The following is a 66,562-nucleotide window of genomic DNA, read 5'->3' as shown; positions in this document are numbered from 1 at the left end:
TGATAAAAATTGCTCAATTTATTCATAAATGGATTTCCAGGATTTTTCTAGGCTTATTTATTTATCCAAAAATTATGAAATTTGTTTTGCCACTTAGTTAACATGTAATGAACATGTACTAAAATTTTGGGCTCAATTAGAATAAGTTGATTTATTTCATAATTTTGAATTAAATAATTAATTCATAAAAGCAAATAGTAACCTTTAGTGATTTAGGTTTTGTTTGGAATTTTGGATTGAGTGATGACCTTGGGTCATTTGTTGTTAATGATCCTTGGCAGTTGATGTATGTGTTTACGAAAAAGAATTAGTTTATTTGACTTGCAACTGTACCGCGAAGGAAAGTTGTATTCAAATTATTAATTTTTCATCCCTCATCGAGCATCGTGTTTCGAATTCCGCATCATGTTAAACATGGCATTGTTATTACGTGTAGTGAACGAAGGTGAAAACGTGGTAGTTAATCAAGCTATTGAAGAGGTTAATCCGTCTGTTGAGGTCGGGTCGAATACTTGTGTAACATCGCAGGAACCAGACTTTTCCGTCAACGAAGGCAAGCCTCGGATGCATACAACCCTACCTTGTGTTTTATAAATTAATTTCGCTTTTGCTTTCCATTACTGCATTAAGTGATTAGGAGTTAAGTAAAAGCCTAATTGTTGCATTACCACCCTTGTTATTCCATATTTACCATATTACCAATCTTAAACTCGTATATGTTTAGTTTTGCTTAGCTATGCGTAGAACGATGAAAGTCGGGTGACTACCTGCCACCTGCAAGTTTTAAATGGAACATTGATTAATTATGTTAGCATGTGATATGGGAATGTGGAGTAATAAATCTAGACCGGGCGGACTCGGTGTGTGTGAGCCACAAGACATGGAGGTCTTGTGAGCGGGTTCTTTCCGCCTGTGTCGATTAAGGCACGTCCGTTGTTGAATTGTATGAGGTGAGAATTTGTAGTACTAACCACATACTCCGGTAAGCCTGAACTTGGCAATTCTATTACGAGAATGGCTACTCGCGCACTGGGAGTGGAGAGATGGCGGGAATAGCGTGTACCCTCGTGGCTGGAATGTGGCCGGATTTGAGGTGTGCTGTATTCTCGGGTGGCGCGGACCCGTTCTTGTTTTAGAGGATCCAAGGGTAGGTTGATATATGTGAGTCGGGGACCTGCATATGTCGTGTGGTCTGGAATCCCCAGCTGGGCTTAATCGGTTCGAATCGTCGTTGCTCCTCGGTTATGGAGACTCAACTCACTGTTCATCATCGTAGAATTAATAACCAGAACTTGACTAAGGCTTGTGAAGAAGTTGGATATGAAGTTTCATGATCTCAGTGCGGATCGTGTCAGCTTTGTATATAATTCTCGAGAAGTTTTCTATATAAAGAGTTTTATTAAAAGAGCTTTTACGCAAAAGAACTTTGATCATTGTTAAAGCTATACCTTGAATCCCTGAGCCTGCATTACTGAGTTTATCAGTTAAGATTTCGGATAAGTCTTGTTGAGTACCTTTGTACTCAGGGTTCGTTGACCCCTTGTTGCAGGTGAGCCTCATGAGCAGATCTGTTTTGGATCGTGCTGCATGACTATCGTTCGTTCTGACGATGAGAATTAAATGTGTGATCCTTGGGCAGGATGTTTATTTTGTGTGTTAAGTATATGTTAATTATGCCACTCCACTACTACTATGGTTTGTAATAATTATGGAACTTAGTTTGTAAGGTTTGAAACAACTGGTTTGTAAACTATGTTATTGTAAGACTTCCGCTGTTTTTACTCTGGTTTTGATATTTGAATAAATGTTGTAATACTGCAATGACTCTGTAACGTGATCCTGCTCGGAAATCGTGGATGATTCGGGGTTCCCCGAGGACACCCGACAGTCTTTTTAAGTTATTGGAAACATATGCATAAATGTCAAAGGTCGTCGGACAGTGACAGGTGCATGTGGGCCCTATAACTTAGGAGGTTCTGCCACAGAATGGTATCAGAGCAATCGTTACAAGGTTTTTGTTGTATTGTTTTATGAAAACTTCAAAATGAATTGGGATGACTAAATTTAACTTGATAATTTGGTCCAAATTGCTTCTGACTTATCTTAATTCTTTCTCACCATTCCCTATTTGGTTAAAATGTTTTGTGTGGTGGAGTAGTAATTATACTATGCCCTATATAAAAATAAATGTTGTTTATATGCATTATAAACTTTGATGTTTTTGTTCGTAAGAACGATTCATGCATCATGAATAATTCACTCGTTACTTCCTTCACCTCTTAGTCTGGAGTTAAGTAGTGAGTCTGGTTTGAGGAATATAAATCATCTTAGCTACTTTCTGGATTTTGATCAATGATCTTACTTGGATTAAATTGGCTACCTACAGTATGGCTCGTGCCAAGATGACGCCCCGTAAGTCCACCGGACCCAAAGGAGTTCCTCGTCACCAACTTGCCCCTAGAAATGATGGTGCTAGCAGTAGCAGTTCTAGGCCTAATCCCCAGGCAGAGATACAGAGGATTTCCGCAGAGTTAGCACAATCTACTAGAGATAGGGCTTTGGATGTTATACAAATAGGTGAATTACAGGGTCAATTGAGGTAGCTCACCACCGCGCATAGGAACTGCGAAAGTATGTTAGTTCGTACGGTGGAAGGAAGAAATGAAGCTTGGCATAGGGAAGATGTAGCTAGAGCTAGAACTCATGAGCTAGAATTCTATGTAGAAGATTTAGAAGAACATAATACATATCTACATGAGGAAGTTCATAGGCTTAGCAATCTACTGAATCCGAATCATGAGCCTCAAGCTGATGCGATGGACCCCGGTGTCATCCTTGCCGATGATGATGAATCGGGAGAGGAAGAAGAAGAAGAAGATCCTGAAGAATTAGTAATGATCGATGAAGGCGATGATGAAGGCGGTAATAATTCTGGAATGGATACCGAGTCTGAAGTTTGAAGAAATTGAGGAAAAGAGTAGAGTTGTATAATAGTAGCTCTAGTTTAAGTTATGTAGTTCTATTTTAGTACTCGTGGGTTGTTTGTACATTAGTAAACTCTATGTAAGGTGTCTAGAGTAAGCTTTGGTACAATTCAATAAAGGCATGTGAATAAAGTTTGGTTTGTTATGAGCAGATGCGTCGTACACGGGGTTCGTTTATTCCGGGAACTTCACAAGATGAGGACGGTATTCCTGATCCGCCACCAATTCCAACCAATTTAGCTGATGCTATAACTGCACTTGTCAATGTGACGGCTGAAAATTCTCGTTTGCTTCATGAGATGGCTCAGAGTAATCAGAATCAGATGTACGGAAACCGTGGACGCCACCATAACCGACAGGAGGCTACATATGTTGATTTCACAGACACAAGACCCCCAGTGTTTACCAAGGCAGATGAACCATTGGAGGCTGATGACTGGCTTCGAACCATGGAACAGAAATTTGACCTTATCCCATGCACAGAGTATCAGAAACCTACGTTTGCCGCCCAACAACTTAGAGGAGCAGCAAGTGCTTGGTGGGCAAACTTAGTGGCTATGCAACCAGCTGGCATTCCAATAACTTGGGCTGAGTTCCGTACGGCCTTCAGAGCCCATTATATCCCTGAAGGAGTAATGGCTATGAAGCTAGATGAATTCCTTGCTTTGAAACAAGGAGATCAAAGCGTGATGCAGTATGTGGGAAGATTTAATCATCTGTCCCAATATGCATCCGAACATGTCAATACCGATGTCAAGAAGAAGAGGTGGTTTATGAGAGGCCTGAATACCAAGTTGCAGACTATGATGACCACTTGCACCAATGTCACTTATCATGAGGCAGTAAATATTGCAATTGCTTCAGAATCAAAGTATCGGCAGCACAAGGAGCTCAAAAAGAAAAAGAGTGTGCCGTCTGGATCTTTTGGGGGAAATCCAAAGAGGCAAAGGGTGATTTATCATCCAGTACATCATAATCGTCCTCCTTATCGTCCGCCGCAGTTCCAAGCCGGGCAACAGTCAAATGTCCGTCCTGCTATAACCTATTCGAGTTCACAGTCAACCAATGCTCCTGGTGGCAATGCTCCAACATCCCAGGGTCACAACTATCCGTGCTATAATTGTGGAAGGACTGGTCATTTCTCCAGGGAATGTCCATATCCTAGGCAGGCTAATCAAAATTATCAGAAGGCTCCTGCCAATCAACAACAGGGTCAGGCACCAAACAAGAACCCCAATCAGAATGCTCAGAAGGGCAAAGATGAGAGAAAGACAGGACGGGTGTTCTATATTCAAGCTGGAGAAATTCCGGAAGGGGAGCCAGTGATGATGGGTATGTTTCCTGTTGCCAATCACCCTGCAGTTATACTTTTTGATTCTGGCGCATCGCATTCATTCATCAATAGAACATTTGTCATGAAGCATGAAATTTCGATTGGGGTAACAAAGGAAAGTTTCTTTATACAGTCGCCCGGGGGACGTCTGTGTACTAAGGAGATGGTATACCAGGTACCCAGTAAACCTGGGTGGGCATATTTTTCCCACTACCATGATTATCCTTAAGGATCAGGATATAGATGTAATCTTGGGAATGAATTGGATGTATCAGCATAAGGCTGTTATAGATGCTTTGAATAGGACCTTAAGAGTGAGTTTGCCTGATAGTAATTCTCAACTTCTTATCCAACTTCCAACCCTAAGAAGATCAGTGGGCAAGATTTGTGCAACTGCTGTCAAAGAGATTAGAGATATTCCGGTAGTGTGTGAATTTCCGGATGTGTTTCCTGAAGATTTACCCGGTCTACCACCTGATAGGGATGTACAGTTCAATATAGAGTTACAACCTGGAACAGCTCCGATTTCTCGGAGAGCTTATAGGATGCCACCTAAGGAATTGGCCGAGTTGAAAACTCAGTTACAAGAATTGATTGAGAAAGGGTTTATCCAACCTAGTTCTTCACCTTGGGGATGTCCGGCAATTTTTGTGAAAAAGAAAGATGAGACTTTGAGGTTATGTGTCGACTATCGTCCATTGAATGAGGTGACCATCAAGAATAAGTATCCATTACCTCGGATAGATCTGCTTTTTGATCAACTGGCCGGAGCCAAAGTTTTCTCCAAGATAGATTTGAGATCAGGATATCACCAAATCAAGATAAAGCCTGAGGATATTCCCAAAACAGCATTTACCACAAGATATGGGTTATATGAATACTTGGTAATGTCTTTTGGTTTGACAAATGCTCCAGCTCATTTCATGTATCTAATGAACTCAGTATTCATGCCTGAGCTAGACAAGTTTGTAGTGGTGTTTATTGATGACATTTTAGTATATTCCAAGAATAAGAAAGAACATGCAGAACATCTCAGAATTGTTCTGACCCGCTTGAGAGAACATCAACTATATGCCAAGTTCAGCAAGTGTGATTTTTGGCTTAAGGAAGTGCAATTTCTTGGACATGTCTTGTCAGCCGAAGGAGTTGCAGTTGATCCAAGCAAAGTGAAGGATGTGCTTGATTGGAAACCGCCAACCACAGTTCATCAAGTTCGGAGTTTTCTGGGTTTGGCGGGATATTACCGTCGGTTTATTCCAGATTTCTCAAAGATATCAAAGTCCATAACTGAATTGTTGAAGAACCAAGTTAAGTTTGTCTGGTCATCAGATTGTGAAGAGGCTTTCCAGACTTTGAAGAGACTGTTGACTACTGCGCCAGTGTTAGCCCAACCTGACATCGAGAAGCCGTTTGATGTTTATTGTGATGCTTCAGGTATTGGTATTGGATGTGTGTTGATGCAAGAAGGCCGAGTCATTGCTTATGCGTCCCGGCAACTTAAGCAACATGAAGAACACTATCCGACTCATGATTTGGAGTTAGCAGCTGTGGTTCATGCTCTGAAGATTTGGCGGCATTACCTGCTCGGTAATACGTGTCATATGTATACAGACCACAAAAGCTTAAAGTATATCTTTACTCAGTCAGAGTTGAACATGCGACAAAGAAGATGGTTAGAACTGATTAAGGATTATGATTTGGAAGTACATTATCACCCTGGTAAAGCAAATGTGGTTGCAGATGCTCTCAGTCGCAAAAGTTATTGCAATTGTTTGACAGTGAGAACAATGGGTTTGAATTTATGTCAAGAAATGGAAAAGTTGAATGTAGAAGTAATTCAACAAGGAAGTTTGACCAACATAATTGTTGAAGTCACTATTCGAGATCAAGTTATTGTTGCTCAGAAGGAAAACAAGGGTATAGCCCATATCAAGGAAAGAGTCAAGAAGGGAAAAGCGGAGTGCTTTAGTATTGACAATGAAGATGTGTTGTGGTTCAAGGATCGCCTGGTGGTACCAAAAGTTCCTGAGTTGCGGCAGTCAATTCTAGATGAGGCACATGCTACTAGGTTATCTATCCATCCAGGAAGCAATAAGATGTACCATGATTTGAAGCAAAGATTTTGGTGGACTAAAATGAAAATAGAGATTGCCAGATATATAGCGAAGTGTGATACTTGTCAAAAGGTGAAAGCTATACATTTGAGGTCTGCTGGTGAATTACAACCATTGCCTATTCCATCTTGGAAGTGGGAGGATATAAGTATGGATTTTATTGTTGGTCTACCCAAAACATCAAGAGGATTTGACTCAGTATGGGTTATTGTAGATCGACTCACTAAGTCAGCACATTTTCTTCCAGTTAAGACAATATATCCTACGATCCAATATGCCAAAATGTACTTAGCAAGAATCATGAGTCTCCATGGAATACCCAAGACTATTGTGTCGGATAGGGGTACACAGTTTGTTTCCAACTTTTGGAAACAATTGCATTCTTCGTTGGGTACCAAACTTCTGTACAGTACAGCTTATCATCCGCAGACTGATGGACAGACTGAAAGAGTTAATCAAGTGCTTGAAGATATGTTAAGGTGTTGTGTCCTTAACTATTCCAATAAGTGGGATGAATGCTTACCTTTGGCCGAGTTCTCATACAACAATAGTTATCAAGAAAGCATTAGAATGGCTCCATTTGAAGCACTCTATGGTCGTAGATGCAGAACATCATTGAGTTGGTCTGAGCCTGGAGAAAGAAGATTCTTTGGAGTTGACCTTGTGAAAGAAACAGAAGACAAGGTTAGGCAAATACAGAGTAATTTGAAGATAGCTCAGTCCCGCCAAAAGAGTTATGCGGATAGACGACGGAGGACCATTGGTATTTAACAAAGGAGATTTTGTATATCTGAAAGTATCACCAATGAAGGGAGTTAACCGTTTTGGTGTTAAAGGAAAGTTGGCACCCCGATACATTGGACCCTATCAAATTTTGGAAAGGTATGGAAAAGTGGCATATCGCTTGCAATTACCTGAACATCTTGCAGCTGTGCATGATGTGTTCCATGTTTCTCAATTGAAGAAGTGTCTCCGAGTGCCTGAACAGAATATTGAAGTTGAAGGAGTGGAACTAGAACCGGATTTAACTTATTCCGAATATCCTATCCGAGTGTTAGATCAGAAAGATCGTGTTACTCGAAGACGGACAATCAAGTTCTATAAAATACAATGGAATCAACATTCAGAAGAGGAAGCTACTTGGGAATCAGAAGATTACTTGTTAGAGAAGTTTCCCGAATTTTTAGCGTCAATATAGAATCGAGTGATGTTAGTTGAGCTCGGTAGTACATGTTGTGTTTTGTAAAAGTAACCTTAGCTGTTTTATGGACAGAGTTTGTATGTGTTCTTGCGACACATTTCCTTTTCCATTACTTACCCTATGGCTTTGAATCTCGGGGCGAGATTTCTTTTAGGGGGAAGGATTGTAACACCTCGGGTGTTTAAATGTTAAAATCTGACATGTCATCATATGCATTGCAAAGCATTTGGCATTTGGTGAAAACTTTGATGTGCATTTACTAAAACAAGTTTACATTTGTGTAATGAGTGTTGAATTGTATTGTTTGACTCAAGTTCAAAGTTTGACTGGGTTTTGAATTTTTCGAGAAAACCCCGCGTTTCAACATGTAAACCCTACCCTGAAAATCCATTTCAAAATCTAAGCATATTTTGGGGTTGGGCCCAAAAGCAAAAGTGTAGAGCTTGGCAAGTTATACAAAGTTTGTTTTTGGAGTTTTTCAAGTTGTTTAGAAATTTTTGAGTAAATCAAAAAGGCGTAATTCGGTAAATTTCCCTATTCAAATTCAAAAGTTCATTTCAAAATCTAGACCGAATTAGGAGATGGTTATAAAAGCAAAGTTGTAGAACTTTTGATTTTGAACAACTTTTATTTTTGGAGATTTTTGAGTTGTTATGAAAATTTGAGAGTAATTTGTGAAATTTGGCGAATGGCAAACTTGTAATTTCTATGAACAGTACTCACCGCTCAGGCTACACCGGCGGCGATCTTCGGCTTGCTTCCAGTCGCGCGCGTGGCCGTCTGGGCGTCGCGTTGGCACGCTGAAGGCTGCGTCGTGGCTTCCTTGCGCTTCCTTGGCTGCCCTATAAAGCTCTGGAGCCGCCGTCGTTCTTCTTTCTTCGCTCTCTGTTTTTTCCCGTCGCCGCTGCTCCATCTCCGGCGAGCCCGTGCCGTCGTTGTCGTGCTCCACCGTCGCTGTTAAGCTAGTCCCAGCTCCGCCTAAACCTTGCGCGTCCATCTGACCCACCAATTTGGCTTGTCTTCACCGGGAACTCGAGTTTCATCGCCTTCTTCCTCGCGGCCGGTAACCTCACCGTCGCATGCGCATCTTCGTGGCCAGAGTCCATCGGTGAGCCGTTGCCCTTGATTGATGTCCCTTTAGCTTCGTCTCGATGCCGTAGTGCTCATTTCACTATTAGATTGGCCATTTTATCCACTGCAGTCGCCGGCACACCGTCACCGACGATCCTTGCTCCGCCGCCGTTGCTGTTCACGTCGACCCGTGTCTACGTTGCTTCTCCGGCCTTAATTCTTGCTTGAACGTGTTCGTGGTGAGCTACTGGACCTTCCCATGCCCTCTGTTTCCCCGTTTTCGGCTTCGTTTCGCCGGCGCTAACGTCGCCGAGCCACCGCATCCGCCATGGCCGACGCCAAGCTCGTAACTCGTAGTAATTCGTCTAGCTAGTGCCTTCAGTCGATGCGCCGTGATGATGTGGTCATTTTGGTGCCTTGACCGTCGCCTTTGGACTCGCCGTCGGTGAGTTTGCGCCGGTCAGCGCCGTCGTCGTCGTAGTCAACACGCGGGAGGTAGAAGATGACAGGTGGGGTCCGATGTCAGTGACTCAGCGTTCAAATGGATTTTTCTATTTTCAGATTTGAATGAATAGTGTCTGTTTTTGTTATTTTTGTGTAGATTTATTTAGAGCTCCAAAAATTATGAAAATTTTTGTGTGACTTCTCTGAGATGTATAGTATTTAAGAAAAATATGAAATAGTGTTTTTCAGTAAGTTTTAAATGTGATAAAAATTGCTCAATTTATTCATAAATGGATTTCCTAGGATTTTTCTAGGCTTATTTATTTATCCAAAAATTATGAAATTTGTTTTGCCACTTAGTTAACATGTAATGAACATGTACTAAAATTTTGGGCTCAATTAGAATAAGTTGATTTATTTCATAATTTTGAATTAAATAATTAATTCATAAAAGCAAATAGTAACCTTTAGTGATTTAGGTTTTGTTTGGAATTTTGGATTGAGTGATGACCTTGGGTCATTTGTTATTAATGATCCTTGGCAGTTGATGTATGTGTTTACGAAAAAGAATTAGTTTATTTGACTTGCAACTGTACCGCGAAGGAAAGTTGTATTCAAATTATTAATTTTTCATCCCTCATCGAGCATCATGTTTCGAATTCCTGCATCATGTTAAACATGGCATTGTTATTACGTGTAGTGAACGAAGGTGAAAACGTGGTAGTTAATCAAGCTGTTGAAGAGGTTAATCCGTCTGTTGAGGTCGGGTCGAATACTTGTGTAATGTCGCAGGAACCGGACTTTTCCGTCAACGAAGGCAAGCCCCGGATGCATACAACCCTACCTTGTGTTTTATAAATTAATTTCGCTTTTGCTTTCCGTTACTGCTATTAAGTGATTAGGAGTTAAGTAAAAGCCTAATTGTTGCATTACCACCCTTGTTATTCCATATTTACCATATTACCAATCTTGAACTCGTATATGTTTAGTTTTGCTTAGCTATGCGTAGAACGATGAAAGTCGGGTGACTACCTGCCACCTGCAAGTTTTAAATGGAACATTGATTAATTATGTTAGCATGTGATATGGGAATGTGGAGTAATAAATCTAGACCGGGCGGACTCGGTGTGTGTGAGCCACAAGACATGGAGGTCTTGTGAGCGGGTTCTTTCCGCCTGTGTCGATTAAGGCACGTCCGTTGTTGAATTGTATGAGGTGAGAATTTGTAGTACTAACCACATACTCCGGTAAGCCTGAAACTTGGCAATTCTATTACGAGAATGGCTACTCGCGCACTGGGAGTGGAGAGATGGCGGGAATAGCGTGTACCCTCGTGGCTGGAATGTGGCCGGATTTGAGGTGTGCTGTATTCTCGGGTGGCGCGGACCCGTTCTTGTTTTAGAGGATCCAAGGGTAGGTTGATATATGTGAGTCGGGGACCTGCATATGTCGTGTGGTCTGGAATCCCCAGCTGGGCTTAATCGGTTCGAATCGTCGTTGCTCCTCGGTTATGGAGACTCAACTCACTGTTCATCATCGTAGAATTAATAACCAGAACTTGACTAAGGCTTGTGAAGAAGTTGGATATGAAGTTTCATGATCTCAGTGCGGATCGTGTCAGCTTTGTATATAATTCTCGAGAAGTTTTCTATATAAAGAGTTTTATTAAAAGAGCTTTTACGCAAAAGAACTTTGATCATTGTTAAAGCTATACCTTGAATCCCTGAGCCTGCATTACTGAGTTTATCAGTTAAGATTTCGGATAAGTCTTGTTGAGTACCTTTGTACTTAGGGTTCGTTGACCCCTTGTTGCAGGTGAGCCTCATGAGCAGATCTGTTTTGGATCGTGCTGCATGACTATCGTTCGTTCTGACGATGAGAATTAAATGTGTGATCCTTGGGCAGGATGTTTATTTTGTGTGTTAAGTATATGTTAATTATGCCACTCCACTACTACTATGGTTTGTAATAATTATGGAACTTAGTTTGTAAGGTTTGAAACAACTGGTTTGTAAACTATGTTATTGTAAGACTTCCGCAGTTTTTACTCTGGTTTTGATATTTGAATAAATGTTGTAATACTGCAATGACTCTGTAACGTGATCCTGCTCGGAAATCGTGGATGATTCGGGGTTCCCCGAGGACACCCGACAGTCTTTTTAAGTTATTGGAAACATATGCATAAATGTCAAAGGTCGTCGGACAGTGACAGGTGCATGTGGGCCCTATAACTTAGGAGGTTCTACCACACCAGGCCGTGGAGGGGGCAGAATGGCCAAACCTGGCCAGTTTTCTTTCCAGGCCAGACCAAACCGAACGGCACTTCGAGGTAGGCCTGGCTTCGAAACGGGCCATCGGTAATCCACGTGGATTGGGCAGCGGAACAAGCCATTCCGGCCAAAACGAACGAGGCCTTAGAAAGAAAAACTCCTAGAAACAATTCCGGTCCTGGATTGCTATTCAATTTTATATAAGACTTCGTTAGCAAGAATGATTCCGTGGCAAGATTTCCCTAACCGAACGGGACCTTAGTCGGTGATCGGTTACGAACAGAGCGAACCAAACACGAAGCATCGCTATCTGTTGACGCTGTGAATCGAGGACGGCCTAAAATAGCTGAACCAAACATCATCTTAGGCCCCGTTTGGCAGGGCTTCTCCACCGGCTTCAGGAGTCGTTTAGAGCCGTTTTCTACCAAACGGGGTAAAGTAAAATAGCTTCACTTGTGAAGCCCCTAAAAACATGCTCTCACAATGATTTGGGGTGGGATGGAGCCAAAAAAAAAGTGGTTTCTCCCGGCTCCTCCTCCAGACCCCCTAAAAACATGCTCTCACAGGAAAGCCATTTTGCCAAACGGTTTACCAAAACCGCTTCAGCTCCACCGATGGAACTGTTCGTGGAGCTGAAGCAAAAAAAAATGGCTTCACTAGTGAAGTGAAGCCCTGCCAAACGAGGCCTTAATGTATGCAGATTGTGCTGTGAACGGATGAAGTTCTAAAATTACAAACGCTACCTAAGTCTAAAGGTACGTAAAGGCAAATATACTGTGATTCTTAGGGACGTCCTAAACATACAAGGCAAATAATTCAAATTCTTTTTTTGAGGGGAAGTAATTCAAAATCTATGGGAGAGAAGTACTCCCTCAGTCCCTTAAAGGATGCAAATCTCGTTTTTCGAGGTAAGATTAGTGTATGTAAAATTACGCATTTGTTCCTCCTCTATCATTCTAGAAACGGTCGTCTTCTGGAATATTCTTTCCATAGATGGTAATTTTTAGTCATGTAGGAATATTTTTAATTGATGGGTCCCGTTAAAAAAAAAGGTGATCTCTAATTCTACAATTATATTTTTTTTTGACCATAGGATTACTTCTTTTTGGACAGCGGGAGTACCGTGCGATACACGTGTCATGACAACCAGCTAGTGCTAGATGGCAGACGCCTAGACGGTTGGATTCCATCGTCACATAAAAAAAAAACAGCACTGGAAGGGCGGTGTCCCACAGAACAAAACTCACCACGTTGGCGCACCGCTGCTCGGTGCTCCGAGCGACCGAGCGTCATCCTCCGCCCGACATTTAGATTTGCCATGCCTTTATTGAACGAGGGCTGGGCCGGGCAGTCCCTTTTACCAAGGCCCCCTGTCCGGCAGCACATCTCCACCTAGACGACCGCCATATTTGCCCCTTCGAGTCCTCTGAGATCTCGCTTCCGGAAGACTGGAAGCTTCCGCGCTGGTGCGGACGCGTGGTGATGACTATGGACCCTGCTCCGGCGGCGAACGGCACCGCGGCCGGAGTGGCCGGAGGCATGAACCGGCGGGGCGATAGGTGGTGGTACGCGGCGGCCGGTGCTCTCATTGTGTCACTCCTCGCCGTGGCCGTGAGCTATTACAGCTTCCGGGGCATACCCTCCTCTCCACCAGGAGGCTACAGCTGCCCTGTAAGAGAATCTCTTCTGTTGGTATTGTGATTTGTTTGGCTGGTTGGGGGGAGGGGGTAGGGATAAAAACAGATCGGATTGGTGCGGATAATGCCTCCACCATATCCTAATCCGTTTTTTCTTTGTCGGATTCGATGCGGAGCAGAATCGGAACTGGTACGGATATGGAACGAAACCCGATCGAAGACGGATTTAAATAGTCGAGTAACATGTGCATACCTATAGAATTATATGCTTGTCAAGAATTGATTTAGTAAAGAACAAGAACAGGCTATAGATAATAATCTTGCATTGCATTCCATGTTGGGGCTCTCACACTGATAATTAACACTTAACATGATATCTTCACTAAAAACAATAAGTTATTAGCCAATAAATAATAACATCTAGCAAATTTCTTAATTTGAAAATTAGAACATCAAACAAAACATCACAAAATAAGAGTTCTCAACTAAAAAACTTTTAAATCCCGAATTCTTTAGTCTAGGGAGAGAAACTTTCGGTGATCCTATTTTGAACATCGGATAATCCGCATAATTTGCGGATAATCTATATCCGCTGGATTTTATCTATTCCATATCCTACCCCGTGTCCGCACACAATCAGATTCGGATTATCCGTATCCGTATGGATATTAAAAGTTATTCTCCATATCCTAAAAAGTCGGATTGGAGTCGGATCGGTTCGGAGAATTATCCACACCACTTTCACCCTAGGAGGGGGGGGGGGGGGGGGGTGTTTGATTTAGTTGTGCGGTTTTGACTTCTGAGGTGTCGTGTGGTTCGTTTTAGGCTGCGAGGAAGAACACCGGGATCACCATCAATGAGGAGGTTCTGCATCCGATCCTACAGGAACTCGTTAAGTTGCCGTTCTTCAGGTACTTCAAGGTGAGCACTTGTGGATTGTTTTTTTTTTTCAAGCAATGTCCTGGACTGTGATGTTGGCACGTCAGTGAAGATATATGCCGTGATGCTCTAATGGGGAGATAGAGTTGTTAGAATTTAGAGTCATGCACGCTTGATTGGAGAATTTGATGCATGGTTACAGAGTTATGGATTATTTACTTTTTCCTTTTTTTTTTCTGAATGTGCTCCCGCCCTTTTATACGTGGGAATTGTTGTGACAACTGTGTGATTCTTTGTCAGATTATTATTTTTACTTGAGTAGTTGAGTGTGATTTATCAGTTTTCTACTATTCTAAGGTGATTGTTTCAAACATTAGGATCAAACTTTTTGTGCACTCTGATTATGCAATGCTTGTCTTTTTTTTATTTTGTAATGATTCTAATGAACAATAATCAACGATATTCTATATGGAATCAAAGTGGTATTTGCTTGATAAGAATTTGAAGGTTGTCTTACCTTACTAGTAGCAATGCACGTGCAACACACACGTGTCTATGTTTATATTTCATTTTAATTACCTGCATTTTCGCCAAAGCTTATAACTGCCACCAGTAGAGAACTAACTTTTGATCCACTTCGAAATTTGGCTTTAGTCCCGGTATTTTTCGCGCCCAGGACTAGAGAGACCTTTAGTCCCAGTTGGTAGCTCCAACCGGGACTAAAGGTCCCTGCCCAACGGCTACTGCGGCATGCTTTTGCTGCAGAGAACCTTTAGTCCTTGTTGGACCTACCAACCGGGACTAAAGGTTAACTTTTACTCCCGGTTGGTCCCTCCAACCGGGAGTAAAAGTCTACTCCCGGCTGTAGGCTCCGTCCGGGACTAGAAAGGGACCTTTAGTCCCGGTTTCTGTCTACAACCGGGGCTAAAAGTCCCCTTCTATATACCCCTTGTTCCTCCCTGAGCCCGAGTCACTTCGAGCTCAGTGTTCTTGCTTCATCGCCGGCCTCTCTTCTTCTTCATCACCGGTGATCACAAGATTTCTTTCATTCCTCCATCGATTCTTCGATTCTAAAGGTTACCAACTTTATACTCTCATGTTTCATCAGTAGCTTATTTCATTTTGTAGACTAGATATATGTGGTTTTTTTTATGGTAGATTTTTTTTATTTGTAAGCCATTTAAGCTCAAAATCACTTTAAAGTTTGCATATTTGGATGAAGGAAGGTTAAAGTAGTTATTCAAAACTAGTATTGAGCTTTCATTTCTAGCATGCATAGCACACTTCATGCTTTAGAGATATAGAGAATTTTAGAGTTTTTTTTCATTTTATTTGTTATAAAATGAGAAATTTATATTATATTAAAAATGAGTATAGAGAGTAGATGGCAACTGCTTGGGTCCTCGGCCTCTCATCGGGTTACAAAGCGACCGAGGCCGGACCTCCCTCTCATTGCATGCGGCAAGTGTGAGAAGAAGATTGTGATTGAGTACCAGGTGAGAAAGGAGTGTCCCAACAAGGGCCGTATCTTCTACAAGTGTCCGTATCGCAATGTGAGTTATTTTATCGCATTTGATGATTATGGTTAATTTATACTTATTTTCATGATGATTGTGATTAAAGTTCTAATTTTTTATTTTAGTTTTAGTGGGATGGCACTAGATGTTCAGGCTGGTACAAGGAGGAAGAGTATGTTGAACACGTGCAAAACTCTCTTGCGGATTGAAGAGTTTTGTCATTCCATACTCTCTTGCACAGGTGGCTACGGAGCAACTTGTGACGCGGGGCAGAAAAAGTTGGGTACCACACTGGAATTGCTGCAATGGAAGGCAAAGAATGGTGTATCTGACAAGGGATTTGGGGAGTTACTGAAAATCCAAAAGAAGATGCTTCTAAAGGATAACGAATTGCCCGCCACTACGTACAAAGCAAAACAGGTAGTCTGCCCTTTGGGATTAGAAATCCAGAAGATACATGCATATCCTAATGACTGCATCCTCTACCGCGACAAGGAGTACGAGAAGTTAGATGCATGCCCAATATGTCATGCATCGCGGTATAAGATTAGGCGAGATGACCCTGGTGATGTTGAGGGCGAATGTCCCACGAAGAAAATCCCTGCCAAGATTATGTGGTATGCTTCTATAATACCACGCTTGAAACGTCTGTTCAGAAACAAAGACCATGCAAAGTTGTTGCGATGGCACAAAGAAGACCATAAGGTAGATAATATGTTGAGACACCCTGCTGATGGGTCCTAGTGGAGAGCAATCGAAAGAGAATTCCCAGAGTTTGCAAATGATGCAAGAAACTTAAGGTTTGCTTTAAGTACGGATGGTATGAATCCTTTCGGGGAGCAGAGCAGTAGTCATAGCACTTGGCCTGTTACTCTATGTATCTACAACCTTCCTCCCTGGTTATGCATGAAGCATACGTTTATTATGATGCCAGTGCTCATCCAAGGCCCAAGGCAACCTGGCAATGGCATCGATGTGTACCTGAGGCCACTAGTTGAAGAACTTCTACTTTTGTGGAATAGACCAGGTGTACGTGTGTGGGATGAGCACAAACAGGAGCACTTTGACCTGCCAGCATTGTTGTTTGTAACAATCAATGATTGGCCTGCTCTAAGTAATCTTTCAGGACAATCAAACAACGGATATAATGCATGCACGCACTGTTTCGATGACATTAAAGGTATATTCTTGAAAAAATGTCGAAAGGTCATGTACCATGGCCATCGTCGATTTCTTCCTGCGAATCACCCCCTAAGAAAGAAAGGCAAACATTTTAAAGGTAAGGCAGACCACCAGACCAAGCTGGGCAACCGAACGGGTGAGGATGTACTCAATATGGTCAAGGATGTGAAAGTAGTATTTGGAAAGGCACATGGCAGCGAACCTGTTCCGAACGATGCCGACGGCCACACACCCATGTGGACGAAGAAGTCCATATTTTGGGAGCTACCCTATTGGCAAGTCCTAGAGGTCCGTAGCGCGATTGACGTGATGCACCTGACGAAGAATCTTTGTGTGAACCTGCTAGGCTTCATGGGTGTGTATGGGAAGCCTAAGGACACACTTGAAGCATGACAGGACCTGCGGTGTTTGAAAGAACAAGACAACCTGCATCCAGAGAAGACAGATGATGGACGCCATTACTTAAGTCCTGCCAGCTACACTCTTAGCAAAGAAGAGAAGGAAAGCATGTTTGAATGCCTAGCAAGCATCAAGGTACCATTTGGATTCTCCTCGAATATAAAGGGTATAATAAATGTGCCAGAGAAGAAATTCCTAAACTTAAAGTTCCATGACTGCCACGTGCTCATGACACAATTGCTTCCTATTGCATTAAGAGGAATTCTACCTCCAAATGTACGTCTAGCCACCATGAAGCTATGTGCATTCCTCAATGCAATTTCTCAGAAGGCAATCGATCCAATGGATCTAGCTAAACTACAGAATGACATGGTTCAATGTCTTGTCAGCTTTGAGTTGGTGTTCCCTCCTTCCTTCTTTAATATCATGACACACCTCCTAGTTCACCTGGTCAAGGAGATTAGCATTCTCGGTCTTGTGTTCCTGCACAACATGTTCCCCTTTGAGAGGTTCATGGGAGTCCTAAAGAAATATGTTCACAACCGTGCTCAACCAAAAGGAAGCATCGCCAAGGGCTATGGAACATAGGAGGTCATTGAGTTTTGTGTTGACTTTATTCCTGACCTTGACCTGATTGGTGTTCCTGAATCACGACACGAGGGGAGACTAAGTGGAAAGGGGACACTAGGGAAGAAACCATATATTGGTATGCAGGACAATTATTTTAATAAAGCACACTACACAGTTCTGCAAAACTCCTCTTTGGTAGATCCATATATCGAGGCACATAAAGAGTTGCTCCGATCCGAGTTTCAAGGGAAGTCTGAAGCTTAGATTACGCGTCAGCACATGGAAACTTTCAGCGACTAGTTGCAAAAAGAATGTCAGGGTGATGAGAGTATTGATGAGCAACTTTATTTGTTGGCTAGGCAGCCATCGTGGCATATCCTCACATACAATGGGTACGAGATAAATGGGAATACATTTTACACACTAGCCCAAGATAAAAGGAGCACCAACCAAAACAGTGGTGTCCGCATAGATGCCACCGACCCTAATGGAAATAAGCAAACATATTATGGCTGCATAGAGGAGATATGGGAACTAAACTATGCACCTACTTTTAAGGTACCTTTGTTCAAGTGCCAATGGGTAAAGGCGACTGGAGGCGGGGAAGTAGTTGACAACCAGTATGGAATGACAACCGTGGACCTCAACAATATTGGGTACAAAGATGAACCGTTCGTCCTTGCCAAGGATGTGAATCAGATGTTCTATATCAAGGACATGTCTATAAAACCGAAGAGAGGGAAAAACAACAACGACCCAATCAATAAGCCAAAGTGCCACATAGTTCTTTCAGGGAGAAGAAACATCGTCGGAATTGAAGACAAGTCAGACATCAGAAGATTATGAAAAGGATGACCGAATTCCACCCTTCACTGTGAACAAAGACCCAAGCATCCAGCTAAATGATGAGGACACTCCATGGTTACGGCGCGATCATAACCAAGGGATATATGTTAAGAAGAAGTTCACTACTGTGCCCGCTTGATATATATAGTGATGTATTAGACCTATTATGTAATAATTGTGGCTTCAGATTTTTTTGTCGTGTTTTCATATTTTCTATGGTTTAAATGAATTTTCTGCTAGACGGTGGATTTCCCGTGGAGAATGTGTGATGAAAAACCAAATGATGAACGTTAATAAGATGTGAAAACTAATTTCCTGTTGAAAAACAATAGTTTTAATGATTTTAATTAAGTAGTATATTTTTGCATGGTGTAAATTGTAACTATTATTTACACTATGTCAAATATTTATACAGTAAAACAAAAGAGTTTAGTTTACAAATTTTTGTTGTGTATAATAATGCAAAACCAAGTCCAACAATTTTTTATAATTTTTTAGATAATATTTTATTTATTAGGCAATTAATAACTCTCTACATATTTATATAAAAGAAATATATAAAAAAGGAAAAAACTTATGGAAATTGGAGAAAGCCAACTGCAGCTCCCCCTTTACTCCCGGGTGGATCAACCACCTAGGACTAAAGGTGGAGCTTTAGTCCCGGGTGTAGCCACGACCCGGGAGTAAAGGGCATTTTGGCGGGCCGCGAAAACTGCAGTCCCGGGTGGTTGATCCACCCGGGAGTAAAGGGGGAGCTGCAGTTTTCGCAACCCGCCAAAATGCCCTTTACTCTCGGGTCGTGGCAACACCCGTGACTAAAGCTCAGACCTTTAGTCCCGGTTCTAACCATAGCCCAGGACTAAAGAGTCTTTAGTCCCTGTTGGTAGCTCCAACCGGGTCTAAAGGTCTTCCTTTATAAACCACGCCCTAGTTCTCTTCCTCTCTGTCTCCGCCACATCGTCGCCTCATCTTCTCCATCAGATCGATCTAGCAGCGCCGCCACTCCTAGGCGACCACACTAGCCTCGCCTCATCACGCGCGCACACTGTCATCGGCCCCACGCGCACACGTGCTTCTTCTCCGGCCGGCCAGCACGCCTCGCTCGTCCTCGCTGGAGCGTGCATCGTCCTTGTCCCCGGCCCCCACCTCACTCGTGCTCACCGGAGCGCGCCAAGCCTTCCCCGCGCTGCCTCATCGGAGCTCGCCCAAGCCTTCCCAATGCACGCTGCCTCACCGGAGCGCGGCCGAGCCTTCCCCGCACTGCCTCACCGGAGCTCGCTCGAGCCTTCCCCACGCGCGCTGCCTCACCGAAGCACGGCCGAGCCTTCTCTTGTATGTGCTTCCTTCATTCGGACGTGCTGCATACCGAACCAAGGAAAGATTATGCTATTTTCTCTTGCATGTGCCTGTCAGTAGCATTTTATGTTTGAGTTTCTGTAACACTTGAAAATGCAACGCGCGGGACGGCGGAGAACTCGTCCTGCCGACTCCACGCGACTGCGGTGCGGTGCGGTGCGGCTCGTTTCCATCGGGAGCGCCAGGCAGGCGTCAGTCATCGTTCAGCTCGACTCTGTGCATGTCCATTTGGAATTCTGCTCTGTCTGTCATGGTTTTGCGGTTGCGTTGCTGTCTCTGTGCACTTCGCTCGTCTTCCTCAATTCTTTCTTCCACCGTCAACCTACTGCGTCTCGGTATTATGCACCATAATATACATATACTCTATGCAGTAGCGGACCTAGGAGAGCTTTAGAGCTCGGTTAAATCTTAGTATGATGAGTATTTGCCATAGAAAAATTTCAATCCTTCAAATAACATGATAACTTCATTACGAATTCATCAAGGAGCCCGAGCGGCTGGCCAGGGTGGCCGGACGGTGAGCCCACCACTGACTGTACACCTAAACAAAACATGGATCCACTAATGGTTAAGTTCCTTGTTTGCTGGAACATGTGCCGAGGGTTAAGTGCAAGATTGGGCACATATGCTTTTATTTTTCTAGAATTCCTTAATTAGATGATGAAACAACAATGCCCGAGGTGGCTTACCTCCCGCAGGTTGAGTTTAGATGATGAAATGGTGCTGTTTTTGAACGGTAGGCCACGTTCCTCTGCATGTGGATAGCAAGTCATATTCCTCAATTAATTTGTCAGCACTGCCTTTTGAAGGTAGTTGTACATATAGGATAGTAGAAGATACCCCGTCTGTTGCTGCGGTATTGTGAAGAATTATGATTAAAATTTATAGGAGATGATGTAGATAGCTTGCAATTAAGAGGTACAAAGTTAGTGTGATGATATGTCTATTAATGGGAGGTGATGTGGATAGTTAGTGAGTTTGATATGGATGGCTTGCTTGTCGATATAGACTTATAGTGGAGATTAGTTTATAAGAGCACACAAATATGTGCTCATTAACTGCTTATGATTATAACTGTAACTGCACGCACGTGTATGTTATGTAAAATATTTGTATTTGTACCTTTTCCCCGAGCATGAACACTATATATAATGCGTTATATTTCAGTACAAATTTTAAAAGACACAATGCACTGTATTTGAGAGAGTATATCTTAAATAGCTTGTTGTATATCCTGCCGTCACTCCAGATCAGAGAGGGGACAAGGAGCACTAGCTAGGAGGCAGTGATCGGTGGATTGTTTTGGTGGAGATGGGACGGGGAATAAGGGCGCGTGACCGACGCCGATGGCCGGGGCAACGACGGCCGGCCGGCAGCAAAGAGCGCACTATATATGTATGTCCCCTCTCCTGTTGCTGCTTTAGTTCCATCGTGGGCCTGACCATCGTACCTGTCTCCATTCCCACTCAGATATATTCTCTCGACAAACTTGTCAACTCCTACCTGGTCCTAGCTAGGCCTCCTTGTCCATAATTATATAATAATAAGTTGTTCCATAAAAAAACTAGCAACCATGCTTTTGACACGGAGATGCAGTACTCCCTCGGTTAGTTTCTTTGATACGGACGAGTCAAATATACGTAACTTTGACTCAGATATTCACCAAAGATTATTGCTCTCTTTGTCACTAAAAAATTATCAATGCAAGATTCGTGCTGGTCAAACTTTATTAATTTTCACTATAGGTTCATAGAAAACCGTAATGTAACCAGCTGCAATCCAGTAATCCGTAAGCCTCTTGGAGGATGACTCCCATAGGACCAGTAGAGGTTTGAAGCACACCGGGGACTAGTGCCTCCGACTGGCATGACAGATGCAATGCAAGGCCGTGCAATAGGAAGCAAATCCGTTCTCTTTTGACGATATGCCCGAACAGCCGGCCTGACAGATTTGGTGGTTGAACGGGTCCGTCGGCCGTCGCCGTGCGACTGTACGACAAAGAACAGCATCGATCGACCATAGTATTTTATTGTCCGGAGTCCGGTCCGAGGTGCAATGCAACGCAATGACAATTGACAATGCGTTGCTAGGTCAAAATATGGTCATTTCTATGGACTCCGCGACTAAACATTTTATTTAAACTTTTTATGAAATAAAAAACTTAGAAAATAGTTAGAAAATTGTAGAAAATCCGTACTAGTTGAACTTGCGGACCGTGTTCAGCTCGGCGAGCATGTTCTCTGCTGAGCGGTAACGGACGTCAAGGAGGAGCTTTGATTCTACGAGGGAGAGCGGCAATGGTCGTGGAAGACCGTGTTCCCTTCCTCGTAGAATCGGAGCTCTTCCTTGGCCAAGTACGGTGCCGTCCGGTGGAGAAATGCTCGCCGAGATGATCACGTAAGCAAGGTCAACTAATACGGATGGTTATTTATTGAAACATGTTTTTGAGCTATAATTTGATGGATATTTGATAACTTCAGACCTACAAATGTCATCTACAAATGTTACTATCCTCGGCAACCTAATCGCCCGCGAGCTCGCCGATATCGAGTAGGTCACTTAGAATTATTTTTTCCATGAAATGAAATACTTAGAAATCATGCCTTTTATTTTTTAGAATTAATTTTTCCATGAAATGAAAAACTTAGAAAATAGTTAGAAAATTGTAGAAAATCCATACTAGTTGAACTTGCGGACCGTGTTCAGCTCGGCGAGCATGTTCTCTGTCCGAGCGGTAATGGACGTCAAGGAGGAGCTTTAATTCTATGAGGGAGAGCGAAAACGGTCGTGGAAGACCGTGTTCCCTTCCTCGTAGAATCGAAGCTCTTCCTTGGCCAAGTACAGTGCCGTCCGGTGGAGAAATGCTCAGTCGAGATGATCACGTAAGCAAGGTCAACTAGTACGGATGGTTATTTATTGAAACATGTTTTATTTTTTATAGATATATCTAGTGGAGAAAAAGCTAGATGGCTGCCCCGAGAGACAACATGGATGAAGAAATGATGAATATTATCAACAACGGCACTCAGTTTGTCGATGGTGACCTAGCAGGATGTAGATGACGGGAGTCAATACCTGGCTCTTGAAGATAACCAATAAAATATTGTGCAAGAAAATACTGGCGAGGTATATATATTTATATATATATTTGAATATTGTATATATATTTGAATATATATCATCTACTATGTGTACACATGATATTTATTTATTATTTTTTTTATACGTAGCCCTCTGGATCGACGACCACAACGGCGAAAAGCAAAAATATTCGAGGCCCAAAAAGCCATTGGAGGGGAGCTACATAACATCGGAATTCAATATCGAGACAGGCGAACCACTTGGTCCACATGCAAGGAAATTCGTGCAACACTGTGGGTACCTTGTAAGGGATAGACTTCCGATCAGTGCTCATGAATGGAAGCAAAAGATCAATGAGCCTCATGTTAGTTTTGTCTTTGATCTTGATAAGAATTAAATTTGGGGTGATATCCTTCAACATTTCACGTTGCAAGCGGATGATTATGATGATATCAACGATGATGAATTGAAGAAGCTAGTTCGAAAGTGGGCTATGAAGAAGATGGCCACACAATTCCAGACTTGGAAGAAATCCCTATAAACGAAATACGTCAAGAAAAACCTAACGCCCAATTTCAATACTAGGGGCCCGCTCGCGAAGTTGAGGCCCTACTAGAATGATTTTGTATAGTACAAGACATCGGAAGAGGGTGAGGAACGGGTGAGAAGGAACCAAGAGAATGCCCGACAGAAGGTATACCACCATGACATGGGATCTGGTGGCTACGCGACTGCCATTCCCAAGTGAGAAAAATTGGAAGTGGATATTCTTGCCATGGGTATCACACCAGAATCACTCAATTGGCCCAAACATGCGAAGAATTGATTTTTCGCTCATGGGGGAAGACTGGACCTAGAGACCGGGAAGCTGGTTCATGGCCCAAAACTCAAAAGAGCAACACAAAGATTATCTTATGCTCTACAAGCTAAAGCTATTGGTGCGTTCAGGCCCAATAGAGAGAAGGATGAACTGACGTATGCCATCGGGATTGCTGAACACAGTGACCGAATGAGAGGTTTAGGACGGAACATTTCTTGGGAGCATGGTTTCCCTAACGACAGAGATACCTACAGAAGCTGGAAGAGAAGAAAGGATAAGGAAGCAGCGTGGATGAGCAGGTTGGAGGAATATGTTCGTGAGTCATGGGAGGCGTTGCTTCAAGCACAAGGGCACGAAAAAAACATGCAACCTAGAATGCAGGACGAAATCATAAAGCAAGTGCAAATAGCAATGAGTGCCCAAAGGCAGGCATCAGATCCAGGAATCAACATTAATGTTAGCCCCCCTGATTAGTTAAAAAGCAGCTGCGCTTCCACGGAGTTGCCAAATCAAGATAACGCAATGCTACGTTTCCCTATGGATGACATCACTGCACCGTTTACATCATGTGAGCTACATATTCCAAAGGAGAATACCATAATCATGGTGGCTCTCGGTGTTTTTTCTCCTACAGATCCTATGAAGACACCAAGAATCCATGGGGCAATAATACCACCTAGATATGTTAGCGTCTCAGTGGATAGAGTTAACAAAGGTTTTAGTGATCTAGCTCTTGACATTCTAGGAGGAAGACTCTAGAAGAAGCAGAGAAGACATTCATACTATGGCACAAGCGCTACATCATTATTCCCGAGGTCTCTAGTCCACCGCCGCTTCCTCAATTGCCAGACAATAGGTGCGGACAAAAGTGAACGAAATTTTTTTCACTAATTTTCTATTGACATGCATGATTGAAAATAACAATTTCTTATACCTAATTATTCTTTTTTGTACTCACACAGCAGGGTCTCCGCCAACCTAAGTCCAATTATCCAATCTTTAGATCATCATAGTGCTCTAGGAAATCAAGTGGCAACGCGCCACCGCCGCCACCTCCAAGGAGGTCTCCAACGCCTCCAAGGAGGTCTCCAACGGCTTCCCCGCCTCCCTTGATGACTAAGAAGAAGCCAGCTCCTAAGAGGTCCACCCCGCAAACGAAGCCGTTGGCCCACCAGCCGACAAAGAAGAAAGCCTCATCTAATCCAGTTATTCCCCAAAAATTGTCTTACCAGAAAAGTGAAAAGGAATTAAATGTTGTAGTACAAAAAAATGTGGACAGTTTCTTCAAAAAAGTGAAAAAGCAACGAGAAGCGAGGGAGAACCCAGAGAAACTGTACTTCTACCTACCTCCGGATCTTCTAAGAAAGAAGGTGGACCAGAAAAAGCGGGAATCTCAAAAAACCCTGCCAAAATCGAACTACGACCGCTCTCTCACCAAGTCATTTGAGGCAGCACAGAAAAAGACTAGACCAGGGAAAGGTGTTGCACAACTCGAACAACAATCGCAACAATCAGTCCCCCCTCTTGTCGTTCATAATGAATATGGTTCGAACTTAGACTTAGACGTCAATTTTGGGGAGCTGGCTCGGTTTTACGAGGAAACTGGTTTGGACCTTGCCCAAGTGCTCGCTGAAGGACCATCTGCTCCGAAAGTGGATCCTTGGAAGAAATTTAAACATGGAAAGAGTCTATATAACCCTGATGCCTTAGGTGAACTAGGTATGCAAATATACCTACTAAACAAGTGGTACATGGCGGTGTGTGAACGGGGAGAGGCCTTTGTTCTTGTCAGAGTTAGAAACCAACATTACTTCCATGGTGATGATGTTATATATGTCGAGTTTGTAGAATTACACCAACTATGCCACCTGGACTCTCTCGACAAAAATCTCATTAGCTGCTATTGTTTGTAAGTGTGATTATTTTCTACTATTAAAGTGTATATATATAAAGCTACATGTATATATATAAATTATATATCCTCACACTATATTTTTATATATGCAGATATGAGATGACAGAACTCAGAAAGAGAAAGGATAATGATGTTGGTTTCGTTGATCCAAATGTCGTATTCCAACACCCTATCCCCCCGCCTCAATAGAAAGCTGAACTCGAGAAAAATCTCATGAGGTTCTTAGTGAACCAACAAAACAAGAACATACTCTTCCCCTACAACTTCAAGTGAGTATTAAATAATTAATGTCGATCATATGGACATTTGTTTAATTATTTGCTTACTAGCTCAGCTATCTCTCATATATATATATATATATAATATATATATATATATATATATACATATATATATATATATATATATGTTGACTCTAGTTAATGTCGATCATATTTGTGTATAAAAACATATGCAGCAATCACTGGATATTGATGGTCATCGATATGGCCAATAGTCGGTTGAGCATCTTAGACTCGTTAAGAAAAGAGCAAATAGAGTACCAAGACATAATAGATATTATCCAAGGGTAATTTGGTCTCTCTAGCAACTATATATACCCCGATCTCTTAACTACAACAATTATTAAAGGCCAAATTAATTTTTTATTTTATTGGGCACAGTGTTTGGAAAAGTTTCATTGAGGAACACCACATGAAACATTGCAAAGTGCCACTGGATGTAATCGCACATAGAGTAAGTACTAGCTACATATATATATATATAATTCAATTAACACCATGCATGCTTTCAATTCACATGATCTTTTTTCTCATAAAAGTGGGTTCTGAGGCAAGAACAGGGGAACAACTAATGTGGATACTATGTTTGCGAGTTCATTATGGCGTACGCAAAAAGAACTCCTGAAGAGATCCTCAAAGTACGTTATATAAATATATTCATATATTCACAATTTCTTTTGTTGCTCATATATATAAGTAATCACGTGACCAACACATATATATATTAATACTTTTCCTTTAACTTTTATTGAAGATTCTATGGTTGAAGGAAAAAGTCATACAACGTGACCAACTAAAAGCAATTCAAGAGACCATAGCAGGATTTCTTAATGACCAGATCCTCAACCCCGCTAGCGAGTTCTACAATGACGTCAATGAAACATGGAAGCCAAACCAGATGGAGTGAATTTGTTATCTCAAGGATATGATAGAATATACAATTCAAGCTTTATTTGTAATATATATATATATATATATACATATTATATGTACATAAAATAACATACAATATATGTATATGCATGTAATATATACGTTAGTTTCATACTTTAGTTTGTACATAATGTTCGAACATTATAAACGTGTAGAATACGTATATTACTAGCAGCGTAGAATGCGTATTCGAAAACCTATTCGAAAACCAAAACAAATCATCAATTGAAAATAGAAACAAAAAAAAAGAAAAAAAGGAAACCTTTAGTCCCGGTTGGTAATACCAACCGGGACTAAAGGGCCGCCCCACGTGGCCAGGCCGGGAGGCCTCTTTAGTCCCGGTTGGTCTTACCAACCGGGACTAAAGGTGCACCTTTAGTCCCGGGCGAGAAGCTGGGACTAAAGGAGGGGCCTTTTAGTCCTGGATTCATGCTCCTAGTTGGGAAACCGGGACTGAAGGGGTTTCCCAACTGGGAGTAAAGCCCGTTTCTGTACTAGTGGTATCAATCTGGGTCAACGCGTCAGGTTGGCTGGATCATTATCACATGTTGGATATAGTAGGAATCAGGAGGGGGAGGAAGTTCTGGACTTTGTGGTAGCTTTTGACCTGATGATAGCCAACACTTTCTTTAGAAAGAGAGAATCTCATCTAGTGACCTTCAGTAGCGGACAACACTCTAGCCAGATTGACTTTATCCTCGCAAGAAGAAAGGACAAATGAGCATGCTTGGGTTGCAAGGTGATACCAGGGGAGTGTGTTGTTTCTCAACATAAGCTTTTGGTGGCAGACTTTCGTTTTCAGGTGCGTGCTCGTAGGGATAAACAAGTTAAGATTGAAAGAACAAAGTGGTGGAAACTAAAAGGGGAGACGTCAGAGGTATTCAGGGAAATGGTTATTAAAGAGGGCTCTTGGAAGGAAGAAGAGGACATAAACAACATGTGGGAGAAGATTACAACCAACATTCAGAAAGGTGGCCTCAGAGGTGTGTGAGTAACCAAAGGAAGTGGAGGTGAGGCTAAAGATACTTGGTGATGGAACAAGGAAGTCCAAAGGGCTATTAAGGAGAAGAAAGAATGCTATAGATGCTTGTACCATGACAGGAGTGTGGACAACATAGAGAAGTACAAGGTGGCAAAGAAGACTGCAAATCGAGCTGTAAGTGTGGAAAATGGTAGAGCATATGAGAATCTTTACCAATATTTTAGTAAGGAAGGAGAGAAGGACATTTATAGGATGGCTAGGGTTTGTGAGAGAAAGACAAGGAACTTCAATCAAGTTAAGTGCATTAAGGATGAAAGGGAGCATCTCTTGGTGAAAGAGGATGAGATCCGACATCGATGGCAAGAGTATTTTGACAAATTATTCAATGGTGAGAATACAGACACAACCTTTCAGTTGGATGATTCTTTTGATGACACCAATAGGCGCTTTGTGCGGAGAATTCAAGAATCTAAGGTCAAAGAGGCATTGAAAAGGATGAAAGAAGATAAGGCGATGGGACCTGATGGTATCCCAATCGAGGTGTGGCTAACCAAGCTATTCAACCATATTTTTCGATCGAACAAGATGCCTGACGAGTGGAGAAGTATATTGGTACCGATCTATAAGAATAAAGGAGATATTCAAAGTTGTACTAATTACCGAGGAATTAAGTTGATGAGCCATACTATAAAGCTATGGGAGAGAGTTATCGAGCATCACTTGAGAGCAATAACGTGGGTCTCTATGAACCAATTTGGTTTCATGCCCAGAAGATCAACCATGGAAGCCATTTTCTTAAGAAGACAAGTTATGGAGCGGTATAGGGAGAAGAAGAAGGACCTACACATGGTTTTTATTGACTTAGAGAAGGCTTATGATAAAATACCAAGGAATGCTATGTGGTGGGCTTTGGACAAACATAAAATCCCAACGAAGTACGTTGGGCTCATTAAGGACATGTACAACAATGTTGTGACTAGTGTTCGAACAAGTGATGGAGATAGATGATTTCCCGATTAGGATAGGACTACATCAAGGGTTAGCTTTGAGCCCTTATCTGTTTGCCTTAGTGATGGATGATGTCACAAGGGACATACAAGGGGACATCCCTTGGTGTATGCTTTTCGCAGACGATGTAGGGATAGTTGATGAAAGCCAGACATGAGTGAATCAAAAACTAGAGTTATGGCAGGAGACTTTGGAGTCAAAAGGTGTAAGACTCAGTAGAACTAAAACTGAGTATATAAGATGTGACTTCGGCACTACTACTTAGGAGGAGGAAGATATTAGTTTGGAAGGTCAAGTAGTGCCTAGAAAGGATACCTTTCGATATTTAGGATCAATGCTACAGAGAGACGAGGATATTGATGAAGATGTTAGTCATAGAATCAAAGCAGGGTGGATGACGTGGTGCCAATTATCTAGTGTCCTATGTGACAAAAGGGTACCACAGAAGCTAAAAGGCAAGTTTTATAGGACAGCGATTAGACCTGCTATGTTGTATGGTGTAGAATGTTGGCCTATGAAAAGACGACATGTTCAACAGATAAGTATCGTGGAAATATGTATGTTGCGTTGGATTTGCGGTCATACAAGAAGGGATCGACTTTGGAATGATGATATACATGATAGATTAGGGGTAGCATCAATTGAAGAAAAGCTTGTCCAACACCGGTTGAGATGGTTTGGACATGTCCAACGGAGACCTCCAGAGGCACCGGTGCGTAGTGGAATCCTAAGCCAGGATAGTAACATGAAGAGAGGCAGAGGAAGACCGAAGTTGACTTGGGTAGAGGCAATAAAAGAAGACTTGAAAGGATGAAATATACCCAAAGACTTAGCCTTAGATAGGAGTGCATGGAAAACAGCTATTCACATGCCTGAACCTTGATTGCTTCTACTAGGTTTCAACTCTAGCCTACCCAACTTGTTTGGGACATAAAGGCTTTATTGTTGTTGTTGTTGTTGTTGATTCAAAACAGATCCAAGGTATAGGATATAAGGTGGGTAGGGACCTTTTAGGTGGTAGGTATTTATCAATTTTTTTGCTCTTTTACAGTCTAGATATATATAGATTTAGGGAATTTGATTATGCACATAGTGCACAATCTGGTCTTGTGGACCATCTAATGGTACTTGTTAGCTATCATAATTGGACACATTGTTCCAGTATCACTTTATTTTTGCCTTTCTATTTGTATATTCCCTATAGTTTAGGAAGTTTGTGGCAGAGAATGGTAGTATATTTTTGTTGTTATTGATGTGTAAGCTTTTGTATAATGCAAAATGGAATTGATTGGTGTGCAGATTATTTTGTTAAGTTATACTTTTATCTCATGTACTCAGATTACTTTCACCATTTCACGTGAATTACTCATTGAGTGGAGATGAAAATTTATTTTGTTAGACATAATCTGTTGCTCCCTAATTCTCCTTGGTTGGAGACTAGTCGGCTTGGCCGACCACTCCCTGTTGGGAGTTGGGGACTGATTGGTTCTGCTGACCAGTTCCTATAGCTATAGCAGTATTGCAATAGGCCACCTCTAGTACATTAGTTGGTAGCTATTACATTAGCCATGTCTTGGTAGTGGGCTGAGGTAAACTTTGTACTGCTAGGAGTAGTAGGTATACCCTATACCTTAGGAGTAGGTAGTTGGTGTACTCTTGTACTCAGGAGTAGGTAGTTGGCCAACAACTATGTACCTAGTAGAGGTACAGCTAGAGTTGTATATATTCCATTCAAAGGGCAATGGAATACTTAGTTCAGTTGCCACAAACCAAAGGGCAGGGCTCCGGCCAACGTTGGTGCTTGTGCTGAGTGTGTGTGTGCGCTGTTCTCAATCTCTTCTTCTACCTCTAGCCATAGTGGGTGAGTGTGTGTGCTGGTAAGCTAGTTGGTTACTTATGTAGGGCAGCTAGGGATCAACAAGTGGTATCAAAGCCGTACAAGCGCCGTCACTGGACTAACCACTGGCGATAACAGATGGTTTGGAGATAGGCAACAACAGTGATGCTGCTGTGGCTACCCAACCACGATAGGAGGTCGTTGTGTGCATGGTGCGGGGCTCAGCGACACCAGTTGGCCGATGCTGACTCGCACCAACTATGGCGAATGGGCGGTGACCATAAAGGTCAAGCTCAGAGCCTGATGGCTCTGGAATGCCATTGATAAGAGCACCGACAATGAAGAAGACGACATGTCAGCGTTGGAAGCCATCCTCGCTGCTGTGCCAGCGGAGTATAGGGAGCTGTTGGGGGCGAAGACCTCTGCTAAGGAGGCATGGGAGGCCATTACGGCGATGCGCGTTGGTTCCAACCGTGCAAAGAAGGCGACGGCCCAGCTGCTGAAGCAGGAGTACACCAACCTTAAGTTCAAGGATGGTGGATCAGTGGAGGACTACTCCCTCCGCCTACAGACGCTCATCAGCAAGTTGAGGAGCCACGGCATCACCATCGATGAAGAAGAGGTAGTCTCCAAGTGCCTCCACTCCGTGCCGGCGAAGTACATCTAGATTGCTCTATCCATAGAGATGATGCTGGACTTGTCCACCCTCACCACTGAGGATGTGATAGGTCATCTGTGGGTGGTGGATGAGCGCATGGAGCAGGCAACAACAACGATGGACAGCGGCAAGCTGCTGCTAACAGAAGAGGAGTGGGCTACCTAGATGAAGGAGAAGAAGTCTGGGGAAGCCTCCTCTAGCCACGGTGGCAATGGCAAGCATCATGATAAGGCTTCTTCAGAGAAGAAGAAGAAGAAAGTCAACCCCAACGTATGTTGGCACTATAGGAAGATGGGCCATTAGGCAAAGGAGTGCCCAAATCACAAGCAGGAGAAGAAGGATGAGGCTCATCTGGTGCAGGCTGATGATGATGATGAGGCCACTCTCCTAATGGCGATGTTCTGTGCACTGCACGACATTGAGGCCAAGGAGAAGGGAGAAGGGATGGTGGTGGAAGGGCCCGGGAAGGCTCTGAAGGCTGTCAACCTTGACGAACCATGCACCCAAGTCCACGTCGGATGTGTGGGCGGCGAGCAGGAGCAGCGGTGGTACCTGGACTCTAGCGCTAGCAACCACATGATGGGCTCCAAGGCAGCCTTCTCTGAGCTCGATGATGACGTGACCGACATGGTGAAGTTTGGTGATGGCTCAAGGGTGGCGATCCAAGGGCACAACACCATCATCTTCAGGTGCCAGAACGGCGAGCACCACGCACTAACGGATGTATATTACATCCCGCATCTACATTCAAGCATCATCAGCATTGGCTAGCTAGATGAGCGTGGCAGCGAGGTACTGATCAAGGACGACTTCCTCAAGATCAGGGACCAGGAGCAGTGGCTTTTTGCCAAGGTGAAGAGGTCCCAGAATCGACTATACCTGCTCGACCTCAAGGTGAAGCAGCCCATCTGCTGTGGCATGCCTAGTATGGATATCTCAGCTTCGATGCTCTTGGTCGGCTAGAGAAGATGGTGACTGGGCTGCCTCACATCAAGCATGTAGGCGAGCTATGTGATAGCTGCCTGACCAAGAAGCAAAGAAGGCTACCGTTCTCGAAGACGGTGAAGTACCACGCGACAAAGACCCTCGAGCTAGTCCCTGGTGACCTCTGTGGGCCGATCATGCCAGCGACGCTCGGTTGGTGCAAGTACTTCATCTTACTGGTGGATGACTATAGCCGATACATGTGGCTGTAGCTTCTGACTAGCAAGACTGAAGTGGTGGAACCGGTCAAGAAGTTCAAGGCGCGCATGGAGGTGGAGAGCGGCAAGAAGCTTTGCATGCTGCGGACTGATCGTGGCGACAAATTCACTTTGGTGGAATTCATTGTGTACTATGTGGATCAGGGTATGGTGCGACACCACACCATGCTGTACTCGTCACAGCAGAATGGTGTGGTGGAGCGATGGAACCAGACGGTGGTTGGCATGGCTTGATCTATGATGAAGGCTAAGAAGATGCCGGTGGAGTTGTGGGGAGAGGCGGTGACCATGGCGGTGTTTATCCTCAACCGCGCGCACACTAAGGCCCTAAAGGGCAAGACATCGTTCGAGGCTTGGCATGGACGCAAGCCGATAGTGTCCTTCCTTGGGACATTTGGCTGCATCGGCCATGTTAAGAACACCAAGCCTCACCTCGGCAAGCTAGAAGATAGGAGCACGCTGATGGTGCTCCTGGGCTATGAGGAGGGTGGCAAGGCCTATCGGCTTTATGATCCCAAGAGAGGCAAGGTGGTGATCTCTAGGGATGCGGTGTTCAATGAGAAGGTGGCCTGGGTGAAAGGATCTAACAATGCCTAGAGGGGGGGGGTGAATAGGCGTATCTAAAAATTAACTACAAATGCTAAGTTCAAATTTGTGAGTCAATGTCGGAAGTCCTAGCATTTGAGTCGGAACTCCCAACATCATCAGAACTTCTAGCACAAATGTTAGAAGTCCTGATGCCTATGTGAACTACAAAAGTAGTGCCAAATTTAACTTTGTGGATAAATAATCTTACAACCCCACTTCCTCGTGGTTTGGTGAAGATGTTGGGTCACTCCCTTGACGCCGTAATGCCTCCAAACCTTAGATCGAGTCCAAACCCTAAAATGAAGTTCAGGAGAGAGAGACAAACAAATACAAGTAATCTCTAGCAATCACAACAACAAGTACACGGGACACAAGGATTTATCCCAAGGTTCGGCAACCCCACAAAGGAGCTCCTACATCCTCGTTGTTGAGGTGACCACAAAGGTCGGAGTCTCTTTCACCTCCTTGCCTCTCTCAAAGCATCCACAAAGGTCACTTGAGCTTTCCACTAAGAAATCAAGGGTGATACAAACTTCCCAAGGCTCTTCCACAAGATGGAAGCTCTTGGCCAACGCCTAGCCAGCTAGGGGCAAAGCCCCAAGAGTAATAGACGCAAAACCAACCGGCTTGACGAAGAAATCAAGTGCTCAAGCTTGCCAAAGTGATTCTATCACTTAATCCACTCTCCTTTCACTCAAAACCCTAGGGGAATCGAAGATTGGAGCAAAAGAGGGGGAGGAGAGGGGTACCTTTGTTGCTTGGGAGCTATTAGGATGAAGTTGGGTGAGCTGTGAATGAGTCCGTAACAGTTAGAAGTGAAGAGAGGGCTATTTATACTCTTAGTAGAAATCTAACCGTTCAGATCTATGTCAGAAGTTCCGACATAGATCTCGAGACTTCTGACCTTAATAGAAAACACTGTTCACATAGGGTCAGAAGTCCGCACACGCAAGTCAATGTCGAAACTCCCAACAAACGTCGGGACTTCCGACGGTCGGGACTTCCGACTGTGTGTAGACAGCCAACCAACCAGCAACGCCCTAGGTGTCGGGACTCCCGACATGGGTCGGGATTTCCAACTGTCGGAAGTTCCAAGGAACGTCGGGACTTCCGATGGGCGCAGACAACCGGCCAGCAAAACCACAGGTGTCGGGACTTCCGACTTGGGTCAGGACTTTCGACTGTCGGGAGTTCCGACTCACGTTGAGACTTTTGACAACCACAGTCACCGCACAGGCTAAGTGACTAGGCGTCAGGACTTCTGGCATGAGTCATGACTTTCGACACCGACAGTCACAGAAAAATATTCTATGTGCTCGTGAAGTGCTAGAGTGTCTCTTTTTTATTTTATTTTTATGCTTGAGCACTCTATCTTCCTCAGACCAACTAAGTTTGCATCCCTCTTTATAGTGCGGTGGATCCTAAACTCAAAAACAAAAATAAAACCTTTGGAGAGCATTTTGAGTTCGTCCACCTTTACAACTTCAAGAATTGAGGGATACCATTTCATTTTTATCAACTCTTTGAATCTTTCATGGGACTAATAGCTGCGACATATCTCATTAAGATCACATTAGTCCCTAATTTGGATGTCATCAATACACCAAAACCCACATAGGGGGCAAATGCACTTTCAATCTCCCCCTTTTTGGTAATTAATGACTACCAACTTAGGCTTTTATAAGAATGAAAGAATTTAAAGCTTTTGAAACCCAAAATTTATGAAGAGCTCCCCCTTGATGTATGCATGAATTTGAATTTCAATTAGAATCATCTATACATGATTTGCATGCATCAAGACAAAAGCTCCCCCTAAATTTTCCAATCCATGGGGTGCAACAAGTGTGTGTGAACAAATATATATCCGTGAAAAGAAATGCAATATGACATGTTATTTCACACAACAAGTAAAAAGAGAATATGATGGCCAAGATTTCAAAGTAAAAACTTGAAGCAACACATGGCCATCCAAAATACATCCACCATCACAAGTAGAGACAAGCACAAGCTAATAAGGTAGATAGATAACCATTACTTGTCCTACAATCAAGCATCACAAACACATATATGTAGTTGTCCATCACATACTAGCCACCACACGACATAGTTCATACAAGCTAAAGGTTTTAAAGTCTCAAAACTAAATGACCAACTAACTTATTACAAGATTAATCAAAGCCTAATACTCCCCCTTTGTCAACAAGTGCCAAAAGGGGTAGGCCACATGAAGAACCAACTACTGTTGCACCCAATTTTGCACAGCAAAACCAAGTACTCATATATGTGCTCCCAGGATGTCCAAACACACACATATATCACAAATTGTAATAGCATCAAAGTAAACTACCTATTACAACGCATATCTCATCACAATGTTATTACAAAGTTTGCTCAATGGCAATATTATTACAAACACAGCTGGAATAACTAGCCCAATCTACCACAGGGACTCCAACTGGTAAACATCTCCTTAGTAGTCCTGGTCATCTTCCAGAAACTCTTCATATCCATTATCTATTACCCATCTGGGATTTTCATTGGATGTAAAGCAAGTGTAAGCTCACCTTGCTTAGCAAGTATATCAAAGGGATCTATGAGGCTCAAAGGATTGACACTGTTTGACTATGGTTCGCAATTTTAGTTGATCAAGTTTTAGGATCCTGAATCACTACTTTAGTGAACAATCCCAAATCTCAAGTGATAGTAATGTATAATCAAGTTATATCAATTCGCAACCATCCACAGTAGCCACTAATCTTGAAGGATCTATACCACTCAGTATCCGTGAGCATGGCTATTATAACAGGTTAAATATTTCTGTAGAAATTGTATAACTTTACCTACCGAGCTATGATTCCCAATGTCGGGGTTTGCAAAGCCCACTACACCTCTACCTATGAAGTGTGGTAGGGTTTCACTATGTAACCCTTAGCTAGTCACACTAACAAGTTGTAGCTGCTAAGGTTTTAGCGTTCTAGCCATATGTGGCCCTCCTCTAGGAGTGGCACACGTGGGCACGTGGCACGATACACACACCCTAGCAGGTAAGGCACATACCAACTAGTGCCCCCTCTTACCCTTACGGAAAGCTACAGACGAGCTAGTACAATCTAGTTAACAGGTTAAAGTCAGAGCCATATGACACTCGGGGTTGTATGAAACCTCTTGGGTGGCCACTTTAGGATTAAGTCCTTATGGAGAGGCACTAGAGTACTCAACCCCATACTCTAGCCCCCTAACTGTTGCTAAAAAGCTTCATGTTATCATATTGCATAATGTCTTTAGTCATGTTTAACTATTATTCTATGTTAAGCGCTGTAGTATCTATCCAAAAGGCATACCCAAACCCTAGGTAACAAGGATATGTGGTACAAGTAAACATCTAGGTAAAGTCCTTAAAGGCATATCAAATTAGACATGCATGAATATGAAGTGTAATAATTCATAGGTACAAGGGGCCTTTGGTACACTTTCCTTCTTCAAAGTTGTCCTAGAAGTACTGCTGATCCTGTTGTGGGTCCTTGGTCACCTCAAATGGCTCACCCTCTAATCGTGTTCCAAATCACCAATCAAGCATCAATCCAATCATTACATGCATACAAGATAGACTTCTTTTAGAATAGTACACCAAATAGTAGAAACATAAGTTGAAAAGCTTATAAAACTATTCTACGTACTGCTACGAACACGTGAGCGAAAGAATCACTCAAATCGGACTTAAAACACGAAAGTTACGCATGAAATAAGGTGCAATGGCATTTCTGTAAATAAATTAAACTTATTTTTGAATTAAAACAATTAAAAATATGAATTTACACGGTTATTGGACTATGGGTACTATTTCTAGAAAATATAGGGACCTAAATGAATTAAAATAGGACAAATTTGTATTTATTTTGAACTGCTACGTACTGCGGGTTGATTCACCAAAAACAAAAGGGCTTTTTCTACAAAACTGGCATGGCTTGACAATGGTTGACCGCATCGGCTGACTGGACCGACACGTGGCATGCGCGGACTGGTGCGGTGCACCATGCAGTATGCGGTGGACACGCTGACGTAGCAACGCAGGCCAGTCCATGGGTCCACGTGGACCGGTTTTGATCCGAACCGGTATGGTTCAATCATAGCCGTCCATCTAGATCTAATGGCATTGGATGCTTGGGACGATCTCCGCCGGCTGCACCATACCACCGGCGAGCATGCCATGGCCGACAGCGAGGCAGACACGGTGGTGGACACCGGGATGGCGTTCTAGACCTCCCCGATCGATGCCGAACCTACTAGGATGATCTATAGGCATGCACGAACATGTTGGAAGCCCTACCGAGGTGAGGTACACACTGGAGCATTGGTTCCACATCGGCGCCATGGCCGGTGGTGTCTGGAGGTCACCTGGTATGGCGCTCCTATGCGTAAAATGATGAATGGAGGGCATGGGAAGGATGAGGATCTCACCGCGAGTCGGTAGGAGGAAGCGCGGCGTCCGAGAAGGTCTCCTGAGGCATGGGACGTCGGCGGCGGCGAACTAGAGAAACGACTACGACGTGGGTTAGGGGGAATCCAAACAAATCAAGGACAAAATGGTGAATTAGAGTCACCTACGATTGCAGGAGAACACGTCGGAGCTTCTGGTGGCGTCGGCGATGAGGTCCGAGGCGTGGGTGAGGGAGAATTGCGGCGGCGATGAAAGCTTGAGTGCGAGTAGAGGAAAGGGAGAAGAAAGGGGTGCGACGCGGTGCTTTATAGGCAGGCAGCGATGTGGTAGAAGGAAGGGGTGTAGCGCTTAGGCAGGATTGGTCCGCCTGCCTTGCATGAGCGCCGGTGGCTGCTTGCCATACATGGCCACGCCATCGTCGGGCGTCGAAGAAAGGAAAGAGCGCCGGGGAAGAAAGGGAAGGGAGGAGGTGGGCGCTAACATGCAGGGGCCAGTGGTGTAGCGAGAGAGAAAATAGAGAGGGTGAGTGAGTGCATGCAGGTGGTGAAGGCCGAGCAAGCCAGGGTGCTGAGCTGGGCCACGTGGTGTCGAAGCAGCAGGCACGCAAGCAATGGGCCAGGTGCGGGAGAAAGGCGGTGCGTGGGAAAGCGCAGAGTGTGCCAGCGCTGAATGGGCCAGTGCAAAGCAGGAAGGTAGGAAGGAGGAGAGGTGCAGGCTGGGCCACCGAGCAAGCCAGAGCCAGGGAGGGGAAGAAGGGAAAAGGGTCAGCCGGTTCCTGGGCTAGGCTAAAAAGGAAGGATTTTTCAAAAACAAATCCTTTTCTATTTCTAATTTTCAAAACTAAGCCAAATCCAAATGAAATTTGAATTTAACTTCAAACCTTCTAGCCCTACACTCAATCAAAAATAATATGCTTCGGCATGAATGCAACAAACATGTTTCTAAACCTTATAGTTAATTTTATTTAACCAAAATTTATTATTTGGCCTAGGTTAAAAATACATAGAAAATTAAATAAATGCTCAAAATTAATTGCTAATTTGCAGTTGAAATTTTTGGGTGTTACAACTACTCTTCATCATAGTCATCATCATCATCTTGTTCACCATCATCACCACCATCATTGTCTTCATTATCCTTCTCCTCCATGTATTCCTCATCTTCTTTAGTAGCCTTGCCCTTGCCATGAGGGTGAGAAGCCGCATCATCTTCATATGTCGCACAAGTCTCATCTTAGAGAGCCAAAGGATCAGTGTGGAGGCACAAACGGTGGCAGAGGAGAAGACACAATACCTGCCTACTGTTCCAAACAATATAGCCTCTCTTACATATCATGCTCACATTGAGCACTAGCACAGCATTGTCCAAACTTGTAGGTCATGAGGAACTTGAACTTGTTGGGCTTCTTACTAGAGGAGGAAGAAGAGAGTGGCTCGGCACTAGAAGAGCGGGCAGCAGCAGCAGGTGGTGAAGCACCACGACGAGAATGGGAACCTGAAGCACCTTTCCTTTGGCTTTGGCTGCATCACCCTTCATCTTCAGTTCTTTTGCAGCTAGGATAGATGTCTTGTTGGAGATTTTGAGGAGGTTGTGCCGAGTGTCTATGGGGAACCAGATGCTGGACACTTGCTCAATCACATGCATGATGTAGGGGGCATAGGGAAGATGCTTCACTAGATCCTCAGTAGCATCATGTATCTTGTTCCAAATGTATCGACTGATGGAAAATTTCTAAAAATCATCTCCAAATCGCTGAAGCACCTTCTGAGAATCATCACGAAGGAAGGTGGAGTCACCTCGCTTCGGATACAAGATCTGTCGCAGAATGTTATTGAGGACATAGTAGTAGGGCTTCAGAAACATAGTCTATCCATCAGATGTATGTCCATCAAGATACATATGCTAGTACTCCTCCAAAGCCACATCCTCATACTCAGTCAATTCACGTGCAGTGCGGTCGGCTTGACTTAAACCAAGAAAATGAGAGAAAGTAATGAAATCCACCTTATAGTGTTTGCCTTTAGTGGTCTAATGGATAAAGTCAATAGCACCGGTAGGGTCTCTCTCATGGTGATAGGAAGCATAAAACTGATAGATAAGCTCATTGTTCCAATGCTTCCTAAATTCCAGCAAGAAGGACAGCCCCATTGAGCATATATCACAAACCATCTGCTCCAGCTCAGGCTCCTTGAACAAACCAAGAGAGTAGGCATCAATGCATTTCATCTGAAGGACCGATGGCTCCCTCTTCTTCAAAAACTTCAGATAGATGATAGAATCATAAAAGTCATAATGGAACGGGTGCTAGAAGCGATACTCAAGGTGGAGATCCTTCTTGTCCTTAGCATAAAGGTTTCTTCCCCTCATGGACCTGATGTCCCTAACCCGATGATGGTAGTTAACTGGTAGAGGAGGAGTCCAGCCACCAGCACGATAAGGAGCCATGGCAGGGCTCCCGCATGATTGGCAAAACGTCTGGGAAGGGAACAAGCTCAATGACAAAGCCCGAGCCACGAGTCAGGGTGCGAACAGGTGGAGCAGCAATGGTGCAGCCAGCACGCTCAAGAGCTTCTTCTTCTACATCAACAATCAAAACATCCCCAATAGAGGCCGGAGCAGGAGGAGGAGCGGCAGTAGATGATCCTTGATCATCACGGCGACGGGCAGCACGGGAACCACCACCACCAGCACGGGGACCACCAACACCAGCATGGGGATATGCCACTTTAGTGTGGCCAGACGGCTTGGGGACAACGACATGGTCTTGATTCTTCTTGGACCTCTTCTCCTTGTGACGCGATGGACTACCACCATCCATGACTATGGAAAACATGAAGGGAAACTGAGAAACAAGACAACGAGAAGCGAATGAACATCGAGAAGTGAAGAAACATGAATGGAGTGTTCACCAATGGGTCGGGAGTCCCAACCATTGTCGGGAGTTTCGACAGCCGGGAGTTTCGGCCGACATCGGGAGTTCCGACGGTCATCGGGACTTCCAACTGCACATGGTGATCATCACATTCATGGGGCTTCAAATCGTGATGCACATTCATACAAGGAGGATAGAGGAGTAGAGAGGGAGAAAGAATGGAGGCAAATCACAAGGTACATTGCCATTAGGGTTAGGGCGCCATGCTAGTACCTTGAATTGAGGAAAGAGGACATTGAAAGATTGAATCCGCAGTCCATGAACAAATCAACGAGCACTAGCACCACCACAAACGAAATCCCCACCACCGAACTAAGGAAGAAGATCAAAGCACGAGTGGTGGAAAGGGGTGGAGATGTCGGAAGTGCCGACAGGACCCCCGGTGGTGCAACTAGAGGGGATGGTGGCCGAAGCTCCCGGTAGGCCTAGAGCTATAGGCGAGCGTGACGCGACGGCATGAGGAGGAGTGAGGGTGGCACGAGGAAGGGCGACGCGAGGAGAGGTGAGGGCAATAGGAGTGTAGGGAGGAGAGGGAGGAAATAACTGTGGGCTAGGCCAGGCCGGTTATAAATGCCTAGGTGAAACAATGCGATGCGGTCAAAATTGACGACCCAGATCTGCGTTGGGACTCCCGACGCTGGGGCCTGGAACTTTCGGTAGTCGGAAAGTCCCAGCGCAAGCCATGACTTCCGGCCATCGGGAGTTCTGACCTACGTCGGGACTTCCGATGTAGGGAAACTAAAAAACACTTCAACTTGAACTCACTATACCATGTGGGGCAAAAATATGATGGACACTAACATTTTCACAAGTGACTAGATTTCATTCAATCAACACACAGCAATAGTCACTCATGAAAATTATAAAATAGATTTTGAAAGTGTCACACAATATTTTCTTAATTCTTTTCTCCTAACTAGATCAAACAAAGTGTGTGCAAGACATCAATCCACGTTACGAGAATCAATGATATTTAGTTCACTCCTCAAAGCACAAAATCTTGACTCATCTAGGGGCTTTGCGAAGATATTAGCTAGTTGCTTTTCGGTGCTCACATGGTGAATGGCTGATATCTCCTTTGGCTTCATGGGGTCTCAAAAAGTGATGCCAGATGTCTATGTGCTTTGTTCGAGAGTAGTTTAAAGGGTTGTTTGCCAACTTAATGGCACTCTCGTTGTCACACAAAAGTGGAATCTTGGTTAACTCACATCCAAAGTCCTTAAGGGTTTGCTTCATCCAAAGTAGTTGGGCACAGCATGCATCGACCGCCACATACTTGGCTTTGGTAGTGGACAAAGCAATGGAAGTTTTTCTTCTTAGAGCTCCAAGACACTAAGGATCGGCCAATAAATTGGCAAGTCCCGATAGTACTCTTTCGGGTTACTTTGCAACCGGCACAATCTGAATCGGAATAGCCAAGTAACTCAAAAGTGGAGCCCTTAGAATACCACAAGCCAAGATTAGGAGTGTGCACTAAATACCGAAAAATTCTCTTAACGGCCATCAAATGACATTCTTTCGGATTAGCTTGAAATCTTGCACACATGAACACGCTAAGCATAATATCGGGCCTAGATGCACAAAGGTAAAGAAGGGATCCAATCATGGAGCGATATACCTTTTGATCGACATCCTTTCCTCCTTGATCAAGACCAAGATGTCCATTGGTTGGCATGGGTGTCTTGATGGGTTTGGCCTTGTCCAAGTTAAACTTTTTTCAACATGTCATTAGTGTACTTGGTTTGACTTATGAACATGCCATCCTTGAGTTGCTTGATTTGAAATTGAAGGAAGAACTTCAACTCTCCCATCATGGACATCTCGAACCTATTTGTCATAATCCTACTAAATTCCTCACAAAAAGCCACATTAGTACTGCCAAATATTATGTCATCGACATATATTTGGCAAACAAAGATATCATTATTGACTTTGCGAGTAAACAAAGTAGTATCGGTCTTTCCTATCTCAAAACCTTGTTTCAGTAGGAAATCCTTCAAGCAATCATACCAAGCTCTAGGGGCTTGTTTGAGCCCATAGAGCGCCTTGTCGAGCTTGTAGACGTGGTTTGGACTACTTGGGGTTTTCAAAGCCCGGTGGTTGCTCTACATACAACAACTCGGATAGGGGTCCGTTGAGAAATGCACTCTTCATGTCCATTTAATATAGCTTGAAGTCATGATGAGCAGCATAGGCAAGTAGAATACGAATTGATTCTAGCCTAGCCACCAATGCATAGGTCTCCCCAAAATCGAAGCCTTCAATTTGAGTGAATCCTTGAGCCACCAACCTTGCCTTGTTCCTTGTTACCACACCATGCTCATCTTGCTTGTTGTGGAAGACCCACTTGGTTCCAATCACATTTTGCTTGGGCCTTTTCACCAAGGATCAGACTTCATTCCGAGTGAAGTTTCAACTACTCTTGCATGGCTATCATCCAATCTGGATCATCGAGTGCCTCTTCAACCCTACGAGGTTCCAAAGGAGAAACAAACGAGTAATGTTCACAAAAACTTGCTAAACAGGAACATGCAGTTACCCCTCATCGAATGCTCCCCAATATGTTATCAATGGGATGATCTCATTGAATGGATTGATGCACTCTAGGATGTGACACTTGAGTTGATCTTTGGATGGGGCCATCATCGTCATCATCATGGTCATGATCGATTGGAGGATCACAATCATGAGCTTGTGGAGGGTTGACTTCACTTCTTTCTTCATTGTTGAGTTGAGGTTGAGCTTGCTCATTGTTGACACCATCTTCATCAGAATGACCTTGTGCTTCATTTGATCTCCCATCTTGATTATTTCTTGTTGCGGAAGCTTCACCATGTTCATTGGATGAAACATGATGAATGGTTGGATCAAGATCATCATGCACAACATGGTCTTCATCTTCGTCTTCGACAAGCTTTACTTCACCAATGGCAAGCTTCTTGATTGCTTTGTGTGGAACTTCTTCATTTCCTACAATCTCAACATTGACTTGCTCCTTTTGAGAGCCGTCGGTTTCATCAAAAGTCACATCTACCGTGATTTTAGTCAAACCGGTGGTTTTATTAAAAATACGATATCCATGTTCATTAGTACCATAACCAAGTATGAAACCTTCATCAACCTTTGGTGCAAACTTAGAGCTTTGGAGTTTCTTGTTAAGTATGAAACACTTTGGATCCAAAAACTCTAAAGTAGTGCACCTTAGGCTTTTTACCGGTTAGAAGTTCATAGGTGGTCTTTTCTCTTTTCTTGTGAAGATATAAGCGGTTGATGGCATGGCATGCCGTGTTGACTGCTTCCACCCAATAGTTGGTTGGAGTCTTGTATTCATCCAACATTGCTCTTGCGGCTTCTATGAGCGTTCGGTTCTTCCTCTCCATAACACCATTTTGTTGTGGAGTGTATGGAACCAAAAACTCATGCTTGATTCCTTCTTCATCAAGAAACTCTTCAATGTTGGCGTTCTAGAACTCCATCCCATTGTCACTTCTATCTCTCTTGATTTTGACATCAAACTCATTTTGGGCCCTTCTTGCAAACTTCTTAAAGATACCTTGGACTTCACTCTTTTCACGCAAAAAGAATACCCAAGTGAAACAAGAATAATCATCAACAATAACGAAACCATATTTGTTACCCCCAATGCTTATATAAGTGACGGGTCCAAATATGTCCATGTGAAGCAACTCCAATGGCCTTTCGGTTGTCACAACATTCTTGACAGGGATGTTTAGCTCCAACTTATTTTCCCGCGTGGCATACGCTACAAATCCTATCTTTCTCAAAAGAAACATTTGTTAGTCCAAGGATGTGTTCGCCTTTTTGAAGTTTGGCCAAGTTCCTCATCCCGACATGGGCAAGTCGGTGATGCCAAAACCAACCCATGCTAGATTTTGCCATTAAACAAGTCTTGGGATTTACTCTATTTGATGTGGAATCAACTAGATAGAGTTTCCCTTTTACATGACCCATAAATGCAATAGAGGAATCCTCCCGTCTATAGACTTCCACACCCTTATCCGTAAAGAGACAATTATAACCCATCTCACAAAGTTGTGAGACGGACAACAAATTGTATCTCAACGAATTCACAAGTAAAACATTTGAAATAGAATTATCATTTGTTATAGCAATTTTACCCAAACCGAGGACTTCTCCTTTTCCATTGTCACCAAACACAATATTCCCACTTTGATCATGACTTGGTTGGAATGATGTGAACATGTCTTTATCTCCGGTCATATGATTGGTGCATCCACTATCCAACACCCAACTTGTTCCACCGGAGGAATGTTCCTACAAAGACAAATTAAGCTTTTGTTTTAGGTACCCAAAAAGATTTGGGTCCTAGGGGGTTAGTCACATAAAACTTGGGCACCCAAACACTCCTCTTAATTTCCTTTCTCTTTTGGGCATCAACATACTTAACCACAATCTTGCCATCCTTGTCCCCAACAACACATATAGTCACTTGCATAGCACCGTGGAAGTGGTGCTTGTGGCTTGGGGGCCTCGGATTGCTTCATTTTGATTGTCTTGTCACTTGTAGGTTGGATCTTAGGAATGTAGACCTTGTTGTTGGCCTTGCATATAAGCTCATCAAGAGCAACTGCCATTGTTGAACTTCACACAAGGCACACCATTGATCATGTTCCTTCCGTTGGCCTTTCCATGATACCTATTGTAGCCAATGCCTTCCTTGATTGATGGGTGCCTTGATGACTTGTATATAGTCTTGTTGGATTGCTCTTGACACTTGCACCCACTCTTCAAGATCATCTTCAACCTATGAATCTCCTTGTCTTTCTTCTCTAACTCAACAAGGTTAGCTGTATATGCATTCACATCAATTTTATAGCATCTTTCACAACCATTGCTAGTGGAGACATTAGAGTCTTCAGTTGTCTGAAGAGAAGTTGAAGTGCTAGCCCAAAGAGTACTATAGTTTAGCTCAAGATTTTGGTATTTTTCTTCCAAGCATGTGAGGCTTTCTTGAGCTATACTCATCTCATTCTTGAGGCTAGCTACTTGATCATTAACCAAGGAATGTTCCTTAGTCAATTTCCCAATTGAGTCATTGGCTAAAGACAATTCTACGGTTAACTTCTCAACCTTCATCTTTTCCTCGGTGATAGATGCTTCAAGTGCAAGGTTTTTGTCTCTCTCTTGAGTGATTATATCTCCTTGCAACTCTAAGCATCTATCCCTCTTCTCTAATTTCTTCATTAGCATTTTTATTTTAGTGAAGGCCTTTTTACCAAATTTCTTTATCATGGTTGCTTCAATTTCTTCTATGTTCTCATCACAACTATCGTACTCATCACTAGAGGGATCGGGTGTAACATGTACCTTCTCCCCTTTTGCCATGAGGCAAGTTGGAGTGTAGTAGTCATTGTCGATGAGGTTGGAGAAGAGCTTCGGTGGTGAAGATAGGTTGGGGAAGAGTTTTGGTGGTGAAGTTGAGTTGGGGAAGATCATGGTCTGTGAAGAAGAGTGGTGGATAGCGATGTTTGTGGCTCCCTTCTTCTCATCATCACTTGAGTCACTATCATTGGACTCCCATTCTTCCCCAAGATGAGCTTCACCTCTCTTCTTGCCTTTGTTCTTTTTGTCTTCATCCTTGTCGTGCTTGTGCTTCTTCTTCTCATTAGGACAATCAGCTATGAAGTGACCGGTTTGACCACATCCATAGCAAAACCTCTTTTTGAATCTTCTCTTTCCATCACCATAAGTCTTGCGGTTGCTCTTCTTTTTCATAAACTTTCTAAGATTTCTAATCACAAATGCAACCTTCACATCGGAATCTTCTTCTCCACTTGAGGAATCATCCTTCACTTTCTTCTTCCTCTCTTGACTTAAACCTTGACCTTTATGTTGTTGAGTTGCTTTAAGGGCTGCAGTCTTGTTGTATCCCATTGCATTAGGATTTTGATTGTGAGCATTGATTGCATCTTCATCTAGACACTCATGATGCTTGAGTTTTGAAAGAACTTCTTGGGGTGTCATCTCATCATAACCGGGCCTTTCCATGATCACGGATGCTAGCATGTTGTTCTTGGCTCTATAGGTTCTCAACATCTTTCTAGCAACCTTGTTGTCATCCCATTCGGTGCTTCCAAGAGCTCTTATGCAGTTGACCAATGCCATAAGCCTATCAAACATGGATTGTGTTGTTTCATTTTGCAAGAACACAAATCTTTCTAATTCACCATGAAGTAACTCAATGTTGCCTTTTCTCACACTTCTATCTCCTTCAAATGACACTTTCAAAGTATCCCAAATTTGTTTTGCACTCTCCATTCCATTCACTTTTCTAAACTCATCCGGAGCTAGGCTTGGCACAAGCAATGCTACGGCTTGTGCATTTTGATGGAGATCGTGCACTTCTTCTAGGAGTTATCTCTATATCTTCATCGGTAGGAATCATCACACCAACATCCACGACTTCCCAAAGTCTTGCGGTAATGAGATGCATGTTCATCTTGTAAGACCAATCGGTGTATCTTGTTCCATCAAAGTGAGGTGGCTTGCCAATGTTGACGGAAGGAGTATGTAGAGGTGAACCTTTAATGAGTTGTCCATAGTCAATGCTCATGTTTGAATATATTCCCCTTTCCATGAGCATGCTCACCTGGCTCAAATATCACTAGCGGCAGTCTTTGTTTGCTTCATTCTTGTCACTTGTTGTATCATGCTTGCCACTTATTGCATCATCAACCTTCTTGCTCAATTCTTCCTTCATCTTGCTCATCTCATCTTGCATCTTCTTCATTTCATCTTGGAAGAACTTGACTTGAGCAGCCATCAACTCTTCAGCTATTTTCTTGGCCATCTTGGATGGCAACGGCTTGCATCTTGTCAGACTCCGACATTGTTTCTTCTTATGCGGTGAAGCGCTAAAAGAAGACCTTGTTCTGATACCAATTGAAAGGATCTAACAATACCTAGAGGGAGGGTGAATAGGCGTATCTAAAAATTAACTGCAAATACTAAGTTCAAATTTGTCAGTCAATGTCGGAAGTCCTAGCATTTGAGTCGGAACTCCCAACGTCGTCAGAACTTCTGGCACAAATGTTAGAAGTCCTGACGCTTACGTGAACTACAAAAGTAGTGCCAAATTTAACTTTGTAGATAAATGATCTTACAACCCCACTTCCTCAGTGGTTTGGTGAAGATGTTGGGTCACTCCCTTGACGCCGTAATGCCTCCAAACCTTAGATCGAGTCCAAACCCTAAAATGAAGTTTGGGAGAGAGAGACAAACAAATACAAGTAATCTCTAGCAATCACAACAACAAGTACACGGGACACAAGGATTTATCCCAAGGTTTGGCAACCCAACAAAGGAGCTCCTACGTCCTTGTTGTTGAGGTGACCACAAAGGTCGGAGTCTCTTTCACCTCCTTGCCTCTCTCAAAGTGACCACAAAGGTCACTTGAGCTTTCGACTAAGAAATCAAGGGTGATACAAACTTTCCAAGGCTCTTCCACAAGATGGAAGCTCTTGGGCAATGCCTAGCCGGCTAGGGGCGAAGCCTCAAGAGTAATAGACACAAAAACAACTGGCTTGATGAAGAAATCTAGTGCTCAAGCTTGCCAAAGTGATTCTCTCACTTAATCCACTTCTCATTTCACTCAAAACCTTAGGGGAATCAAAGATTAGGAGCAAAAGGGGGGGAGGAGAGGGGTGCCTTTAGTTGCTTGGGAGCTGTTAGGACGAAGTTGGGTGAGCTATGATTGAGTCCATAACGGTTAGAAGTGAAGAGAGGGCTATTTATACTCTTAGTAGAAATCTAACCGTTTAGATCCACATCGAAAGTTCTGACACGGATCTCGAGACTTCTGACCTTAACAGAAAACACTATTCACATAGGGTCAGAAGTCCACACGCAGTAAGTCAATGTAAGAACTCTCGACATATGTCGAGACTTCCAACGGTCGGGACTCCTGACGTACGTCGGGGCTTCCGACGTGCGCAGACAGCTAACCAACCAGCAACGCCCCAGGTGTCGGGACTCTCGACATGGGTCAGGACTTCCGACTATTGGAAGTTCCGATGAATGCCGGGACTTCCAATGGGCGCAGACAATCGGCCAGCAGAACCAAGGGTGTCGGGAGTTTCGTCTCACGTCGAGACTTTCGACGACCACAGTCACTGCGCAGGCTAAGTGACTGGGCGACAGGACTTTCGACCTTAGTCATGACTTCCGACGGTCAAGAGCTTACGTTGGAACTTTCGACACCGACAGTCACAGAAAAATATTCTATGTGCTCGTGGAGTGCTAGAGTGTCTCTCTTTTGATTTTATTTTTATGCTTGAGCACTCTATCTTCCTCAGACCAACTAAGTTTGCATCCCTCTTTATAGTGCGGTGGATCCTAAACTCAAAAACAAAACTAAAACCTTTGGAGAGCGTTTTGAGTTTGTCCGCCTTTACAACTTCAAGAATTGAGGGATACCATTTCATCTTTATCAACTCTTTGAATCTTTCGTGGGACTAATAGCTGCGACATATCTCATTAAGATCACATTAGTCCCTAATTTGGATGTCATCAATACACCAAAACCCACATAGGGGTCAAATGCACTTTCACTAGGACTAGGACTGTCCCGGCATGGGGAAGCTGGTGGCTTCACCAGCACCTTCGTCGTCAAGTGCATGGTCATCCATGGTGGTGGAGACGCTGGAGAGGAGGTGCTGACCACTCTAGCAACAGAGCGAGCACTCCTAGGGTAGTGTCGAGCACTCCAGGGAGGGGTACCAAGCACAGCAGAGGGGGTGCCAAGCACTTTCAGCAGCAGTGCCGAGTGCTCTAGTAGTGGATCCGACCAGCTCCGACAATGGTGTCGAGCGGTCCAACAGCGATGCCGACCACTCCGACAGAACAGGGAAGCCGGGGACCACCGATCGAGTTCACCTCCCCTTCGAGCGACATCAGCGAGTTCATGGATGCCTTCCACGATGGCGAGGAGGTTAGGTTCCACAGGCTGGACAACATCGTCGGCAATGTAGGGGACCACAGGCCTGGTGAGTCGGACTACTCAATGATCCAGAGGTGCTCCTTATTAGTTCTGAGGAGCCACCGACGTTCGTAGTGGCTAAACACAACGCCAATTGGCGACGGGCGATGTTGGAAGAGATGAAGGCCATCGAGGACAATGGCACATGGGAGCGGTAGATCCATCGGTGGGCTGTAGGCCGATCGGCTTGAAGTGGGTCTACAAGGTGAAGCAGGATGAGCATGGCGCCGTTGTCAAGTACAAGGCTCGGCTCATCGCTCGTGGCTTCATGCAGCGTGAGGGCATCGGCTTCAAGGAAGTCTTTGCTTTGGTGGCGCGAATGGAGTCCTGTTCGCTTGTTGTTGGCCATGGCAGCAGCGAAGGATTGGCGTGTCCACCACCTCGATGTCAAGTCTATGTTCCTCAATGGTGAGCTCATGGAGACGGTCTTCGTCAAGCAAGCTCCGGGCTTCGCCATCAAGGGCGCTGAGCACATGGTGCTCAAGCTACGCAAGGCACTCTACTGTGCTGTGGCAGGCCCCTCGGGCGTGGAATGCCAAGCTCGACTGCCACCTTGAGCTTAGGTTCACTCGCTGCGCTACAGAGCACGCGCTCTATACATGGCGACGGGGGAAGGAGGAGCTCGTCGTCGACGTGTACATGGATGACTTAATCATCACCAGAGTGCGAGCAGAGGACATCGACTGGTTTCAAGTGCGAGATGGTGGCTCGTTTCAAGATGAGCTGATCTTAGCGCGCTCTCCTACTACCTCAGCATCGAGGTGAGGTAGGGGAAGCAGAGCATCTCCCTAGGGTTAGCGCGCCTACAGCGGAGAAGCTACTGGAGCGCGGCGGCATGCCAGAGTGCAAGCTGTGCGCGACTCCGATGGAGGAGCGCTTGAAGCTGAGCAAGCACAGCACTGCTGTGAAGGTGGACGCCACGCGCTACCGGAGTATCATCGGTGGGCTACGCTACCTCACTCATACTCGACTAGACATTGTGTTTGCGGTTGGGTATGTCAGCCGTTTCATGGAGGACCCGCGCGAAGATCACTAGTCGACAGTGAAAAGGTTGCTACGCTACGTCAATGGGAGGCTTGATCAAGCGATCATCTTCCCCAAGAGTGGTGGCAAGGGAGGGTTGTAGCTCACGGTGTTCAGTGAGGCACCCCCAAGGCAAAGGAAGGTGAGCCGGAGCTCACTGTTTTCAGCGATGCAGACATTGTGAGCGACATTGATGGGCGACGAAGCACCTCTGGCATGCTAGTCTTCATTGGAGCTGCCCCCATTGCTTGGCAGTCGCTAAAGCAAAAGATTGTGGCGCTATCGACGTGTAAGGCGGAGTACGTCGCAGCGGCCACGGTGGCGTCCCAGGCTGTCTGGCTGCGCCGGCTGCTGGGCGAGCTGACTGGCGAGGAAGCTCACCTGCCAACTCTGATGGTGGACAACCAACCCGCCATCGCCCTCACCAAGAACCCTGTCCTCCACGACCGGAGTAAGCACATCGACATCAAGTTCCACTTCCTCCGGGACTGCATCGATGGAGGACAGATCGTCATCGAGTTTGTCGAGACCGACAAACAGCTCGCTGACATCCTCACCAAGTCACTCTGACGCCTGCGGTTCATGGAGCTGAGGAAGATGATTGGCATGGATGAGGTCAGGGCATCGGGCTAGTAGCAGAATTAGGGAAAGAATTGTTAGACATAATCTGTTGCTCCCCATTTCTCCTTGGTTCGAGACTGGTCGGCTCGGCCGACCACTCCCTGTTGGGAGTTGGGGACTGATCGGCTCTGCTGATCAGTTTCTGTAGCTGTAGCAGTATTGCAATAGGCCACCTCTAGTACATTAGTTGGTAGCTATTACATCAACCATGTCTTGGTAGTGGGCTGAGGTAAGTTTTGTACTGCTAGGAGTAGTAGGTATACCCTGTACCTTAGGAGTAGGTAGTTGGTGTACTCTTGTACTTAGGATTAGGTAGTTTGCCAACAACTATGTACCTGGTAGAGGTACAGCTAGAGTTGTATATATTCTATCCAAAGGGCAATGGAATACTTAGTTCAGTTGCCATAAACCAAAGGGCAGGGCTTCTGCCAATGCTGGTGCTTGTGCTGAGTGTGTGCGCGCGCTGTTCTCAATCTCTTCTTCTACCTCTAGCCATAGTGAGTGAGTGTGTGTGATGGTAAGCTAGTTGCTTACCTGTGCAGGGCAGCCAGGGATCAACATATTTGATGACACTGTTTGAAAAATGTGAACCGTTTAAGTTATCTTCCAGATTTTGTACAGTGAACTGTAGTTTGTATTTGTTAGTCTGCCTACTATATATGATAGCTATATGTGATGCCACCAAAATGCCCACATTAAAAAAATCAAATTTTGAAGCAATTGTTCATCTGTTCTAAGTCATGTGTTGTTCGTTGTCTTTTGTAAGGTTAAATTGTGGTGTGACTGCCCTTTTTGGCCTGATGATGGAATGTGCAAGCTTAGAGATTGTAGTGTCTGTGAGTGCCCAGAGAATGAGTTCCCTGAACCATTCAAGAAACCTTACAGTGGACTTTCTCCAGATAGTATGATATGCCAAGAAGGAAAACCACAGGCTGCCATTGATAAAACCCTTGACAGCAAGCTTTTCAAAAGATGGGCTGAAATTGACAATCTGTGGACATCTGATGATGAGGCTGATAGTAGTAATTTATCTTTGCCCTGATCTAGTTTAGCGCACACTCTTTGTTTCTTATTTATTATCATTAATGATGACCATCAAACTGTTGTACCAATTTCAGATGAGATGACTTACGTGAATCTTCAACTGAATCCTGAACGATACACTGCTATACTGGTGATTCAGCAAGAAGGATGTGGGACGCTATTTACAAAGAGAACTGTCCAAAATGTATCCATTTGTGCTCTTTCACGTGCTTGTTCTACTTTACTTATACTGGTCTGATTGACCATGTCAAGTGCGACTAGTAATTTTCATCTTAGCTGCCTATTTTATTTGATGACAACTCCATCATATATATTTTTTTATTCATTGAATGTGTTTATATGTGCCATGTCATGAGTTCACTGCATGTTAAATGATTCAGTGATGGACTGATTATTTGAATCCCTTTTTGAGATATATGTCAATTGTAGCTATCTTATCTACTTCTAAATTAATCTAATATGTGTGGCATATATTGGTCCATCTGTTCTTCTTTAGTGTCTTGTAGTGCTCTAGTTGCATGCCTGTTCCATTAGATGTCCTACATAACATGATAGATAATCCTATCACACACTTCAGTCCTGCATCAGTAAAGTTATTTTGACACAAGTTTTTTTTAATTGTCTTTTTTCTTTAGATCCTTCTAAAGAACTTTGCCATGAGAAGAAGGCATTGTACAAGCTTATTTCAGGGTTGCACTCCTCAATTTCAGTTCATATTGCTTACGATTATCTTCTTGATGAATCTACTAACTCAGTATGTGCCCAAATTGTACACCTTTGTTTATTGTTTAATGGGACAAGTTTCATATTTGTTTTGACAACTTCTGATGTAAATGGCCACAGTGGGGACAAAATCTTCCTTTGCTGTATGACCATGTCCTGAAGTACCCAGAGCGTGTCCAGAATCTGTACTTCACTATCCTGTTTGTTCTTTGGGCCGTGACAAAGGTTCCCATTTCTTCCTTGCTTGATACTTATTCATTTCGTTTGCACGCTACTGTTGAAGATCAAACTGTTAGGTTTCTTTTTTGTTGAAAATTTGTAGTGGATAATGATATGATTTGGAATCTTTCAGGCAGCAGATTATCTTGAGCAAGCTGATTACAATACTGGTAATCCTGAAGACGACTTGAAAACACGATCTCTTGTGAAGCAATTGCTATGCAAGTTAAGATCTGCATGTCCATTGCCTTTTGATGAAGCCAAACTCTGGCAAGGTGAAAATGGTCCTGAGCTAAAGCAAGAGATTCAGAAGCAATTTAGAAACATTAGGTTTGTGACGTATTTCCTGTGTTTTGAGTTCATACATGCATATGCACCACTTGATCCTTACCCCTGCAACATTTTCTTCATTAGTGCAATTATGGACTGCATTGGATGCGAGAAGTGCCGGCTGTGGGGAAAGCTCCAAGTTCTAGGTCTTGGAACTGCACTGAAAATTCTTTTCTCCGTCAATGGAGACAGCCATTTGAATCAGCCAGTATGTAGTCCATTTCTCAAATACTCATTACCACTCCTGCCACATTATGGTAGGAGAGATATATGCTGTCTGTTTTGTTGGTATTTGCTCGAATAACTGTTTGTTTTGAAGTATCATCCTCATGTTAAGTTTCTAGCACTTAGTTCATCTTGGTTGCTTACATTTCCCTTGAACCATAGATCATATTAAAAAAAGAAGGAATGCACTATGAGTTCTATGCTAAATTGCTACTAAGCCAACTGAATCACTGTGAATTCTTCTTGATTTGATGAAATTATGACTTTATCCTAAAACCGTTAGTATACCTTTTGAATTCGTTTTGTATGTTTGCAGTGGATATTTGTTTAACGATATTTCCTTCTTGATGATTGATCAGTTGCAGCTTCAGCGAAATGAGGTCATTGCATTGTTCAATCTTCTGAGTAGGCTCTCAGAGTCTGTCAAATTGTACATGAAAAAGGATCATCAATTCAAGAAGTCATTAAGGAACAGAGCCCTTCAACCCTTTAAAAGGGTGCTTCGAAGCCGACTGTTAAACTGGTACCCCCGTCCGAATTTTTTGTTTTTAGCCCTTTTTTTTTAAAGTTGTTCATAAATATGCCCCTAGAGGTATTCTTTCGAAATCTGGACCCTTAGCTCGGTGTCATCGTTGGTGGCACCTGAGCTTACACGTCTCGGCGCCATAGATTTTGGCGCCTAGGTCTTGGCTCGACGTAGACATGGCGGTGACTTGGCAGGCACCTTGGCGCCATAGATCTTAGCACCGAGCTTGGCGCCATAGATCTTGGCACCGAGCTTGGCGTCGTGGTTATTGGCACCAAGCTCTGTCTTACGTATGGGCCCTCCCTTCCTTTCTCTCTTCCTCTCTCTCCCGCTCCCGGGCCAGCGCTGCCGCACCGCCGCGCCCGCACCGGCCCCCGTGCCGTGCCGGCCGCCCATGGCCCCAGCCCGCTCGCGCCGCCTCGCCGCGGGGAGCGCCGGTCGTCCCGCGCCCGCCTCACGCCGCCCCGGGCCGGCCCGCGCCCGCGCCAGTCCCCGTCGTGCCGGCCGCGCGCTGCCCCTCCCGGCCCGCGCCGCCTCATCCATCTCGGCTCGCCGCGTCCGCCACGCGCATAGGCGCTCCCTCTGGCGACCTCGGCCTGCGACACGGCCCCTGCTCCCAGCGCGCCGCGACCTCGCCGTCGATCCCATCCTCCGTGTCCCCGTCCTGCTTCGGTCTCGGCGTCCTGCGTCGCATCGTTGCATTGACTTGGATAGGTAACATTTTTTAATATGCAATGTAGGTACTTAGTTAGCTTGAATTGTAGTGCTACTTTGATTATTTGGTAGTTTCTAGTAAATTTGATGATGTAGGTAGTTGATTTAGTTAGTGAGATAGATATAGTTAGATACATATAGTTAGATAGCTAGTGACATAGGTACATAGATATAGTTATTAGATAGCTAGTTGATTTAGTTATTGAGATAAATATAGTTAGATAGCTAGTGACATAGTTATTTAGGGTGTAGTTGGTTAGTATCTATTAGAGAGGTACTATATAGCAGCTACTTTGGACTAAACAAATTGTATTTTAATTTTTGTTTGAACTACTAGATGGACAACCTAGTGAGCATATATCATGGAGGCATCGTGGAAAGAGATCACTATGGGTATGTTGAGTTTGTTGAGATGCAAAGCGTGCTTGTGTTATTCAATGAGAAACCTTCATTTAGTGAGTTGGTTGTAAGGGTTCGGGAGAAGCTACATTGCCATAGAGCTGATGATGATGATGGCATCACAGTGCAGGGTGTACTTCACCTAAGTTCCCCTCCCAACATCCTAAGGAAGATGATCCCAATTGGGTGTGCAGACCAGTGGGAGAACTATGTGAGATCGGCTATGAAGTGTCAGTTCCAAAGTTTGGACGTGGTTGTGCGTCGGGTGTTAGTTGATCCCATCCCTCATGGATTTTCCCCACCAATGGGTCAGCAGGAACACTTCGACCCTCCCTGTCCCGGAACCTGATATGGATGTGGAGGTTGCACCTACGGTTCTCGATGCTCAATCTGCCCCCAATAAGTTAGTTGGAGATGCTTGTTAGACTCATGATGTTGTGGTAGATCCATCTTATGAGATCCCTTTGACACAAAATCATCCGAGTAAGTGTCTTATCCGCATGGTTATTGGGAGCTTATCCCTTCCTTACATCCATTTTTTTATTCTTTCCTCTATTTTCAACTTATGTTGCAGGAGACATTCCTGACAATGTGGTTGTGCCCACTGTTGCTGTGCAATTGCACTATGGAGATGGATTCCGTGGCTCCAATAGTGTTGAAATTATGAATGATTCGGAGCCATATGAGATGGCAAGGGCTCTTGATTCTGATGATGATCGTCTTGTTGGAGAGCTGACAAAGAGTGATGTTGAGATGCTGAGGCGTATCTTTCTCGGTCGCCGTGATCCAAGAGTTCATGAGTTCAGCTATCTTGCTCATTCCGATCAGGCGTGTGCAGAAGGACGTGATGATGAGCTCCTAGAAGCTCTTGAGGCCGGCCCTAACATGGTAATTGAGAAGGGTATGGTATTCAAGGACCTCCCTGCATTGAAAAGGTGGTTGCAGGCGTTTGCAGTGATACGAAAGAGACCTTACAAGGTCTTGCATTCATATGTGGAGCACCGTTACATAGTTGTGTGTGATAAGGAACACTGCCCATGGAGGGTTTGTGCAAGGAAGCAAAAGGTCACCGAAAAGTAGAAGATCACAAAAGTTGTCGGGCCACATAATTGTGCTGACCATGTGCTGACACTGAAGCATCGACAGTTGACATCTACCCTTATTGCCAAGCAGTTGATGGGAATATTGTAGGGAGAACCCAACATGAAGGTTAGGACAATTATCAGGACTGTTGAGGCATTGTATGGAGGTTATATGATAACTTATGGTAAAGCTTGGAGGGCTAAGTAGTGAGCATGGAAGATGATATATGGGGACTGGGAGGATGGGTATGAGCAGCTGCCAGTACTTTTCAATGCAATCAAAGTGGTGAATCTAGGCATGCATTATGAGTACATCCCAAAACCAAATGCATGGAAGGATGGAAGGCAGATATTCTTCGTGCTTTTTGGTGCTTCCCTCAGTGTGTCGAGGCCTTTAGGCAATGTCGTCCCATCTTCTCCATTGATGGTACATTCTTGATTGGCAAATACCAGGGCACACTTCTTATAGACATATCCTATGATGTGAACAACAAGTTAGTTCCTTTGGCATTTGCTTTGGTTGAGAAGGAGAACAATGACAGTTGGGGATGGTTGTTAAGGCTAGTCCGGATACATGTGGTTGGGCCTAGCAAGGAGGTTGGCGTCATATCTGATAGGCACCAGGGCATACTTAATGCCGTGCGAGAGCAGATAGAGGGGTATACACCTTTGCACCATCGTTGGTGTACTCGGCACCTTGCCGAGAATCTACTCCAGAAGGATGGTGTGAAGAATAACTTTGATCTGTTCTAGGAGGCTGCTCGATAGCTTGAGGTCAAGTACTTTCAGAAAAAGTTGGAGCAGGTCAAAACCGCATCAAATGTAGAAGGTAGACAATGGCTCACAGATTTGATGAGGGATTTGGAGAAATGGACAAGAGCTCACGACGTCGGTGGATGGAGGTTCCAGGTTTCAGTGCAGCAACATGGTGGAGTCATTCAATAAGTTGCTATTGGGGATACATTGTGTGCCCGTGAATGCAATCGTTCAATTAACCTTCTATAAGCTTGTTGCCTAGTTCAACGATAGACACACCCATGCATTGAAGTTGCGGAGTGATGGAGAGATATGGGCTCCAAAACCAAAGGCACACCTTGAGAAGGCAAATGAAAGGGCTAGCACACATGAGGTTACATGATTTGACCACGCCATAGGAACTTATCAGGTTGAGCATAGGAGCGATACAACGTTCGACGGCGAGGTCCGAGAATAGAGGATGCATGTGGTAATCCTCCAAGATTTCACATGCACTTGTGGTAAACTAAGGCAGTACCACTTTCTATGTTCTTATTTAGTGGCAGCAGCTAGGCATCACAACTTTAATATCGAGAGCAGGATATCTCACGAGTTCAGTGTTGACATGCTTGTGCACACATGGAGCCCCCGCTTCGTGCCTTTCCGGGACCCTAGAGAGTGGCCTCCATATGATGGGCCAAAGTACATTACGGATCCAGCTTACCCTTGGAACAAGCGTGGATCAAGAAAGAGGACGAGGCACAGGATGGTTATGGATTAGATACCTAGAAGAACGAGGCACGGGAGAGGAACCCCATTTCTTACTGACCTCAAGCAGTACGAGTGCGGCAAGTGCGGTAGACTAGGCCACAATTCATGCACTTGCCATTGGTAGATTTGTGAGGTGCGACTATTGGTTGTTTTCATTATTTCATACTTGTCGTATTCATTCAATTAATTATGCATGTCTCAATTTATCCTTGTAATTGTGTCAATTACTTGTACATTTCTCAGTTTATGTTTCATTGTATATTGAATTTCTATTTCATTGACTTGTTTTATAGATGGCACAATTCCACCTGCTCGACCCGACGTACGAGGAGACCCACTGAGGACGTCTCATAGCAGAGGGGCAGGTAATAATCTATATGTCTTGTTCAAATTTTTGTGAGCGTATATGTGTTCATGAAGTAACGGGAGACTATGTTTTATTCCATGTAGGACCTTCCGCTCCTTTGTCCTAGAACCCACAGTGGGTTCTTAGACATGCAGTACGACAATAGGTACACTCCTTTCATGCAAAGAGCTGGCCTAGATGTCATATCTTTTCAGGTTCGTCATGGGTTGCCCAAGTTCAACTTAGTGGCCATAACTGTGTTGGTTGATAGGTATTATCTTCAATCATTGCCTCCATTCATGGCCATTTGTTCATGCGCTTGCCTTTTTGACATGTAATCTTGCTTTGTCTAAAATGTAGGTGGCGGCTGGAGACTCATAGCTTTCACTTGCCTTTCGAAGAGATGACAGTCACGCTCCAGGACTGTCAGAAGATGCTAGGTCTGAGGATTCATAGCAACATAGAGACTGGACAGTGTAGGTCAGAAGGTTGGAGAGCATGAGTAGAGGCCTTCCTTGGGCGTGAGGTTCGCGAGCGAGGGGCTCACAGTTCTAGAGTTCTAATCTCCTTGCTCCGGCAAGAGTTCGCACAGTGCCCCAAGGAGGCAAATAAGGAGACAGTTGGGTACTACTGTAGTGCGTGGATCCTACACCTGTTTGTCTGTGTTCTCTTCCCTGACACCACGGGTGATTGTTTACACCAAAATTTGGTAAGCTTATCCTAGAAAGGAAGAGATCGGCCGACTGATGTCAAAAGCAAGAAAGTCTCCTAATTAAGGGATATTTACGAGCCGGACAGGAAAGATTATTTAACATATTTAAGAGAGACATGACGTCCAGGTGCAAATCAGGATGAAAGAAACAAGGACACATATCAAACAAGGAAGCTTCATCAGCAAGGACTCTTCATAAGGAAAGTTAGAGTCCATGTATCTATATTTCTTTTTGTTATCTAGTCGTGTTCGTTTAGGACTCTTATCAGCCCAGGGTATAAATATAAACCCCCGGCTATTGTAACAAGACACACAATCAATCAAATACAAGTTACTTACTTTTTTGACTCCGGCCACCCCTTAGGAGTAGGAGTAGAGTAGATCTCGGTTAGTTCTTCAGTGAGCAGGGCTGCATCGGTCCAGCCGACCTCTGGCTTGTCTAAGTATCGTCATGGCTTATACTTCTGTTCGTAGGCTGCATCGATCCGGTCGACCTCCACTGCGACTCTGATATAAGCTAGTTATCGACTCTTGTCTAGTTCAAGTACGGCTGCATCGATCTGGTCGACCTCCACTACTCAAACTAGACTAAGGTCAAGTTATCGGTTCTATCTAAGGATGGCGTCCTACGGATAGATTGATTAAGTTACCGATCTTGCTGATGTTTTCACTATCATTAGTTTACAGCAACATCAATTCGCCCGGTCGAGATCGAATTAGATCGGCCTCATATCCTTTATATCCGTCATTCATTTTGTTACAACACGATATTATCTACCTTGAATGATGGTTTATGTTTCATTGGTTGTTTTACTTCGATCTTAATCATGCATAGTACATGGTTAAGGCGTGCATAATCTTAAAGAGGTCTACTGGCTAGTTGAATCTAGTTTATGGTTCACCATTATGGCTGTAATGATCCGGTTGATCCCCACTGATGGCACTGTAGATTGGAGGATGCTAGTTAGTAGATTTGTTCCTAGTTAGGCGTGACCTTAGCGGTTTGCTATGCCCGCATCGGCTAAATAGCCGATCGCCTGTGCGTTAACGCCTACAGCATGTTTACATGATTTTGTTAAGCGTGAGTAGATCTAGTGTACTTTAAGTGTTTGATTCATTGTCTTTTTCACGGTTGCATCGATGCGGTCGAACCCCACTATTAGAGATAGCGGGTTGAGTCTGAGGAGTCCATAAGTTTATTCATGTGAAACAGTCGATTGTTCACACACTGTAGTTCTCTTCACCTGAATCGGCTATTTTAGCCGATTCATCCGAGCCTTCACGTATAGCATGTCTTTCGGAAAGCCTGTCGAAGTACGGATGTCTTTACGGATTCTTCGGTTTTAGTTTGTTACTATCATCATAGCTGCCATCGATCCGGCCGAACCTCACTGTTGATGGTAACAGATTAGATTCGGAGCGTCTGTAGATCCGTTTGTATTAGATAGTTGATTTGTTCAGCATGTTATATCTTTTCTCGTTAGATTCATTGGCTCAATGATTCATACTAATAATATCCACCTAGCTGATGATGTCATTTACATATACGTGCACTGTACCTGTCAACATAAAATCAATCGCTACCAATGAGCTTTATAGTCCATAACAGCCGATTTCTATGCGGATCGGCTATTCAGTCGCTATTCCCATATGGCTGCTCCCGAAGCGGCACACTTAGAACTGTCTAGGCACAGACCGGCATGTTCCACCTTAAATTACTGATAAACTTTCTCTCCTTGTCAATTACAGGGTCAAATTGACTGACACGTCTCGGAAGGAGTACGCAGGACCGATCATCCCTGCATTGAAGCCAGGCAGATCTCCAGCTCCATCCAGCAGACCCTTCAGGCTTGCTCGTGTGCCCGGCACCATTGACATGTTTTCGTGCCGACACACGTTCATGGCATGCCTGGTGGGACCACAATCCTTTGATTAGAAGTTAGATATATCCACAATTGAACATGACAAAAACGCCAAGAGCTTTCATATGGGCATCGACATAATTGGCGATCATCTCATTGGGCTTCATATTCTACCTCGCCATATGTATATCGTGGCCTTTTTCTTGAAGATGCAAGCGGGAGAGCTGATGAAATTTTGAGCCGATGGATCAAGCTAATGAGCATCGGCCGATGGTCATCTAAACAAAGATACAAAAGGCGATGGACCACGCTAAAAAGCATAGGTTGAAGAGCAAATGCATGGGCTATCTATGCTTCGGAGATTATTGCTTCTAGTTGAGAAAATGATGGCGCACAGGGACAACTGATGTGACTAGAAATACAAGAATGTTGACAGATGTCTTCAAGAAATTGATTGGTTTAGTTCAATTGGCTACGGGGGAGCCAACAAAGTTTAATCTACTATGTGATAGCCAATTTCACCAACATAGGAGCTGATTTTACCATCGGCACACCTCTAGCACAAGGAACTATGGGTTCTCCACAAGCCGACATGTGCCTCAATATGCAAACAGGGAAAATGAGATTAATAATTACTATAATTCTGGTACATGGAGATCAGTTGTCCTAAAGCAGAATCGGCATCTAACCTTTAAGATTCAACGCCTTGCCCACAAGCCGATGACCTTCCAATGGATCAGTCTGATAGCCGATGTCATCAGGACAAGTTTGGAAGGAGGGTAGTTAATATGGTGCATACATCAAATTTACATGCACGAGCTAGCTTGAGGACGTACTATATTTAAATATTATATGCAAGACAACCATCAGCTGATCGGCAAAGCCAGACCATGAAGCCGATGAAGACTAACACAGCTGATGACCATCGATGATTCAGTTGGAGCCTATGAGTACATGAAGAGAGCCGAGATCATTGGTGGAAAGTGTATCTGCTATTTATAAAAAAAAACATTATTATATCATCAGCTATCGAAATAGTACATCAGGTGTTGAAGGAATATTGGCTATAGAAATATTTTATCAAGTTGATCAGCAAGGCTGATGGACCAATGGAATAGTTAGCCGATGACTCACACCGGGGCTGTCAAAGCATGTTCTTATTATGTCCTCTTGTACGTGTCGGCTAGTCGGCTACCGGTAATGTTTTTGATTGGATCCGACTAACTGGTATTGATATTGTTTCGGTTCGATCTTCTCATCGATATTGAGTCATTCCATCTACAATGCACTTCATCATTATTTAAAAAGGAATTTTAATTATTCTTTGGAGGTGGATTTGACAATGTTATGGTGGGACGCGTTCATAAATTCGGATGGCAATTAAAGGTCATAACATTGATGCTGAAAGCCGATGAGATATGTCTATCGGCTACATGTTATTCAGTTAGATTTGATGCTAAGTTAATTATGGAGAAGGTTGGCATGAGAAAGGAGGCATGTGGGACCATGATAGAGCTCACTTCAGATAGGACATGCATTGGTAATAGGGACCTTCTTTGTTCTCGGCATGGCTTCCAGAATTACGATCTGATTAAGCCGATAGCCTGATAACGCATCAACGGCTTCAAGCAGTTGTTTCCTAAGGGACAGAAGTGACCAAGAAAAAAGGAGAAGCTGTTTAGGGAAGCATATACATGCTTGATAAAATTCGAAAGCAAGATGAAGTCAGGTCAATTGGCAGCAGTGAATCCCAGCAAACAACAATTAGCATGGCTAGCCAATGACGGCGATAGATGTCTTGTCTGCAGCTTACATGGACAAACCAGCCAATAGATGCAACCAGAACACCCAATAAGGTGAATCGATCAGTTTTACCACAATCTATTTGAAAGTCACGTATGTAATCCATGGTGAGAAGGAAAGAAAAGAAATCGAGTAATCATTATTTATCAGATCGGACTTGGTGTTGGACTCGTTCATGCAGTGCGGCTTGAGTACAAACAAAGCGTATATTGATTCTTTATTAGTTTCAAGCCAACATAGAGTAGATGCGAGTGAACAAGCATGGCAGCCAACATGGACTACGAAGCACATCAGCCATCAGGAGATAGAGTCTGAACTAAATACGTCCACATACTCGATGCCGGTTAAGAGAAAATAGAAGAAGGCCACTACCGATTTGCTTATATATTTGAATTAAGAGCGAATCAGTACGTGACAAGGATACTCATCGGCTTCTGAGTGCGAAGATCAAGGCATCAAGCCGATGGGGCCCTTTATGTAGTGATCAGGCATCAAGCCGATGGGTTTAAACCAGATTAAGTCTCCTTCCATCGGCTATTATGATCCGCTATTGTGAAGCAGCAGCACAGTTACAACCAGTGAAAACCCCATCTGCTACAAGTTGCTATAGATAAATACTTTCCCTGTGGTGTCTATATACTTACATAGAAGGCAAAATCTACTACACCATACTCCTACCTAGGGCGAGATCAGTTTAATTCAAAGGAAGGACTACACATACATGGAAGGCGGCATTGGAAAACAGGATAACTCCCAACGTTTTAGTTCATGACATCACCTCCAACACCCTAGTTTGAGGATGGCTGAAGAAGTTGGGAGCAGTTGACCTATGTGCGTAGATATCAGAAGAAGAGTATTAGAGCTATGATCCTAATTTAAGGAAACAAAAGCTGATGATAAAGCTTATTACATCGGCTAGAGATATCGATTCGTTAATATCTCGATATGTCAAATACAAGGTAGGATGAAAATGAATGAGTCCCATACAAGGCGAAAGCAGCCATTGTGGATGACTTCTTCTCTAGCATCATGGCCAAACCTGACGTCAACAACGATATGATCAGCTCATCATGGAACCAACACCGAGAAGATCCTTGAGATGAATATGCTCGGCGTCTCGAGCTCTTGCATGAACTACTGCATCGGGGGCCTGCCGCTGCACATGCACCTACGAGCCGCCAAGCTCATCTTCATATTCTACGACATGCTCAATGTCAATTTCATCACCATGACATTCTTCGGGGCTACTCGTGAGCTGCTCGATGGCATGTTCACCTAGGCGCTCCAGATCCCCCAACAAGGAGATCGATAAAGGCCAAGCTCGCGCCTAAGAAGGACTGAATATAACAAAGGCCATTGCGTATTCGTCAGCAGTAGAGGTGGCTGCAGGAGTGCGATGCAAGCGCATCGGCAATGCCTGCGCATGATCCAGCGCTAGAATCACCATCAGTGACCAGCATCACCCATTGCGCTGTTGGCATCATCACTGCTTGTTATTGTCTTGCTAGTTGCGATCATCCTCAATTGTGTTGGCAGCAGCTGCTGATATTGACAAAGCTCAGGATGGCATGGCCGTCGTAATCTTGATCTTCCCGGTGGATTCATAATTCGGTGGTTGACACAGAGAAGACCAGAGACAGATCAAGCAGAAAGCCAATAAAGACCAATCACTTCTCTTGAGATAGAATCGGCTATTACTTTATGACCTTACCCTTCAAGCAGACGTAGTCTGTAGCCAATCGACAAGAGCATAAAGCTGATGGTGTCCTAATAGAAAAGGAAAAGACAACCAAGATTCTCTTGCTAGGCAACATACGGATAGAGATCCTCATGGGCATTCTCAATCATTCACTCACTGGCTCCTCTGTGGGGTGAACATCTCATTGAATGGGCTGTTGGTTCAGTGATCATCGTTGCAGCTGCATTCTTATTCTCTAGCACCTTGGGTCTTGCCAGTGACTATGTCACATTGATGCTTAGCTGCTTTATTGCCAATGTCGACGTGGCTACAATCAGGGGGCCTAGTATGCCTCAAATGGTTCATTAAGATCCTGCAAATACTTGTCTAGGTTAAGCGCCAAGGTATCGACTATGAGTGCTCGGAGTACATTTTAAATATGGTGGCCGAGAACCAAGGCACTGTACATGTGCATGGCTACATTAGTTGGAGCTCAAGCAGTTTGGCTTTATTATCTACAATGCCAACGTGGATGTGCCAAGGCACGAGTACTCCTCCTACCTAGACTAGAAGATGTAGCAACAGATATACAAAAATCGGTAGGGGTCAGCTCACCTGCACATGATTCATAGAGCATCTAGCCTTGAAGTCGATTATTTCTGTTTCTGGCAACGAATTAGGCCCAACACCGATTACTGTTTACTGAGTTTGACACATATAAATTTGTCACAACACTTGACTCAAGAGTCGTGCTGGTCATCTTGTGGAAGGCAAATTGAAGGTTCTGTTATGTGTTCTTGCATCTATAGAGAAAATACAAACAACAGTAGGGAAAGGGATAAATGTTAAGCATATTACTCTGGCAAAGTATCTGAACTAATGACCTTCCTTGAAGAAAATCGGCTGCTGGTTCGAAACCCTGCTTTTCAAACCGAAGAATCATTTATTCCTAAGAAGCCAATGAAGATCAGACATCATTGAAAATTAGAACTCAGAGTCGCATCGGCTGAATATTTTAATCAAAGAATTCAAGGCTGATTCTAACCTGTTCGTTCAGCCAATAGTGATTAGATACTACTCTAGGCCACCATACGTCAGGATTTGTCTGTTTTGCTTAGGCCGATGCCACTTCCGACTTCTTTGGCGACAACCAGGGATTCCACGAGTTGACAAAAGTCACCGAGCAGGCCACAAAGCGCACTGAGGTAACTAGACTCAGGCTGGAGGTACATGGATGTAGATATGAGGTATATATTCTTTATTCCTTGCTTTTCCTATCACTTGTGAATAATTTATCATAGGGGAAGCATGACGTCTAAGTAGTTGATGAATGAGATATGGTATGATGAAGGGAACATTGCTTCTTTTTGTAAAGTACTTGGGAAAATTTCTTACAAAAATTCAAAATCAATAGCTTGTCTCCTCGATGATATTGAATTTCCTACCAAGGCCATATGTTATCATCAAAAAACCTTCCACATAGGCTGCTTACTTTGTGTTGAGTTTTGTCAAGTCTTGTTGACCCTTGTTAAGAGATTTTTCATGCTCCCAAGATCAAGATCACATACACGCTACATATGTGTGTTGCTTCTACACTGGAAGTATGTAAAAACATGCTTTTCATCCACCTCAAAATGTTCTGCTCCTACACTAAGAGAAGACAAAAAATATGTTTGCTAAGTTTTATCGGAATAAATGCTCCAAGTTCTTGATAATATTTCTCTCAAAAGTTGTTGTAAAAAGAGACATGGGTTATGCAAAAATGTAAAAAGATGGACACAAAAGAGGTCCAAAGTAAAAAAAGGGAAAAAGAAAAAGAGATGAGAATAAAGATAACCCATGTTCTTGCAAAAATATTCCACAAGGGAGAAATATATTTCAGAGAGCATAGTAGAATTAGGTTAGCCACTAAACATTCCACACACATGCACATCTTGATCTAAGAGTATGACACTTCTCTCCTTGGATAAAGGGTTTGACTTTACGATACGCAAGGTAAGTATGCTACATACTTTGTCCCTACCCAAACTCCACATAAGCTTTTTAGAAGTAGGGTAAATAGAGGCGAAACAATGTCTTGGTGAGGAACTATGCACATTGGGTGATATGAGAGAATCATTTGGGGAGCAAAGTTATGTTTTAATTTTAAAAATCTTTCAAAAAACCCAAGTTTTCTGAGCAGGAGAAGTGAGGATGACTGGATTCTAATATGTTCCATTCTTCAACCACCCAAGATGGTGTGATAGACACTT

At 43.7% G+C, this 66,562-nt stretch overlaps 1 pseudogene; it reads left to right on the top strand.

Annotated features, from left to right (window-relative positions):
* Positions 1-12,805: 12,805 nt before the first annotated feature.
* Positions 12,806-54,175, top strand: LOC136457992 (endoplasmic reticulum oxidoreductin-1-like; annotated as a pseudogene).
* The last annotated feature ends 12,387 nt before the right edge of the window (positions 54,176-66,562 follow it).

Source organism: Miscanthus floridulus, chromosome 6 (genome assembly GCF_019320115.1).
Source record: "Miscanthus floridulus cultivar M001 chromosome 6, ASM1932011v1, whole genome shotgun sequence".
NCBI classification, from domain to species: domain Eukaryota; kingdom Viridiplantae; phylum Streptophyta; class Magnoliopsida; order Poales; family Poaceae; genus Miscanthus; species Miscanthus floridulus.
This window is presented reverse-complemented; position numbering and strand designations above follow the sequence as displayed.